General features: G+C 33.1%; 1 protein-coding gene across 1 annotated transcript; it reads left to right on the top strand.

The window, feature by feature from the left end:
- The first annotated feature begins 1,996 nt into the window (after positions 1-1,996).
- Positions 1,997-34,160, top strand: LOC118200219 (heme-binding protein 2-like). The gene is made up of 6 exons (XM_035372155.2): positions 1,997-2,084; positions 11,722-11,790; positions 13,904-13,978; positions 18,207-18,336; positions 21,098-21,278; positions 32,395-34,160. Exons 2-6 carry the CDS (start codon positions 11,734-11,736, stop codon positions 32,642-32,644), a joined length of 693 nt encoding a protein of 230 aa, XP_035228046.1. The 5' UTR covers positions 1,997-2,084; positions 11,722-11,733; the 3' UTR covers positions 32,645-34,160.
- The last annotated feature ends 37,929 nt before the right edge of the window (positions 34,161-72,089 follow it).

A 72,089-nucleotide genomic window follows, 5' to 3' on the forward strand; every position in this document is an offset into this window, starting at 1 on the left:
GAACACATAAATATGAAAAAAATTATAACCGTTCTTTCGGCATTTGAGGATAGGTGTGTAAAGGGATGCTTCTGATTCTAATTTCAAGTATTCTACGTGTAGTTTGATCAACTTTCGCGCGTGAAAGGGGAAACATGTGATTGAGAAGTTATTCAATAGATTATCAAAAATGGCATACGTTTGGGAGAATGGGAACAGGACCGATACCTGTATAAGTCATTAAAGACCTAAAGGTAATTAAGAGCATTTTGTCAAAATCTGGAAACAGTTTATAGACAATGCAGGCACTAAATTAAACACTGATTTTTTCGCGCCTATTTGCTTCCTTGTACGAAGTAAAAAGGAAGTATTGTAATCGCGAAAAGTTTCAGGCAGCATATTTCAACGAAAATATCCATTTTGACCGCTATCGAATGCAATTTAACGATGTTCTTGCGTGATATCTGTACGTAAGGAAAGAATAAAATACTCTTTTCCTCCAAAAAAAATTATAAAACTGCTTTAAAATGAATTCTGAAGAGAATTTTTCGTGGCTTCCGTACGAACGTATGTACGTACGTATCTCGCATAACTCAAAAACGAGTAGCCTCAGGACATTGAAATTTTGTATATAGGACTGCTATAACATGTAGATGTGCACCTCGTATTTTGGTTACAATCGGCCGCACCAAACGTATATAAATATATTTATATATATATCCACTCTCTTACCCGGCTCAGTGATCTCAGTTTCTTTTACTCTTATATGTTTGTAAATTGTACATTTTTTTCTTTAAAAATGATTGAATTATGTTGTTTCTATCTTCCGGTTAAGGGTTTTATGCCTTTAGTAAATCTGTATGCAATATTTTTAGAATTATCAACAATTTAAAAGTTGTTTATGTGCCGCTAAGCCTATTTTGATGGCGGCCATTGCTTGTTTACATTTGAAACAGCTGAGTAGTGAATTTGTTGCCAATCTAGAGAAACGTAGCTTCGCAACAACAAAGATAAACGCCTTCATTTATTATTGCGATTTAAATTATACTTAATCCTTTCTGGAATTTTTTCGAGGGCATAAGTGTTTAAAATTTGCTTCGTAATTTTTAATACAGATATTTTGAGTTTTTATGTATTTTTGCCTTGTCGCGAAGTGAGAACTGAATTGATTGAATGAGAAATACTGTGAACGAAATATAATGCAGTTAAGTGAACCTAGCGCCAGAGTGTCACTATGGTAAACAAATAGAGTGAATTTTAAAGAATGCATTTATTCTATTGTGGTTTATGCGCTGTCGGCGAAGTAGATTTAATTGAATCTAATAAGTTTAAATGAAATGCAAGAAAAAATGCGTATAATTTAATATTCCGTACAAGGAAGTCATTTGGTGTACACATCAGATTTTTTCGCCGTATTATTGAAAAAAATATACATTTTATTTTTTGAAATCTACGTTTTAAACATATATGCATATTCCTCATATTATATAACTGTTTGAATTTAATTTTATCACAGATTTATCTTTATCTTAAGATTATTTCTGATTTTAATGAGAGAACGTTGTACTTTTATCTACTATTCAGAGGTATTTTATCTTGTTTTTTTTTGTTGCTTTCTTTGTTTTATGTTTTATCTTCTTTTAAAACGTATATTCTAATCGACGTTGTTTTTCTTCGACGAATATGAACTTCAAAACTGCCTGCGGTGAGGAAAAATACTTAAAAAAATTCCCAATATTCTTACTTCATGACCAAGAAAAAGGTAAATGCAATAACTTCTCATTTCAGATGTCTGTTTTTGCTATAAAATACGTTATGAATGGGACGTTAGGGAAATTAAGATTTGACCCATACCAAAATAAATCTTAAGATGCCATATGCGAACTGGTTGCGGACTCGAAATGGTCAGGTCGAAAACTTGAACTCTGTTCGTATTTTAAGAAAAGATGTTTCTGACCTTCCCAACCATATCCTTCACCCTTTCCTCTACCCCTCTGGTAACTCATATAAAACAAGAGGTTTAGAAACTCGCTTGTTTATTAGAAAACTGGTCCTTGTAGAAACTGCGTGGACTCTTGTCATACCTCTGCTATTCTTCAAATATTGTAAGTAGTACTTAAGTAAAATAATTGTAGAAAAATATCTAATTAAATAATTGTTTAATTATTCAAAAATTAAGCAAAATTATAATATGTGCGAATAGCAAATATTTATAATTGTGTACATGTATATTCAGTAAATTTTCACTTTAAATTTAGGTCTATGCTAAGTTATATAAATGTAATAAACATAGTTTACATTCAAGTTAAATATAAATATTAATTAACTTCTACATATACTTTATTTACAGAAGTTAGTTATTATTCATAAACAATATTATTAAGTATTTGAAGCATGTCGAGACTGAATACGATATTAAAATAGTGCTTAAATTTATACCCAAAATACAGAAATTTTGCTAAATGTACTTCGATATTTTATGATTATTTAAATAGCATAAAATTTCAAACAGGAAATTTTAAGTTTTTATGGGCTTGAGTAAACTCGCAAACAGTTTTTATTTGAATAATCAAAATCGTAAAAAACAACCTTATATTTAGCGTAGGTTTGAGTGTTTCATTATACCTACGCTAAATATAAGGTTGTTTTTTACGATTTTGATTGTCACATTAGCGTGTTTCTCTTCTAGTCTAGTTTTTATTTGGTTAATTAAAGTGCAGTTTTTTAATAATAATTATTTTACAACATTAACATATTTATAACAGGATCTAATTTTTAAAACAAGGCTCCCACAAATTCGGAACATTTTGAGGGGAGGATAAGATATTTAAAAATAATAAAGAATGAATATATAAATGTTTGATATGAGACATATCAAATTAAAACGCGTGAGACGAAATCAATCAATAAATAAATTAAAAAAAAGAAAAGTTACCCTGAATCTAATAGCAATACACATATTTTTTTGGCATAATTTCTTTTAGAGTAAATAATACGTTTTATACGAACAAATTAGACTAAATATTTTGTTTTGTAATTATTAAAGTTTAGCTTTAAACTTTGTATAGTACCTAAAAATAAGTGATGAAACTCATACATTCCAGATAACAGTTTGTTTATTAAAAATCACACTCTACTCTTTCATTTGTATTTTCAACACTTCACCTGGCAAGGAATTTTGTCTGGGTTTTCCTAATAATTTTTTTCTGACTGTTTTTTTGCAGCTGGAGTGTAATTATTTGTTAAATATTGTCAAAAGTTCTATGTTAAAATATTTTTGTGGATCTTGTAATTGGCAAAACATAGAATTTTATGTAATTTACAGTTTTATCAGATATCAATTTATTAAAATATGAAGAAAAAAGAAATACGGAGACACGTTTGGTCAAAAGCCTTTATTTTACTGTATCTGGTTGAAATTTGGTTAAAACTTAATTTTGGTTGAAAATAAGCAACAAAATTAAACACGTTTATATAAACAATTAAATTTAACTAAATTTAAACTACTTGTATTAATGTTTTTTGCCCCACTGATTTTTCTTAACTACAGAAAAACCGTTTCCAGGTGCATATTGTTTTCAGTTTGCGATTAAATTTCTTCCATTGGAAATATAGGATTTACCAAAATAATGTTTCCATTCATTGAAAGTTAATAACAGGAATACTAATAGCAACAAGGATTAAAATTTTTAAGGTCACATACCTTAAAGTTTAAATGTTCAAAATGATCACCATTGGTAGCAGTATATCACTTTTATTGTTTCAGAACATAACGGCGAATAGTGGCTATGATTTGAATGGAATAGAAAGCAGAGGTAGTCTCATTCGCACATCTCATTTCATCTACTGTCAGTAACCCCTATAGGAGGGGGTACTGCTACGGTCCGTGTTTCTTTGGTGTTCACATTGAAAGTTTGTCACACAGTCTCCAAACTTTTGCCATCGTTTTCTCATCACACATATCTCCATTCGCGTTTAACTTACTATATAATCTAATAACTGCTACAGGTGTTGGTGACGAAATAGCAAATTCAGTGTTCTCCATCTTGTTTGCGTTTCACACAAGTTCTCAGTTTTTCTGAGAGATTTGTTTTGAAGTCTGCTTACGGTGTGATCCTACAATAATAGCTCACATCGATTATTTCTTATTTTAATTAAAAATAAATCTGTTATTAACATCAAAAGCGTGCAAACATTATTTTGGAGCACTCTGCAGACCCTTATGTTAGTCAACCATCACTGAGCTCTCTCATTGAGTTTTAGCATTATAAAACTGCGGTGCTCAATACAGTGTTCAGTTGTAAAATCCGTATGCTTATTTTGGAACTGGAAATCTGAAAAACCAACTATGCCGTCCGCGGGATCCGAACCCTGAACCTTCGGAGTGCTAAAGCCGGATGTGCTTTCCGATTACACAAAAGCTGTCGGAAAGGAAGGAGAAAATTCTTAGTTATTATATTATTATATTATAAAGTTAATTATTTAAAATGGCATAATACCGAAACTCTTAACAAGTTTTTTTCAACAGGTGTTATATAAAACCATAAATGTCGTAAGTAAAATAGGTTTCTAATCTTTAATAATTTACTGATTGAAAAATGTGCAAATCCTTTTTGTGTACGTCATCGTCTGCATACAGAATAAGATAAGTATGAGACAAAGCACATTTCCTCAGGCATGATATTCATTAGATTAAAATATGGGTGACTTATTTTCTAGAACTTATCCGAGATTCGAAAACCAGAATCCAACTGCGCTGAGCCATCTGCTACTCTTTCATATTTCTTCCTCAACATTAAATCATATTTTGCTAGAATATTCTGTCTATAAAATGAGCAGTGGGATACGTTATTGTCTTTTAAGGTGATTATGACATAAAAAAAAAAACTTCGTTTTGAATACTTTTGAAGGCATATTAACATAAAGCATATTCTTCCGTTGAATTTCCACGTTAAATTAATTAATTTATTTTAACGGCCGAAAAAAACAAACTCTGTTGAGGGTTACAGACTTTATGTTACGAGACTAATATTATACTAAAGTATTATTTAGCCCTTTTCTTAAAACCCAAGCTATGCTGCCAAACGAAATATAAAATTAAAAATAAAAATCAGTTATACATCATAGGAGAATCGAAATACAGAAAAGTGTCGACTCAGATATGTTATTTGAGATGTAAGAGAAAGGAAGTGTTTTTAATTAGCAATCATGTTTTGTCATGTAGTAGTTTTAACCTAAACTAATGGCTATTCATTCTAGCAAATGCACAGACAAATTTTGTCTTAAAATATTTAGTTAAAAAATATGATCTAACTTTAATGACAATATTTTTAGGAAGAGTATAGAAATGCTTTTAATTATGATTAAATACTTTATTTATGAATTAGGAGTTTCTGATAAAATTCGATTTTAGTTTAAATATCACGCTGAATAACAATCAAAAACAAAGTCCAACTTTACGACTCAGCGTAATCAGCGTTTCACGCTGTTTAATGTTTTACTTAGTTTTTGATTAATTTCTGAAATTTTCCTTCTGATATGTAGATTCGTGCCGCCATCTGGTGAATAGCACAAGAACTAATAATGACAGCATTTAAAATGGAAATGAAATAATTATAAAAATTGAATTGGAACCCATCAAACAATAATCGTAAGATTTCGCAAATTTTTAACAGTGACTTTAGGTGGCTTAAACTAAGGGTAAAGATTAGCAGGAAAAATAGATAAATAAATAAATAAAAAAAAAAAAACGAAGTCGCTTTCAGGGGGGGGGATGATGGACTCTCTATGCAATGAAGCATCCGGACATATCATTTCATAAAAAAAAGGAAGTTCCACTAGTGAAAAAAATGTCCTTTCCGGTCCATTGCATTTCTTAATATGACGATCGATCAATCTACAGAAATCGCGTTGTACAAATTTTCTTGAATTTACGGATAAGGTAAAATACGAGACTTCTTTTTTTTTTTTTTTCTTATAGTATCGTACTTTTACACAATCGGTATAATTCTTCATTAATGAGAAAGAGGCTAAATGCTTTTTCACCATAGGAGAAAAATTTAAACGTCTTGGAAATAAAACACAAGTTGGTTGATTGGCTGGATTAGTCCAGGGTTTCTTAAACTTTTTTCCGTCGCGACCGCTTTTTATCACTAAGATTTTTTCGCGACCCTCAGGACCTCATAATATTTACAAAAATTTTGTGGGACCCCATAAGTGTTGCGCAAATCCGACACAGGCGTGAGTGAAACTGTCAATTTTTTCACTTGTACGGCAGCACCAAACGTGTATACATGTACCGTATATGCTGGCGTATAACGCTCACTTTTAATACAAAAAATGAGATCGAAATTTACCGGGTGCACGTTATACGCCGGACATAAAACTGATGGATTTAAAAATAAGGGAAAGATGAGCATACAAAAATTTGATTTCTACACCAACCTAAACGCTGTTTACTGGCGATTCTGACGATTTTCTATGACTCAGTTTTCGACATTGATTTCCAGGATAGGTCATTTCCGCAACGAACATTCATTCTTTGGGTATTATGATTTCATTTTTTTCCCACACATATGGAACTTCCACCAAAACCAAATATCCTTGCTGCAGCACGGTTTTCATTTCCTTTCGAAAACTGAATGACATTGCATTTGAAACTAGCACTATGTTTGTTTCGTTTGGCAAGAAAAAGAACATTAGATCAACTGTATTTCAACTAGAGCAAATACGATTTACTAAAGGCCTTTGATATTCATTTTAAAATGACGGCTTCTGATGACTACAGAAAGAGCAAAACGTCTAACACCTAATTCCAAAAATTCATTCGGCTCGGAAGTTCTTTCGTATCCCAAATTATTTCCCCTTTTCTCAAAACTCTAGAATAACATTCTTGTTCACAGCTGCATTGAATAAAACCCACTCTCTTTGCAGAATTATTTACTTCCGGAAGCATTTCTCCGACACACATATTGTTCCCCCTTATGGCTTGTCATTCAGTATACCACTGTTCGTAACCTTTCAAAAAAAAAAAAAAAAAAAAAAAAAAAAAAAAAACCGCTTCGAATTTACGACTTCAAAAAATAACAACATCAGACACGTATCTGTCAGGTTTCTTCTTAACGAAAAAGATGCGCGTTATACAGCGAATATGCCTAAAAATTAAAAAAAAAAAATATGTAATTTGAATTACAGGTGCGCATATAAGAATACACGGTATGTGATTTTTTAGAGCCGTTGAATTAACTATGATCTGAATATTCTCGATATTACCTCTCTAATTCGAAGCTCACTGCACTTGGCCTTGAAGAGGTGATAAATGTGTTTGTGTCGACCTGTCTTGTCATTTCCTTGCAAATTTTTTGTAGATTCTTGAAAATGCCTTGAATACCAGCATGCAAACTGTATGCTTTGCTGTTAGAATCTAAGAGCAAAATACTTCTAAAATCTCAGCAAAAAATTTTCTTCATTCCCAATAATACTTTGCTTAAGATTGCAATAATAATGCCAGGAGAAATATGCAATGTCTGATATAAATGGGATGTAAAATCCGGATTCTTGAAGTTACACAAGGTATTTGGGAATTGAAAAATAACACGAATGCACAAAATTTAATTACTTCATAATGAATTACTTAGCAATTAATTTATCGAAACTATGTCTAATGCTAATTTATTTAAAGTATACATAAGGTTTAATTCCTTGATTATCTGAAAGTTTTAGAGGAATACGGTAATGACAAAAAATTTTTTGACTTTTCATTCAGTAACCAATTTTGTGTCACATTTTTATTATATTCTTAATCATGGATAATATAACACTACCTTTTATATGTACTGCAAAACTAAAAGAAACGAAAAAAGCAAATTATCAGACATATTTTATTGTGATACTTAATTTATTGCAGCACATTAGAATACGAAACAGAGTCCTTCAACGTATGCATAAATTGAATTATCAGGCCTTATGTCTTAGACAAATTCTCGTCTAAAATCGCATAAATGTAAAGCAACAGCAACTAAAACAGTGATTCGTTTAGCATTCTAAATCTCACCCTGAGATCCTTCATTACTATTAATAAAATCTTGGTAGTTCGATCCGGATTCGAATCACGGGAAAGGAGCCGACTTCATGAGTATTTTTTTTGCGGTTTCCCGAATGCATAAAAATTTAAGAAATATGTAATCTAAGGTTTAATTTTTCAGAAACATTCAAAAAATACATATTAAAAAACAATTGTAGGGTTCCTCTCTCCTTTTGTCTAAGATGAACGTCAAGGAACCTAGTGAACTATGTAGCGACTTATCGCTGAGTTCAAACAACTGAAGACGTAGACTGGAGATTAGTTAAAATACCCTTTTATTCACTCACATAAGAATAACTGTCGGCCCCTTCTCGGGCTTACAGGAAGCCTCTACTCGGACTTTAATTCAGAATAAGAAATAAGAAACCAAATTATAATTGACTAAATGAGACTGAGCCGAAGTTAAATGAAATTACCTAAAGTAGTTGGCACTTAAATTAAACTAGCCGGCGAATATCGATTGGCACGTAAAATACGGCCGAGCGTAACAGCTTCACTAGTGAATTAGCCAGAAGGCAAACACGCGCTACTAAGGATTCGTAGCACTCCCTATCGAAGTTAGTTGACCTTCCTTAAATACTTCTACTAACTCATTTGCATTCATTGCGATTCTAAAAACTCATTCTGGTAGGGAGATGTAAGTGGAAACAAGAATTGATAGGAAAGAGCTTCGAAATTAAAATAACTGTTATAAAATTAAAATATACCTTACAAAATAATTTTTTGATTGTGGCCACTTTTCTAAGAATACTACTTCTGAAAGCGGATAGTATTCTTGGCACCACAATTAAAAAATCTGATGTGAAACCACTAACTACTCTGTATGGCCTATTAAATTATACACATTTTTTGCTGCGTTCCGTTTAAACTTATTTCCTTGAATTTCATTAGAGATGAATTTAGCATTCAATTAATTCATTTCTCACTTTGTGACAAAGCAAAAATACATAAAAACTCAAAACTTCTAACACCAAATACAGTTAAAACAGTTTTAAAAAAATTACAATTAAAATTAGAGTTTCTACACAAAAACAAGCAATTCGGGCAGTGGGCAAGAAGGCAGATTTTTCGGTGTACAAAGCTGAAAGTTTACTTTTGGTCCCACTCGGAAAAAAGACATTCAGAGTGCAGAAACTGAATGCACTATACCACTGAGTTTCGAATGTAAACAAATGGCGGTTCGTTAAGCTTAACTCGCCACTTTTTGGCAAAAAAAGTCTTTTATTCTGTTCGTACGCAAAGATGTCATGCAAAAACTTCTTTCACGTCGTTTCAAGAGTGGTTGAAATGGATATTTTTTTTGAAATATGATACCTGAAATTTTTCGCGAATGCAATACTTCCTTTACTTCGTACAAGGAGGTAAAAACGGTACTAAATATTACCGATAGGCATGTTAATTAGGCTTCCGATAGGCTTCTCCGTAAACAAACCACAATCGTGTGGAAATCTAAACGGTAATCTGAGCGAGATTTAATAAAATTAATAAAAAACAAATGTAATCTGGACACCGAATAAATAATTATATTAAAAATGTGAATTTTATTTGCATATGTATATTTGCATAGAATGATATTATTTATGTTTCGCGTACTTAGTAGTGTCTTAATTTTTTTTTATTTGTTTATTTCACTTCGAGATTTTAAGTACACAATTTGTTGAATGAAATACACAAAATGTGTTTCTGAGGTTCGATGTTCAGTATATACATATACAATTTTTCATATATTGTGTAAATATTTTACTTCTTGAATTTTACAACATCGATTTTTTTTCACGTTCAACTTTTTTATTCTCTGGACATTTCTTCGAATCTATCATGAGCTTGATTCTACTTTCACCTTCATAATGTTAAGCTGCTTTTTGACTAACACAAAACTTAACGCATTAATACAGATAATGATAAAAATCTCATTTGAATTTCATTCATTTTGCTTGCGGAAAAAATCGCAATGTCACCGTATCAATATCATTTTTCACGAAAACATTTATGTCCCTCCTTCCCGTCCCAACTGCCGATTATCAGAGCAAGATGTTGTTTAAGAAATGTTCGACCGAAAAGAATGGCTCTAATTTAATTGATTTTCCTATAAAAAATTTCTATTTTACAGAGATTTATTTTGATAATTATTGAAGGTTTCCAAATATAAGATGATTTTTTTTTTCAACTCCTTCTCATTAATGAAAAATTTTCCTTTTGAGGTGCACTGATCCGAGATTGATGGAACAGCTGCTTCACTAATTGATGCAATCATTCTCACGTTATTCCTCTCATTGATTACCGACCCTGTAGGTTAACTCGGAAAAATATTTTATTTTAAACCTACTCCTTGATTTATTTAGAATTATCAAAATAGCCTGCATTTATCACGCTTTAGAAATTCCGAGGGAGAGATTTAAAGTTTTTTAACAGTCTAGAAAAATTAGCTAAAAAGCTTTCTTTCTCTTAGCAGCTGTGCTGTTTTTTTTTTTTTTTTTTTTTTTTTTTTTTAAACTTCTGTGATTTTCCATATTAAAGAAACGGTCAAGAGATTGGCTTTCATTCGCTGTAGCTATATTTGCAGTACAGCTAATTTGAACACACGGAGAGGTGTACATGCACCAAATCATGACTAGTGGAAGATATATGCATGGGCAACACATGCCTGTTTTTTTTTATACCGCTGGTATAGCCACAAATTTTAAATTTATCTGTATGGACATAAATATATCTATTAGTTATATAAAATAATTTCAAACTAATTTGCTTTAACATCTTGAACTTACAATTATTTTGTAATTTCAGTCCACCAGTTTAGTGTTACAGACAAAATAAAATTGTAGCCACTTCATTAGAAGCAAATACTTGTGTGCAACGATCTATTGATGAGGAATATAAGTATATTTACGTCTTGAAGAAATAAGTCTTTCTATACTAAATTAATGCAGAGTTCTATACAGTGAGTAATATTATAGCAAGTACGGGATTCGAATCATGGTGAATGAACTGGCTGCCTGCGCCTTTTATTGGATTTCTTGGATGCATTTTCTTGTGTTCTTGGGGTATTATTTGCATGAACATTTTCTTGAACTCCTTGGGTGTATTTTATTTTCTTGGGTGCGTTTGTTTGGGACTGGTTGCATGTTCATTTTCTTGGTTTAACTCTAACAAACCAATTTCCTTTAGAAAGTCATCAAGAAAGATATCCCTTTCCTTATGTAGATAACCTTCGTTTGCTTTCTCATGATCACTCACTCTGAACTTTTATCATGAAATTAATCATGTGAGATTCAATAGAACCTTTCACCGAGACTATTTTAATGTTACGCTTGCATGTAATATGTAGTATAATATATTTCGCCTTTTAATCTGCAAAAAATGTACATTTTGATTTATTCTGAACAGGAATTAATTCAATATAAGCTGTACATTTTTAATTGAAATGTGCTGGTACTTCATTGAAATTCTCTATTCAATAAAAGTCGTGTTTTAAGCGGAAGTTTTCATTTAAACAAACCCTATTTGTAAACATCATTAAAATATCCATAATTAATATTAATGAGTAATGTAATATACGAGAGTGCTGCAACCCTTCCGGCTGATAATAATCAGCCTCATGTTTAATAATCAGCATACCGAAATATTAGCGAGTATTCTCTAATTTAAAATCTTCATTTTAGGTGAAAAGAATCATGCGTGCGAAATTATCTTCGATTTTGCTCACATTAGTGACTGTCCTGGTTTATCAGGTAAGTATATTCCGTTGAATTTTTCTTCTTTTGGATTTTATTTAAACTTCTCAGTGTTATTTTTAAAAATTATATGCAAGAAACCATTTTGATCAAAGCTTTGAATTTGTTTAAATCAATTGTACGTAAATTTCTTTCGTCTTTTAAAATATTTCTGTATAACTATATATATCAGATTAAATTCATTTGTAAGTTGCTCTGCTTAAAAACCGTTTAAAAATATAATGTGGAATTTGAATTTTTTTAAAACCTACTATAAACAGAACATGATTTTAATATCTGAAGCAATTACTCATTCTTTAAAAACTAATTCTGGAAGGGGAATAGATAATTTTTTTACTATTTATTTCAATTATAAAACTGCTTGCATGTAAAAATATATAATCTCTATTTCTCTTTTGATATTTTGCACAAATTAATGAGCTCGAATATTATTTCGAACTTTTTCAATACAAGTTTATTTCAAACGAAGAGGGCGCACATTATTCTCATATTTTTAATGATGCAAAATAACTTATTTGAAGAAACTAAAAAAATGACTTATCTAAGAAATAGTATTAGCAATCGTCAACAGATGGCAGCACAAACCATACATCTGTACTATATGATTAAAAAATCTATTGCTTCATACTGCTCAATTTTTTAAGTCATAATGAAAGACAGAAGTTATACAAAAAATTCCAATTAAATTTCTTTTCTTAAACAGATGTTACTTCAAAGTATGTAAGTTGCGTCATGATAGCAAACACCATAACTTGTTAATATTTTAGTGAATGTGTGGATAATTAAGTAGACAAAACAAATTAATTCCTAAAGCTATTTATTTATAGCTGGACATTTGGATGTAGGGTGACCAACTTATCAATTCGTGTCTCGAATAGTAATTGAAATTATTCAGTTTTAATTTGAGTTTGAATTTAACCTAATTACGAGGAACGTTTAATAAATTCTAAGCCGAAGTACGGGGTAATGGTTATGGGATGATGATATTTAGTTAAATGCATCATCCTTTGGAAGTCATGGACCCACGTTGGAAGCCCACAGAAGAATGAGCGCAAAGCAGTGTAATTAACTGAGCTTTAAAACGCCGTTAAATGCTATTAGTCAATGTTGTCTATTAATACTGAAAATAATTACACATATATTGGTGATTGATCTTAATGAAGAAAACTGAACACCGACAAATATTCACGAAATGTAGTTTTCAAGTCTACGTTGATACATTCTTATGGCATTGTCAAAAATGGACTGCCATGAGATTACACAGGAAAGAGTGTCACTCGAAGATGATCTCAGGCTAGTTCTCAGTGTGGGTGTGGACATTAAAGAAAGTCGAAGAACATGAGACGGAAAACAGATGAGTAATAATTTCTCACTTTTCGATAAAAATGGGCGTCACTTCTGGGATGAACGAAAAAAAATTCTCTATGAAAAGCTAGCAGTGACATGAGATGTAAAATGACTTCACAACTGCAACTGAAAAAGAAAACAATAAAGTGTAACATGGGAACGTAGTATCTCCCCAAAGTGGGAAATCAACTACAGAAACCTACCGAAAGATTTTGGACAGCAATTTTTTTCCTGAAACAGGACCACTGTTTATTGTTTATATGTCAGGTAATGCATAACAGGAGTTTATTACGTTAACGTATTGACACAGTTCCAACAAGCCATGAAGATAAAGCGCCGTGGCAAATTCAGCAAAAAATGTTGGTTTTGAGCAACAGGCTGGCAGAGATTTCCCAGACTCCCATTCAAAAATGCGAATTCCAGCTTCTTCCCTCAGACATGGTCCAAGTAATTCCTTTTCGTTTCAGAAACTAAAACGGTATTTCAAGTTATACTGACCATGACGACTGTGTTCCTTGTTACAATGACAATGATGATTCAGGATGCCGTTTAGGAATGGTTTGAAGGCAGTTCTTTTTTGAGTTCGCTCAGCTGATCAGTGTGCTAAATAAATAAAATAAAGGGAAACTACACGGAGAACCGAGAACGTAATTTTACACATATTCTCGTGCTGCGGTAGGCTTAAAACTTACTGAACGACCACCATATATATACATAAACATATGTCTATGCACGCAACTAATTTTCTTTTTCACTTTTACAGATATGTGCTTGTTTTGGGGCATGCACAAGAAGAGGAGTGGAATGCATTGAATATCAAATAGTCAGTCGTCATCAGGTACAGTAACTATTTTATTTTTCTATGATATAGAGACTATTAGTTTTTGAATTCTTACAAGCAACTGTTTAGTTTCTTGCAAGAATTTTATATGAACTGTACATACCTCTTTATTAAAAAATAATTAAATTATCAAAAAATAAGTAATTTAGTGTAATTGAATATACTGTTTGTTCTAAATGTGACAAGTAAAAATTAAAATTTTAATTTGTATGCAAAAGGATACAACACTCAGCAAACTAATTAAAAAAAAGTAATTTCAGACTGAAAATGCAAAGAATTTATTGATGTTTGAAAAACAGAAATCGTGACCTTGAAACACATTTTCATTTCTATGCGAAATAAAGTATAGTTTATCATTTGTGATTATACTCATCAAAGTAATTTTTAGTACATTATGCTATTTGTATCTCTATCTTCTGTGTATTTCAACCTATTTTTACCGACGAAGATTACCATTAAGTAAAAATTATGTTTGTGGAATTACTGCGTGGGGGTACAGAATGTTTTACATTCCATTTCACGCTCAGGAACAATTTCATAGGAAACATTTATTTACCATAAAAACGCTTCATGTTATAATAACACCTATTTAAATCAATATAAATTTATCTGATTATCATACATAATCAGATAAAGTTATATTGAAATATGTTGGCTATTCATAGGGCTTAATTTCAGAATTTAAATGTGCCAGAGACCTGTAGGACGCCGTCCGAAACCGGTCAGCTTCGGCTGGAATTTTGCTGAAAAACCGACAAATAGTAAATTTAAGACTTAACAACAATCATAGATTTAATAGATACTGGCCACTTTCTGACTTATTTTATATTATACCATTTAAAACAAAAATTGGATTTTTTGGAAAACCTCGAAATTTCTATTAATATTACTTAAAAAAATTTTCTTAGTTATTACTTTTTCTGGATTTTTATGACATTCTAGAATACTTAAATAGATCGGTTTTTTGTGATAATTATTTATTGGATCTATTTTATATAACTTTGAGTATTTTGTTTGTATTTCTTTCTCTAAATTCCCAAAGAAATTTTAAGATGCAATTTTAGAATTACATTTGGCACAGATAATTAAAATATAACTGTCAAAATGTTTTAAGGCAATAATTTATTGTTATCTAGTTATAGACTATATTATATAACCAAATGTATAACCATTTATAACCATTTATTCGAACTATGCTAACTGGGATATGTTCTGATAATTGATTTTCAAGGTTTAAAAATATTGCTTTTTTAAGTGAAATATTTATTTTCAAATATGATGTTAGTGAAAATTGTCAAAACTGATTTTCAAGATTAAATATTTTATTTTATCCTTATATTATTTTTTTAACAAAACGAGTAGAGAAGGATAATGAATTAGCAATTTGAAAACTTTTCAGTACTGTTTAACATTTCAAATAAGCGTCTAGTATTGACTAAACAGATACTGAGGAAGTTTCAAGAAATACAAAATATCTATACAAGAATAGAAAAATATGAAGTATCATATAAATGCCGCTTTTTTTGGTAAATAAAACGCGCCTTTGGACGCGTTCTACCAGGGGTTAAAAATAGTGCTACGTCTAACACACGCTCATAATAATTGACATTAGCTGTTTCTAAAGAATTCGAACTTTTTAACTTTTTTAAGTGGAAGTACAAGTGTTTTACGTTTAGATGCCGTAATGAGGAACAACAAACTCACAGAACAGATTATTTTTACCCAGATCCAGAGACTCAGGCAGAATGGGAACGGATCTTTAATAAGCGGAGTTAGAGTAGCCGTTTGGCACAAGCATAATTAATATGAGAAATTTCACTTATTTCCTAGCACTAGGAGAAATATGATTAAAATATTTTTTAAGATTTTTATTTACTCTGCAGAGACATTAGGTAATTTTAGAAGCAGGCAAGATGAAAAATGAGCAACGCCTTCGCCAGGAATCGAACCACAGACCTCTGGAATACGTGCCTAGTGTGCAGACCACCACACCACGAAGTCATGGTAGGAAGTCGGGAGAAACTTAAATACTTCCCCCTTTTAAAGGGAGAATGGGGTTTCTAGGGGACACAATCGCCAAATCCTGGGTGTGGAGAGTCATCATCCACCACCCTTTTAGTTCGGGGGCCACTTGTAGAGACATTAGGTAGTTTTATAAGCAGGACAAGATGAAGAATGAGTAACGCCTTCGCCGGGAATCGAAACATCGACATCGACCTCTGGAATGCGCGCCCAGCGTGCAGACCACCACACCACGAAGGCATGCTAGGAAGGCGGGAAAAATACCTTATAACTTAACTTACTTTATTTTTACTTACCTGTACCTTATTTAAAGACTTTCTCCCGATATATTCGTCAATATCAAACTTTGCAAACTTGTTTTAACGAGTTAATAACTGGCTGTTCGGATAACTCAGATTGCGAAGGCTCTATTGTGCAGAAATATTTAATGCCATGATGCGTATGTAAACAAGACTATCCGATGGTTCTTGTTGATGGTTCTTAGAATTAGTTCGGATAATTCAGATTTCTATGAATGTAGTTTATTGATACAATTTGTGCCATGATGCTAACAATTATAATGGCACTGACGATTCTTGACTGATAGTATCGGTAGTCGATACTTGATTACATTTGGCAGTCTTCACCACTCTACCATGCTTCGGATACATTCATTTATCTAGAATTCTCGTTTTCCATTTTTCGCTTTTATGAACGTTCTTTTTTTCGAGCAACCTGGATCCGTTCATGAAATAATACATTTCTAGGATATATTATCTGGGTCAACAGTCATCACGAGCATTACTCAATCGAAAATCGATATAGAGTTCGAAAGTCTAGAACTTTTTTCCGGTCATCGATGACATTGTTTAGAAATACATACAATTCTATTTTTATGCAGAGTCTTTTGATTAACAGAAAGATTTCATTTAACACAGTTTAGAAAACAAAATCCATTTTTTCATTCTACGCCCCTCATTTTGATATAAAGCTTGTTAAACGACACCTTTTTAAAAATTTTTCAAACTCGATTTTTGCAACCCCTTTAAGTACTGAAAAATGTAAGTAATTACGCTATTTCTACTGTAGGCTCTCTTGTATTAGATAACACTGAGCCTTCCGGCTACAAAAACGCAATATCTTACAAGTTATTTATAATGCCCCAGTTAACCAACTTATTTTCAAAGTTTTCGCGATTAGCTATCTTGAATTTCACATATATGTTTTTATGTATGTATTTTTAGAAACAGGAAATCACATATGCTTCAGAAAAATATTTAGAAATTATAAGGTATTATCTCCCTCCTTCCAGTATGTTTCCGTGGTGTAAAGGTAGCACACTCGGCGCGTATTCGAGAGGTCCAGGTTCGAGTCCCGGCGAGGGCATTGCACATAGTTCACTTCTCCAGCATCAATAAACCTAATGACTCTACAGTTGTGCTCGCACTAAAAAAAGGTGGTGGACAATAATTCGTCACCACCAGGATTTGGTGACTGAGTCCCCTACTCCCCGGTAGCCCATTAAAAGCGGAGTATATAAGATATTTTCTCTCTCCTTCCAGCATGCCTTCGTGGTGATGTAACGGTAGCACACTCGGCGTGTATCCGAGAAGTTCAGGTTCGAGTCCTGGCGAAGGCATTGCTCATTTTCACGTCTCCAGCATCAGTAAACTTAATGATTCTATAGCCAAAAATTATGCAAAATGCGCAAGAAATGGACACATTTAGGACAGATGAGACACAAGACAGATGCATAATAATGCTTAAAACAAATTATGCGATAAAATAGAAACCAATGTTTGCATAATAAAGAAAAATATTCTTTTGTACGCAAATATGTATAAGCAAAGAATTATTAAAAATTGCAGGAGTAGTTTGAAAGATTTTAATGGAAACTGCGACTGATTAGTTGAAATAAAACTATATACATTTGTATTTAATTGTAGTCAATCCACCCAATTTAACAAACCACTCGCTTTAAGATCTGTTCATTTGCCTTTCTGATAACATATCTTTATATTCATATCGGTCAGGAATTCTATAAATCGATTACCATTCATCGAATAAATTTGAATCTTTCTGAGGGGAAAATCACACCAAGGGATTTTTCATGCCTTCATTGGTATTCCCTTATCTGTGGCTTTACATCCCACAGAGCAGAGAGAACGTGCGTTAACTATCATATTCTGACTAATACATTTTAATGAAATCTTCTCATTTACAGGGATACGAAGAGAGACAGTATCCGGCCACTACGTGGATCAGCACGACCGAGGAAGGTCCTTCCCTGACGGAAGCTAACAGGATCATGTACAGGAGACTCTTCTCTTACATCCAAGGAAATAATGCGAAAGGTAAGTATTTTGGATCGGATCATAGCTTATGAGCTAGATGTGAGGTGAAACTGTCTCGTGGTGGTCAGAGCTGAGAATATTAATAGGATAACTGGTGAACAGTAGGCCGATAATTACAAATTAGCAAATATAATGTTGTCATAAATCGCATCTAATAATGTATCTGGAATCAAATAAGAGCGTGTAAGTAAAATGTATATAATAATTTGTCTAAAAATTAGTGAAGCTGAAATTAAATCTTAAATACATTCATTTCCTTTCAGATACTGTTTGTAGCTGAATAAGAGTCCTTTTTCGTAACTGCTGACGAGTATACGAGTATTTCAAATGAAAGTACGAACAAGTTTTAACTGAAAAACATGATAATTTGATTTTCGTTGATATTGTTATGGACATCCTATTTTTTTGTCATATTTTATGAATCCCAAAGTAGCAGTGCATTTTTTTCACTTTACAGTATAAGGTAATTTCTCCATCCTTTCTCCATGTCTTCGTGGTAGCACACTTAGCGTGTACTCGAGAGGTCCAGGTTCAAGTCCCGACGATGGCATGGCACATATTTCACTTCTTCAGCATCAAAAATCTCTAATGTCGCTACAGTGGTGCCGAACTAAAAGGTGGTTGATGATGACTTTTCACCATCAGAATTTGGCGATTGCGTACCCTACTCCCCAGCTCCCCTTTAAAAGAGGGAGTATATAAGGTATTTTCTTCTTCCTTCCAGCATGCTTTATGGTGTAACAGTAGCACATTCGGCGCGTATTACAGAATTCCGGGCTCGAGTTCCGACGAGGGCACTGCTCATTTTTCATGTCTTCTACTTCAAAATAACCTAATGACTCCACAGTGGAGCCCGAACTAAAAGATGGGGGATGATGATTCTTCACCACCAGGATTTTGAGACTGAATTCTCTAATCCCGAGTCGCCCTTTAAAAGGGCGAGTGTGTAAGGTATTTTATCCCTCCGTTCTACATGCCTTCCTGGTGTAACGGTAGCACACTCGGCCCGTATTTGAGAGCTCCGGGTTCGAGTCCCGGCGAGGGCATGGCATTTTCAATGAACCTTTTCCACTAAACTCAGTTACAGTTGGAATTTTATTATGTTTTTGTATATTTTATTCCATAACTGTTCTGAGTAGAAAATTTCGACCCAGCCTTTTTTTGAAGCGCACTTTCATTTGGGAAATATCACCTTTCAAGTTACACATAATTTTTTGAGAGTAATATCCTTTGTATTTCATATTTATAAACCTAACCTGATGAATGTTACTACTAATTACTAAGAAATCAATTTAAATTTTCCATTTAAGTACTTTTAAGTTTTGTGATTTCCTTATCAAAATTTATACATGAAACAAATATTTCAAAATGCCTTTTATAACAAATAATAATTATTTACAGAGGTGAATTACAAGCTAATCCAGAAAGTAAGTACCGTTTGGGTAGTAAAGATTAACAATTTGTTTCCATTTGTTAATATAGAAAAATCTATGCTTTGTAGAGACATTAGTAGGTATTTTTGGAAGCAGGCAAGATGAAATATTAGCAACGCCTTCACCGGGAATCGAACCGCGGACCTCTCAATTACGCGCTGAGCGTGCGGACCACTACACCACGAAGGCTCGCTAAGAAGACGAGAGAAATACCTCATAACCCTTAAACTACTTTTCGACATGTTGACCACGAGAATTAAGGCTTCTGTCTTATTTTAGCACCAATTGAAACATACCCGCTTCTTATACGACCGCCTGCGAGCTGTTCCAGTTCTGGACTTGTACTTACCAATTCTGGACTTTGATCTGATCATCACTTGCAAAGTGCTGGCCAGTAAGAATTTTTTGAGATGAGAAAACAAATGAAAGTCGGACGGAGCGAGGTTTGGACCGTAAGGAGGGGTTCACAGATTTGTTTTCAGCGAAATGAATCAAGCAGCGTTATGCGTGCGGTACGCAGTGGCGCTTTGTCATGCACGAACACATTACCAGAAGTCGGTAGTCCCTGCCCTATCTTCTGTATCGCGCTCCGTAACATCTGTGCTTCACAGTAATCTGTAGCGTTGATTGCTTTGCCTTGTTCCATCCAGTCCACGAATTTTGTTTATTTTTAATGCTAACGATCTCATTAAAATGATCCCTTTGATAAAAAATAAGCAAATACATAATTTTAGCAGAGAACATTTATTTACAAAGCACATGGAATAATCTCTCATACACTTATTTCAAATGAGAAGAAGAAAACAAAAAGCATTTCTATAAAATATAAGTGTTACGGCACAGATAAATTAAACCCAAGAGAACGAAAATTTTCCCGTAAAATTGATTTTGATAGTTTTAATTCTGGTTATTTCCTACATTTTTCCTCTGGTGGTAACTATAAGGTCACGAAGTAAGGTGCGTAAAATATTATGCCTTTAATAGAAAAGATATTGTATCCTATTAGATGAAACTTTGCATCTTGTTCAACTGGACATTACCATTACTACAGATAATGCGTTGTTTGCAAGCCTTATACAAATTTAGAAAAGAAACATATGAAAGGAATTAATTAAGAATGGCAAACGAAGTAAATGTAGCTGCTGTTTCTAGAATTGAAAAAGGGGGGAATCTCCTAAAGATAGTTAAGGGTTTTTGGTATTAGTTAAAATTTTATGTTACGTAAATGCATATTATTGTGTGTATTTTTTATTTGTTTTCACTACGAGATCTTTCGAAACATTTTGCCTTAATAAAATTAAAGCTAAATGAAATTTCTATTTTTTTAGGTATGAGGGTGAATACCACGACTCCTATTCGTACAAGGATTGTGCCATGTCATGGAGCAACATGTGCTACTATGTTTATTATGTCATTCTTAATTCCTTCGGAAATGCAAGACAGTACACCATATCCTCTAGATACTGAGCTCTTCATTGAGAAAGATCCGCCTGTTCGTTACGTTGTCAGGTATTTACTCTTTAAGTAGAATTTTAATAATGAATACTAGTTGATATGTTTTGAAACCTACGCAGAAAATGCTTCAAGCGCATCTATCTTTTTATTTTTTAAACATAGTTAATTACAGTTTTTCAGTATTGTATCAAACTGTATGGTTTACGTTAAAACTACTGTAGCAAAATATTAGAAGCATCTCTGCATTGAACGCATTTATCTTCTTCACAACGGAGAAATATTTTACGCAAACGCGATAGTAGTTATGATTTTTTATTTGTTTTGCGGTCGCGTAGTTGGAAATAGATGCTGTTACATTCAATCTAACATTCTGTGTGACCCGGTTGCGTTTCTGGAATAGCGCAAAACATAAATGCTGTTGAAGAGTGAAGTGGAAGAAACGTACAATTTGTGATCAGATCGTGCGAGTGAACCGCTGGCGTGCGGTGTGGCTGGTATTACTAGTTGATGGTCAAGGTCAGTGAAGCCCGAGGTCTGTCAGTCGTCGTTGCGAAGTCGTGTTATCGTCCAGATGCGCAGTTTTTGTGCACGCGTTATGGAAGTAAGGCGTCGTGCTGCTACGCTGTTAGGAGTGAAATGGAGAAATGTACAAACTTGAAATTCTGTTTTAAACGTTGAAAATTCCAAGGGAAATGTCACAGCATTCTGAGCCAGGCTCACGAAAACAGTGCTTTTCGGAAAAGTGCATGTACGAGTGGAATCGGGATAGCTTGAAAGTCGTACAACGGGCTGGTAGCCCCGTGACATCGTGCACCGACGAAAACATCAGAAATGTCACCAGCTTTTGACCGAAGATCTTCGGCTGATGGTTCGAATGTTGACGGAGGATAGGAATTCGAATAGTTCGAATAGGATTGCCGCATATAACTGTTTAAAAGCAAATATATTCGAAAAGTTTAGTAAGCGTAAACCTTGTGCGTAGTTAGCGTCTCACGGCTTATCAGGAATGAGACAGAATGCAGGCGTGCGGAGACAAGTTGGTTAGTTACCATACTTTTCTTGAACGTATCGTTACAGACGATGATTCATGGTATCCGAAGTACGAACCAGAATCAAAGACATAAGAGGCAAAGGAGCGCCCCAGGATCATCGAAACCCAAAAATATTAGGTGCCAGAAATCGCCTATCAATTTAACGTTGATTATTTTTTTTTCATGCGGGAGGGATTTTCGCAAAAAAATACCTGCCCGAAGACACAATATTGAATGCTATAGATCTTACGTAGCCTCCTGAAAACTATCAGACGCGTGCGCCCCAATATGCAGAAAAAAGATTCTGGTCTCCAGATCAAGTCCTGCAGATTTCCCCCTGTTTAAAACAAGAAAGGCTTTCGAACTTTACCTACATCCAACGCAGAGTGAAAGCTGAAAACAACGGCAATCACGCAGGCGACCTTCACACAAAAGTATGCAAGACTTCTAAATGGGTTCTCAGATGTATACAACCAAGGGAGGCCATTGCTATGAAGGACGATAGGCTGCATATGTTACCGGTAAAGTATGAAACGCAATGCCTAAGCACTGTATATAATGCCGGGCGTTTTTAGGCAAGGTATGAAATATGAGAATTATTACATACTTTCTCTAGGCATTGTACATAATACCTAGGCAGAATGACAAATGCTCCTTAGGCAAAGTATGAAAAAAAGGTTACGGTAGGGCTATTATTAAAAAGACGTTCATTCCTTTAAAATGCAATTGTTAGTTTGAAAAATTAATAAAACAGTGTCGTTAAAATTTGTTATTCGAAATATCTAAAAAATTAGTGTGATGATCTTGATACAATATAATAAATTTGTATTTCTATCTGGCCGAGACTGAGAATCTGTAAGATCTACCTGCAACGGAAATTAAATTCAGAAACACTCATTAGTTTCACAACAATGACCTTTTTAATACTTTTTTTTTTCTGGCACGGCTCACAAAAAGGGTTGTACAGATACGTTTGTTTGTGGGATTCTGAATCAAAATTTTATAACGTGGCAAAAAATCGTATTGCCACATGTAGTGCTCAAAACTATAAAAAAAAAGGGAGGTAAAAATGCCTAAACTCATTATTTTTTGTTATAGTTAACGAAGGGACCCGTGATAAGTCAAAAGAGCTCTATAAATAGGCATTACCGCTTTTACCTGCATTTTAATCTTTATAGAAAGGTATTTTTTATTTATAATAGCTTGAATTCCTTACTTAATTTTTTTTGAAAATTATTTTCCGTCCTTTGTTTTGACTTGTTATAGGTAGCAATTTTAAAATGCTAAAGCGATTAAACAGGCGCATTGAACAGATCTTTTTAATTAATATTATGCAGCAATCGAAAAGAAATTAAATGTGGTAAATTTTCATTCTCCAATGCATTACGATTTTTCTGAATGCTTTTTTTCTATTATTTAATTTGTAATCAACGGCGTAGTTTTCGATGCACAGCGTTGATTAATGGTATATGAAATCTTAAGTTATATAAGATAATGTTGAGATAAATGTCGAAATTTGATCGTAAATGTTCGAAACGGAATTCCAAAAGTTTTAAAATTGCTTGCGTTTTGTATCTCCTGTTTTGTCAGAAGGTCTAGACATTCCATCACGTCCTATATTGCAAACAGTGTTAGACACTTTTAAACAGCGATGAAAACTTTTTTAACCAAGATTATATATGAAGTGGAACTTAGCTGATTTCATCGATTAAATAGTTGCCGATAGTCAATTTTGTTTAGTTGTTTTATTACGGCAAATCACACTAGGGCCATCTGCCTAAGGAAAGAGATGCTTTCGGGGAAGACTTTTTAAGGGAAACTGGCTCGTATGCACATTGCACATGTGGAAAACCAAGAAAACCCCCATGCAACCAGTACTTTCGCCTGCAGTCGAACCTAGGTCGTAACTACCAGTGTTCAACGACTTAACCGCTCGGTCGCTGGTGGGCCTCTTGGTAGCTAAATGATGGCGATGGGAGTTGGTTGTATTACTGCAGGCACAGAGTTTTACTTTGCTAAAAATTATCTCAAGTTCTGTAATAATTCCAAAATTAAGTGGAAAATCTCTTTTGTTTTTGGCTGAAAAGCTGAGGTTATAAGAGGGGGAGAGAAATTAATTAATTAAATATAAATCGATCTAGAATGTAATAAAACAAGGAAGAAAATATTGAAAATCACGTTATTATGTTTTCTTAATTAACGAAATATTTTTTTTTTACTTCGTTTTTTTTTTTTCCTGTAATTAATCTTATACATGATATTTAAGAGATTGCTGGTAAACAGGGTTTTCCTCCAAGGACTCTGAATTAAAAGCTGTTGTTCTTAAATCTACCACGGGGCAAAAGACTAAAAATCTATACTTATGCAGTTTGGCAACTTTGGAAATCGAACTAATCATGTCGTATAAATAATTTGAAGTACAGCAAGAAATACCATTTTCCTAGATAGAATCGAATGAGTTTTATTGATTTTCTCTTTTTGTCCAAAGCATTAAATATCCGAAACTTCCTCGTGCACCAACAACGAAAAGAAAGACACATGTCAAGCCACGTCCTTGATTTCTCGGAAGTAAAAAAAAAAAAAAAAAAAAAGATTCAAGCGCAATATATTAAGGCTATGTGGTACGATGAGAAAAGAAGAAAATGCTTGTGAGTTTTCTTTTATTTTCATCAATTGTTTGATGAAAATAAAAGTTACGTTTGAAGATTTCTTCCTTTTGCTTCCCACGTCAGGACGAGGAAAAAAGTGTTTAACTTAACGAAGCATGAAAAGCCATTGTATAAGTTTGAAGGCTCTTTAGTTTGATAGCTTAGTTAACTATAGATAAAGAGATAAAATATGCTATTCATGCACTCTATACACTCTTCACTTAGCGAGTCGCAAAACCGGTATAGTGGTTAGCGTCGTTGACTGCCGCACCGAAGGGCAAAGGTTCGAATTCCGGAGAAGGCATGGATGTTTGTAAATGTATAGTGTCCACGCGGCATGGGGGCACTCTAAAAGATGCGGCGAGCCGAAAGTCATTTTAAGAGGTTGGTGGTAGGGAAAGTGTTGTGGAAGAAACCAGTTTCGCCCCGAGGGTGCTCTCCATGAAAACTGGGGGTGGAGCACCTAACTCGTACTGTCACCTGTAAAGTGCTCAAAACGGTTGCCAATGGCAGGCGTATCTTGTGCTGCTTGCCACGAGGAATTTCTTGGGCTTGGCCTGACAAGTAGGCATTCATTATTGAACAAAACAACTTACCAGCGAGACCATTTCTCAAATGTTGTACTTTTCAAGATCTCTTCTTAATTATGATATCCCAGTGTTGCTATCTTGGATATACCCGTATGTCTTGAATGTTTGATTTGGTTAGATTTAAAAGTATACTGAGCATGTGAAACACCCATTGTACACCAATCGGGAGGTAAATATATTTCTCAATACTCTTTAGAAAAAACAGTATTAAAAATTGGCTAACATGCTGGTAATTTCTGTATAAAACTCTAAAATTCACATGTAATTTATTGTGGGGTATAATTACGTTCAGATGGATTGAACATAATGAACATTAAAAATGATGAATGTGATGAACTAAAAATTTCTCTTCATTCAAATATTTCTATTGACTCAGAACTATTAATGCCTAATCAGAATTGGTACATTCCTCAATACTCTCCTTAAATTTGTCAGTAAAAGTTTATTGACAAATTTAGACAAATATAAGACTGCGTAAAAGAAAAATCCCACTCTTAAAGGCAAATTCGCTTTGCAGTGCCTGTACGTTAATAGACTTTTTAACAACTATTGTGAAGTTTTCCAAATCAATGTCTGCTACCCGCATGCTTTACAAAAATGAAAAACTTCAAAATCCTTTAAACAACGGATAATTGAAACTCAGGTTCCGTTTAATAAAAATTTGAAAGAATAAATAAATTAATTACACGGCTGGTGTCAGTGTAGTAATGAAAGAGTATTAGTTGTTGAAGCAATTTTAATTCAAAGACTTTGGAGTAGCATTTTTTCAAGTTATTTCTATAACACGAGTATTTAAGCCGTTAATTAAAGTTAAATTTGCTTTCCTTTTAGTCAATTACGTGACATGAAAAGTTTGCGAGAAACGGAACCACTTCCTTTCCCAAATTGAATTTTTATCTGTCTGCAGTCGAGCTGTAGCAAGCAGTAAAGTTCTGGGAACATTTAACGTGCGTATTACATTCAGAAAATTGTTTCTGTTTCTTCCTTTATTTTTCTTACGTATAACGCAAGGGGCAAAGTGATTTATTTGTCAAATACAAACATGTAGGCAGCTTCTTATATTAACAAAAATAAGAATTTAATGCAGAAAGCGCTTATTATAGGCTAAATAAATTCTCTGCTATTATAAGCCATCTAAAGACACTTAATATGTTTTCCTCCTAAAGACATTTGAGTTTTTAAAAATATAATTAAGTTATATTCCTATTTTTCAAACACAAATTTTAACCCAAGAAACAGAAACCCTTTTCGAAAAATCATATAAAATTAACAATTTGGCCTTACGGGTCTGATATACGAGTACAAAACCTCCTCCTACTCTAATTCTTATATATATATATATATATATACATATTTCATTAACGAGATTAGGTTATTTGAGTATGTCAGAAGACAACGCCATCTGTCTGTAAGAGAAGGAATGCCTTCGTGGTGGAGTTGGTAAGGAAGCTTTACAGATATAACGCGTAAATATTTTTTACATAATAAATTTTATGTATTTGAAATTTTCTGGATGAATTTGGAAGTCCATTGAAAATGGGAATCGAGGCACATGCTGAATTTGACTTTGTGAAATTCAGATTTTGCTTCATGTGCCAGAATGTGGTTTGCATATACAGTTTATCATAAAAGCGTATTTTGGAAGGCATAAGAATAAATTTCAGTACACATTTTCGCCGATAGATGGTTCTGTTAATATATCACTAAAGAACAGAATGGAAAAATTTAAGATTATATTCGTTAGAATTTGCGAGCATATTACTGTGTTACTAATAAGGCCGTAGTCCATCATGACATTTTAGGTCATGATGCTTCAAAGAAGGATTTATATGAAGGGCCATGTATCGACGAAAATTAGAATTAAAATGCCTTAAGCCCCCCTCCTTCATATAGGTCGAAATCGCACAATGATGTGTCAGTTTATGAACTTTAGACCTTCTGCTTCTACACGAAACAAAACTGCTAACACATTTCGAACCCAGCATCGAAAATTATTGCTGTTATTATCGTATAGGTAAAGGTGGAAACGGTCGGACACCAGAATTTCATCACTAGCCGTACACATATAGTTCCGCCTCACTATCTGTACAGTTCCACACCAATTTTGTGAGAGAATACCCAGAGGGAGGTCTGAGGATCTTTCACCTTTCTTTCCTCTGCCATCAGCCTTTCGAAAGGACTTCCAGCTCGAGTTTAATTCTAAGTGCCCCCTTGTCGCACATACATCATACGCTTACAAACATTCAGATCTTCTTCGGGTTTCGAACTTGAGTCCTTCGTTACGGCAGTCAGCGTCGCTAACTACTGTAAGGGCTGAGTGATCATGTTCGCGAAACGGGTCCCTAACCCAACTGCTAGAAATTTCCTATTGAAACTAGTGCTGGGAGAAATGCGTTTCTCGTGAAAGGTTCTTATTCCCTGGCGCATTGCAAGATGTCGTAAGACCATTATTGGCCCTCGGTACTCGAGTAAGTATTGCTGACCACTGATAGTTTAACCCAGCAAACGGACTGCTTCATGGATATTCCACCTTCTGTAACGTAAACAGAAACCAGTTTCTTTTAGAGCATGGTGTATGAATGTAACCGTCTCCTAGGTAGACAGTCTTTATATACACCATAATACGCAGTATTATATACACTATAATTTATATACCCACATACAGATTTTTCATTATTTAATAATAAAGTCGACTGAAAATATAAAAACGCACAAATCATTTAACGATAATTTTAATTTTACTTGCTTTAAGAAAAGCGAACAATACGAATAATTAGTTTTCCGGATCCCCTTAGTCAAATACGTTTCACTAAACTGTCAGTTATTATGGAAAAAATGGTGTGTTTCCCTATGTTATTAAACCTTAATGTGTTTCACTGTATTATGTATTAAGTTTCATTACTTTACTAATTATTTCAAATATGTTTCTTTATATTATCAAAAGATTAATGTGCTCTCATATTTTTTTTATCAGTTCTTATCGAAAAAAGTGTTGTATTTCATTACATTACAAAAAACTCCCTTTCCCTCTACATTATGAATCACAATGTTTCCCTAACTAATTATTTTTAATATTTGTAAGTTTTATATCTTATTTTATCATATCTTGCGAAAAGATACTACTTTGAAAATTGAATTTAGGTATAAGAGAAAATTATGTAACATATAGATTATTTTCGACACATGGACTTTCAAAAATCCCAGAAGCACAAGTAATCCATCATATTTTTGCAATCGATATTGCAACTAAGTAAAAAATATCAGCACAAAGCAATGAAATGTATCTGAGTGGTAATTTATTTATTATTTATTACATGCAGCCATAATTTCAAGCTTAAAGGGAAAGATGAAAAATTGGCACAAAAATAGGCCTAATCTACCACCAGAAATAGAGTTCCTCCAAATACTCTTTCTTTTTTATGAAGAGCCAGCTGTTTTTTGCCTTGATGACACCAGAAAATCGAAACAAATTATGATTCATTATTCTATTGGTTTTTGGCTTAGTTACAATAAAAAAGAAAATCTGAACAAGCTGCGAAAAAATACCAAACAGATCAAGAGACACGGAGATTACCTGATTTGATTTATTATGCTAACAGAGGAAACGGTTAATCTATATGATTGATGAAAATCTAAAAGTCCATATATTTTAGCTTATACTCGGGAAGGCATCTGCCCGATGTTTAGGAGAGTTGTTGAACAAAGTCTAACCACATCATAAGAATAGGATTTTCATCAATTATACACATGATACATATTAAGTAAAAAAAGCGCTTCGGATTTATGAATAATGATGTTTGAAAGTTGCATGTAACTTTCTCAAAATAGTTGGGAATTCATTCATCTGACGTACTGAAGGGATAAAATTTAGTTTATTTTGTGTATTCCGAGGAATTAGGGGAAGAAGCGAAGAGTACAAATGACATTCTAATCGGGTTTTCGTAAGATTTTCCTTTGTGATTTATTATTTTCTTATATTAACTAAGAATATGAAAGGTATAGTTAAGAGCTACACATTAAATTTCGTGGCCACAGAAGTGTATTAAATTTTTTTTTGATTAAATGTTTCATTGAAGTTGGAGGGTTTACTTTATCTTTCTAACAGCTATTTTTATTTTTCTAATAATTATTTTTTATTTTGGAACAAGCCTTTCCTTTATCTTTTCATTTCCACTTACTTTCCCTATCAGAATGAGCTTTCAGGATTTCGATTTATGTAAATCGACTGTCAAGGATACTGCGTTGGTTATTTCCCTTCCGAGTTAATGTACCGAGTTCTCTTTGCAGCTCTTTATCATCTATGTTATGGATGTGGCTGATAGTTATATATCGGCACATCTATAGGACTGCAGCTAATATGCTAGCACTATTAGTTACTATTTTTAAGAGAGAAAGGGGAAATAGACATATTAAATTGAGAGTTAAGGGACTATTGAAAGTTGGAATTTTACTTTACGTATTTTTTATCTTGCGTAGCCCTCACCCTTCAAGAAACGACAGAAAACAAAGAGAAGCAGAAAAACTGAACAAGAAAAAGGCTTAACGGCAGAAAAATGTTTTTTAAGAGAAAGTATTAGAGTATTAGCAAATCAAAAATTCTTTAAAACTTTATAAAATAGGAAACAGACAATAAAGCAGATTCAAAATTAAAAATTCGGGCTTCCAGGTGGCTATTTTCGGTGGAGGATGACGTTATTCAAAATTGGATGTCTCTAGGTACCGTCGTTTTTTCACATTGCGAGAAACATACATACATTAATGCAGATTCTTCATTATTTAATTTCCTTAAATATAATACAAAGTCATAATATTTGGTGGCAACAATTTAAAAAGTGATGCGCCGTTTATAGTGAACCGATCCAAAATGCCGTTTCGAAACTAACAGCCGTTCTAGGCTAATGTTTGTTTGGGCTAATAAGAAAATTCAAATGGTGCATAAAATTAAGACATGGAAGTTGAATATTCAAGTTAGGCTTTACAAATTTAGCTAATTAATGTTTCACCTTACCCTAAATAATATTCTTTTTAAAATTTTGTGTAGTATGTGTGTTACGTGGGTGAAACACGCCATGCTAAAACTATGGCCAAAGGATTTGGTATTTCATAACCACAACTGAATCTAATTCTATTTTATTTTATGAGTGTATATGGGGCTGTGAAGGTATGAACTATCACAGCTTATATCTAGGAGAAGGTGCAAGGAGTAATAGAAATGCAGAGAGTGCTTGCACATTTTTAGAACGATTTCGGGACACTTTAATTAATTTAATTTAATTTAAAATGTAAAGACTATTTTTTTTAAATGTTCGGTTTGATAGTCTTTTTTTCTGGATTCGTGTTTTCTCTTCTCCATCTTGATTTCCATGATTCTATGATAAAAGGGGCTTTTAGTAAAATACCTAAGAATATTGATTTCCATTCCTCCTCCACTACTTTCTAGAATCCCAAAGGTACAATAGTTCATAAGTGAAATATCAGGGGACTTTGAAGAAATATGATGAAAAGGTTTACATGCAATACTTGTATCAGTTTTCATTTTTACAAGGAACGCAATGGTACTTTTCAAAGTATGACTTATTGCTTTGTCTTAATGAAGTTTCACTATTTGAAAGTCTTTGGGATGAAGAAATATAATTTCTTCTGTACATATCGTAAATAAAACTTCCTCCTGAGAGCATTTTGAGTCGATTTAAACATTTTCTCCAATTTTCTTATTTTTAATTTCCCATTATAAAAGAATCCTGCGACAATCATAAACCCCTAACTGAAGCGTTTGTAAGATTACTGTTTTAATCTATAGCTAAAGTTGACGAACCTTAAGAACTGATAAGCAAATAATCGCTTGTGTTCGTCAGACAGAGAAGAAAACATGAGAAGGGTTATATTACCCTTTATTACTCCAAATAAAGTTTAATAGATGACTCCTTTCTTGGAATTACAATAAAGCCTCTTTCTCAGGCTTGGGTTCAAGGAGGCCTAAAATAAAGCCTGGAACTCGAGCTTGAACTCAGGAAACTAAGAACTAAACTAATCTATCTAAAAAGATATAGCCGAAGCTATCACGATTCTAATAGGGTTGGCCCCTTAATACTAAATAACGGCGAAGCTATCAAGGGCCTAAAGTATGGCTGAGCGTAATAATAGCTCAAGTGAAAGAGTAGCCTAAAAAGGTGAACGCGCGCTAGTCAGAATCATTGGCTCTCTTACGAAGTGAGTAGAACTTCACAGTTAAATACTGCTCCTCATTTGAATTCAAACGCAATTCTGAAAATACATTCTGGCCGGAAGTTGTAAGTTCAAATTCAGGAATATAGGAAAGTAACTTTTAACTAAAGATTAACTGTTAAAAAATTAACATAAACCTTACACGTTCTTTGTACCTTTTTTTAGAAAAAAAAAGCTTTTTTTCAACATTAGGGCTAGGTGTGTTTTTGTAATACAAAATGTGATATTTCATGTAATCCCCATAAAAGAAAGTGCTCTGTCATATGATATAGTAAGTTAGACACAAAATCTTTCGTATCAATGTGTGAAAGATTTGCTGAGACGTTAACAGATAATAGCCTTTTGAAGCAAGTTATAAAATTAATAACAGTGCTGTTACGCTCAATTAAGAATCATTAACCACCAAAACTACTAAACCCATTTAAGGGGAATCTCAAGACGGAAGCATCTGCGACCAACATCATATTTAAGACGGAATTATAACAATTTATTTTATAGTTTCTATCCCATTGTGAATAAAATTAATCGCATTTTCTTAGTAATGGGTACTGAAGACTCATCCAAATCAGTAAATTCCTTTCTTTATAACTTCGCAAATTTTTGCTTGTTAAAGTAATAAAATTTATTTCAACAAAAATTTTAAACATGCAATAAATAATTTTGTTTCGAATCGTAGGATATTCGAGGGAAGACCGACAGAAGCTGATTGGTTAGAAGAATCTCACACTTTGGCTCAGCTGGTCAAGAAGGATCCCAGCGTGGACAAAAGTTATTACTACACCGCATGGTACGATCCTCCGTATCAACTCTTCCACAGAATCAATGAAATTTGGATGGTAAAGAAAACTGAAAAGCAACAACCCAGTCCAAATGCAGGTAACGAAGTCCTGAGCAATGAAAGTAAAGAGCACAAAGAATCGAATTGAATCGTTATATTGTTACCTACAGTTTGATGATTTTGTAAAATTAATCTATTCTGCAGAAATCAGCAGCAATTTTTTTTATTTATCTTCTAAAATCTTTTAGCAACTGCATGAAAAGTCACTTATATATAGTTTTAGGAAAAAAAAAAAAAAAAAAAAAAAAAAAAAAAAAAAAAAAGAGATTTTTACAATTGCTTTGGTGCAAAAGTTTTGCAGCACTAAAATTTGGATATTCTGCTTCCCTGTTAAAGCTTGACGGATATGAGGTTTAAACTCGCTTTTGAAAGGTCTTCCCATGCTTTACTAAAAATTAAAAGATATCAATGAAAAAATACGAATACAGTTTTATTTATTTTATTTTGCCTAATATCAAAACTAAGCAAAATTCATGAAATTGAAGTCTAGAAAAGCAGCTAAAATTCAAGTATTACGATCAATTATTAACATAAAATATTACTGATATGCCAGTAATGGTACGTAATACCTTTAAATACATATTTCATTTTCAAATGTTCAAGAAAAGCACACTTCCAAATTTTGCAATTTCCATGCATTCAAAATGCGTGTTAAAATAATTTTGCTCTTCAGAGTGTATTTATTCTTATATTATTTATATGTATTTTAGTTTATACTTTACATAATAGTCGCCCTCTTTGCTATGATAAGTGATGAACACAATACCAATCGTGTGTTATTTTTTGTATTTTTGATATGAATATAATAAATCTCTAGAATATTTTTAAAACTTTTATTGCACAGCTTTTACTTTTCCATTTATGGATTGTCATGTTCTGTTATTGTCTGTTATTGTCATGTTCTTATGTATTAAATATATTTTTATACTTAGTCATAATTACAATTGTAATCAGCGTTCATTATTTATGTCTTTAAGAGACATGGCGCATATACAGTTGAAGCAATAGCTTCTGTGTGAAAGATTTTACTATGTAGACAACACTAACATTTCTTTAAAACGTAGCGTACAATGAAAAAAGAATTTATGTATTTACGAAGATAATTACATGCATTAATTACGTATTGTAAAAATTCATGCACACTATTTATTATTTATCGAATTAATCCTTTTATGTTACGCTTTTATTTTGTGAGTATTAAATGTTTTTATAAGGCATCTATTTTTTGTAGTTATGTCGCAGAGCGGGTTTTATAAGCATGTATTTGAATTCATTTATATGTTTTTGTATACTTCATAGTTAAGCTTCATCGTTTACTTCTATGTGCAAAACACATCGTTGGCTTATTTATTGATATTTAAATTTAATATTTATGTTTATTCATATATGATACATATACTTTCATTGCCCCATTTTTATCATCAGACCCATATTTTTGTTTATTTTTATTATTTATACTGAATCATGCATTAATTAATTTTATTTATTTTCATTTGCTTCGTTTTAGTCACATGTGACATTTCTGTTTATTGTTTAATGTTATGCACGAAATGGAATGTCTTTTGATCTAAATATAATGTTTAATAAAACATTTAGGTAGAAAATTTGATTGTGATTTCATTTGTTTCCATTAACTTTATGCAATTTTGATTATTTATTTAAAAAAAATCGAAAATGTACACAAGAAGCTATAGAATTTAAGTATATTCTTAAATCTAATGCAGCAAAATTAGTAAATAAGTAATACATACCTAAAAAGGAAATGCGTATCTAATCTAACATATCGAGGGTTGAAAGTATAACCCGCAATTTATTATGAGTAGGGAAAGGGTTTTAAACTGAGTAGAGAACATTGAAACTAAAATATACACAAGAAGATATGGAATTTAAGTGTATTCTTAAATCTAATGCAGATCTAAAAATGAAATGCGTATCTGATCTAACATACCGAGGATTGAAAATCAAACCCACAATTTATTGTGACTAAAGAAAAGGTTTTAAACTGAGTAGAGAACATTGAAAATGTTATGTCACTGATTAAAAAAGTTATGTCACTAATAACATATACAGGAGGGTCATAAGAAACTTCTCCGATCTATGTATGAGCCCCTAGTAGCATATACATTACATCTACAAAGAAAACATCTACAAAGAAAAGCATTGTAAATTACCAAGATCATTGTAAATTTTTATGTCCACCCTGATTTGTTTTTATTCACCCTATTTGATTTCAGTGAGCAAATCTGTATACAGTCAACCAATCGAAATGGTATTTCAGATATTGCTATTTGAAGGTATGCGCTCGAGATTGTGACGATTTTAAACAACAGATCTCTCTCGGTTACGATTACAGTGAAAACATTTCGAAGATTTCGAACGTAAACACCCACTTATTTCCCTTTCAAATTAATCAGCGCATTGAAAACCACAAATGAGATCGGAACGATACACGTATAACGAAAATTGTCCGCGTAAAACATCTACAAAGAAAAGCATTATAAATTACCAAGATCATTGTAAATTTTTATGTCCACCCTGATTTTTTTTATTCACCCTATTTGATTTCAGTGAGCAAATCTGGTGACATTTCGTAAAGTTTCCTAACATAGTACCAGATTTATATCGAGGAAGATCCGATTTCCAGACGCCGTATTTCCTGTTCCAATGGAGATATTAACAGTCTTTAAATAATCACAGTAATGTGATTCAAAATTATAGGAAATGATTAATTTAAAACGCACCAGTGCAAGAAGTCGTTAGCAAACTTATAATGTATTTTATGTCAAATGAACAATTAAAATGTGTAAACGGAACGCATTGATTTTATTTTAAATATATTTTTCCCAAGTGGCAAAAGAGAGTATTTTGACGGAAGCCGATTTGAACGGTAATGTTGTTTTTTGAAGTGCGCATAGTAATTTTGTATGATCTCAGTGATATGTAAGTAATGCGAGAATAAAGATATATTAGCATAAGTGAAGAATATTTCTTAAAGAAAGTAAGTTAAGCTAACATTTCAAAAGTGGGATTAACTAGAATTATTACCTAGGATTTAGCAACATATTCCCTTAATGTGCACTAAGCCTAAACTGAATGTGGAAGCTCGCCAAAACTGAAGGCAAAAGGTACGTGCATTTAAAAACTGTTTATGTTACGTTTAAGTATAAACGGAAAGAACTTAAGTATAACTATTGTATTATTATTTGAAAATTTGAAAAGTCTAAGATGTCTTATTTGGCAAGGGGCAAGAAATGTGACTTAAAAGAACTTGCCTTGGAACTTGATGTAGATACCTCTTCATCTGATATTAAAATTATAGGCTTAAAAGATAGGATTTTGGATAGTAGGAATTATAATGAAGACTTTACTAAACAAATGCTAGATAGAATTATAAATGATCGTTTAGACAAAGTTAAAAATTTTAGAAAAAGATAAGCAAAGAGCATTTGAAATGGAAATTTTAGAAAAAGATCAGCAAAGAGCATTTGAAACGAAAATTTTAGAAAAAGGTAAGCAAAGAATATTTGAACTCGAAAAATTGAAAATAAAAGTGGAAATCAGAAGTAGTAATGTAAATGATTCTGTTCCTTCTAATGTTAGTAAAAGTAATTTTTGTGATATGAGTAAATTAATGCATAAGTATGATTTGAATGAAGGTGATATAAGTTTTTATTTAGTATTATTTGAGAGACAGGCACGACGTATTGAGTTAGAAGAACAAAATTGGGTTTCTCAGATGTTGGGTCTATTGCCTTATGAAAAAACTCAATTAATTGCCCGTAAATCAGAAGAAACAGCTAACGACTATAAGCACGTTAAACAACTGATATTGAGAAAATTCAAGTTAAGCTCTGAAAAGTTTCGACAAAAGTTCGTTGATCATATTAAAACGTTACGTAATACGTGGAGGGACTTCACGTTTGAATTAAAAATTATTTTGAAGAGTGGCTTGCTGGATTAAATGTAACAGATTTTGACTCTTTAAAACAGCTTATTATTACGGATCAATCAAAGAAAAGGGTCCCCGCTGCTATACGAGATCATTTCATTGATAACTTGTCTAATTTTATTAATACTGAAGAGTTGGCTGAAAAACTAGATGAATATGAAAATATTCGGGCAGGGATAAAAGTATTTCAAGTAGAAAATAAAACTTTTAGGCATATTTCTAAGCCTAAATTTGGTTCTAAATTTTATGAAGGATCCTATAATCAGTATTCAAGACCCAGAAATGTTAACGATTCTATGCAGACAGATGGTAATTTCAAAGTGGGTTTTAAAAACAGTTTTGATAATAAATACAATTAAGACACAATAACACGCCGAACAAATACCAATTCAGAAGCCAAACAACAAAGTTTTTTTTACTTAAATGTAAATGTAAAAAATTGATCCCCAATTTTATTCAAATCAAATCTAATCAAAAACCTTCGAGTCGCGTTTCAAGAATTCTGTTAAATTGCAAGCTTGCCTTACTTCGGTCCGTCATAAGGGATACACGTCAACAATTGTCCAAAATTGAACGTGAACTCTATAAACTTCATCTGGAACTCGCTAAATCATATCCAAAATTCACTGCCCTTGAACAAATGTCTTGGTCTAGAACGGAGAATGCAGTTAACCGTCATAAAAACATCCTTGCATTTAAATTCGAAAAACTTCTTTTACAATCTTCCAGTTCAAGTAGTTCAAAAAATCTTCCCATTGTAAACATCAAGCCAATAGTTAATATTTCTAATGTTAGTCTTTCAGAAGAACAAGAGAGAATTCTAAAATATAATTTTAACTTCTCACAAACCTGTAAACCCTCGATTCCAAAGATTTTGGCTCCTATCAAAAAAGCTTTCAAGTTCAGTAAAGTTTCAGATTCACAGAAAGAAATGATTAGGCATCTTATCGCTCATAATGTGAAATTCAATAATAAACCTTTGAAACCAAATCTAACTGCGAGAGAAAGAGCTACATTGCGTGAAATTCATTCTAACCCGGATATTACTATTTCAAAGGCCGACAAAGGTGGCCAGATAGTCGTCATGGATAGGAACGCTTACATCGATGGTGTCACTAAACTCTTAAACGAAGGACCATATAATCCGATCCCTAAAGATCCTTCACCTTCGAACTTGTCAAAAATAAAAACTGCGATCAAATCTTCGCAAATCATTTCAGGCAACTTAAAACATTCACTTATCCCATCTGTTGCGAATTGTGCCAGATTATATGCTCTTCCCAAAATTCATAAAAGTGGTATTCCTTTCCGCCCTATTATATCAAATTTAGGTACTGCCTCGTATCCATTAGCTAAATATTTAGTTTCTAGATTTTCAACTCTATTAGACAATAACATTTACAGCATAAAAAATTCAATAGAGTTTGTAAAAAAAGTTAAAAACATTTCTCCTAGTAATTTACTCATGGTTTCTTTTGATGTAAAATCATTATTCACCAATGTCCCAGTGGAGGGTGCATTAAGATGTCTAGAAACCAGACTTCGCGAATTTCATTTCTCTTGCATCGAAATTGATGAGCTAATTTCTCTCACTCAACTCTGTTTGAAACAAACACATTTTGTTTTCCAAAATAAATATTACAAGCAAACTGAGGGATTAGCCATGGGAAGCCCCCTCAGTCCCATCCTGGCTGATATCTACATGCATTATTATGAATCAAAATTGTTTGAAACTTTAAACTTCCCGGCATGGTTCCGCTACGTAGACGATACTTTTACTCTGTTTGAAGGTAATAAAGATAATTTAAATAAAGTTCTTTCAACAATGAATTCTATTGATCCTGCTATTCAGTTCACTTTTGAACTTGAGACTTGCAATTATCTTCCGTTTCTCGACATTCTGGTCACACGTAACACATCCAACTTCAGTACTACGGTTGACCGTAAACCTTCATCGGTTTGCCTTCCACCACATTTTGAATCATGTCATCCGACTAAACAAAAGTTAGCTTCATTTTATTCCTATGTTTACCGTGCTCTTCAAGTTTGCTCCTCCAAACTAGCCCTTGATGAAGAACTAAATTATTTAAAAGCAATAGCTATTGACAGGGGCTTTCCACCCAACATTATTAATCAAGCAGTTAAAAAATTCTCATCTCAACACACTAAAAGGCACACTCTTGTTTTAGGAGATTATAAAAGTTCTGTTGTCATTCCCTTCTTTCCATCAGTTAGCTATAAAGTTGCACATATTTTGCCGAAATTTAACTTTCGGGTTGTTTATTCTCTCATCAATAAAATTCCGAGTTCCATACTCAAGGACCCCATTCCGGATATGAATTCCCGGGGTATTTATAGGATTCCTTGCCAGTGTGGTTTAATTTACATTGGCCAAACTAAGAGAGCCTTAAAATTTCGCGTCAAGGAACATGAGGCATATGTTAGAAAAAAGGAAACACAGAAGTCTTCTGTTGCTCAACATTGTTGGTCCGAAAACCACACTTTCAATTTTTCTGCTGCCAAAATTATTCAAAAAACATCTTCCATTGGAGAACTGGATTTTCTAGAGGCATTTCACATTCATAAAAATCTTTCTGTTCTAGTTAACGATCCTAATTCCAACCCAAATTTGCCTTCGGCCTTTAAAGAAATTATGTTTTAGTTCTGGTTTCACCAACAGATGGCGCCACTTGCTTATTCTTGTCCAGGCTTTCTTACCTTATCTAATCATTATTTCCTATCTTGTTCATTTGCGGTTTTGCAGCTGAGGATGGTGGTTCGGTAAAACCACCGAAACTAGTCCTGTGAAAATTTTGTAAATATAATGCTGATTTTTGTTGTTTGGCTTCTGAATTAATAAATACAATTTTAGAGATAATTTTTATAAAATAGACGATAGGAAAATGGAATATAATTCTGGTGTCCGTAATGAAAAGTGTGAGCCGAAAGGCTTCAATTGTAATGATTATGGACATATAGCCACGGATTGTCCTCAACCTAAAAAAGGAATTATTTGCAGGAAATGTAAGGAAAAGGGTCATACTTTTAAAAAGTGTACGTCTAAGGGTTCAGACTTGACAAATGTTAAAAATACGAGTAATTTATCCGTGAACCAGAATTCAGGGTTTTCACCATCTGTATATTTAAAGTATGCTCGCATCAATAATGGAGAATAAATTGCTGCAATCATAGATACGGGTTCTAATAATGGAGAATAAATTGCTGCAATCATAGATACTGAATCTTATTATAAAACCTGATGTGGAGGAATTGTTTGGCTTTGAAAACCAGAGTAAACCAGCTGCTAGAACACTGGGAAAAGTAACTGTTGATTTAGAGATTGATTATGTGGAAGGAAAGGACAATACAGTTCTAAATGCAGAAGAGGAAACGTAATCATGCGACTTATTAGTTGGTCGAACATGGATTGATTTGCCACATATTGCGTACGCCAAGGTAGGTAAAACCTTGCATATATGCTATGTGCCATTGTATACGCTATGTGCCATATATTGTCCATTTTCACAGTTGCAAAATGACATCAACACACCGCGAATTAAACTGAAGGCTTCCCAAGAAACTGAAATCGAAAGTAATACGGTTAATTTAGTGAAAGTTAAAACTAATGAAATAAATAACGGTTATGTTTTAATAACTGGATCGGAAGATAAGTTGGGCTCATTATTGGAAGTAATACAGGGAGAAACTGTGATACCAGTCACTAACTGCAGCGATCGAAAATTAATTTTGAAAGAGAATCAGTGTATTGGTAGAGCGGAAGTAACAGAATTAGTTGAATCAAGTCCAGATCAGAAAACTGAAAATTCAGATCAAAAGGAAATAATAATAATAAATGAAATTAAGAAGTTTAAGAAACCGATTATTTTAGGAGAAATTAAAGTTAATAACAATATTATGCCAGAGAGAAAACATGAAGTTTTATATTTGATAAATGAGTATCGAGATTGCATACTTATCAAAAATGAATATTAAAGAAACTGAAGGGTGTAAGCCTGTTTGCATGAAATTGTATAAAACCAATGCCGAGGAGCGTGCCTCCATAAAGAAGAAATATGGCATTGTTACTGAAACAAGATCTCCGTATGCTAATCCAGTTTTACTCATAAGGAAAAGGACAGGTGAGCTATGATTAGTGGTAGATTATAGAAAGTTGAATTCGCAAACTGTAAAAGATAAATTTCCACTCCCTAGGATAGATGATCTTCTTGAATGTCTTAGTGAGTGTAAAGTTTTCACTACACTGGACTTAGCTCATGGATATTTAAAGATTCCTTTAACTAAAGAAGCGAAACTGAAAACAGCTTTCATCACTCCAGATGATACTGGCAATTTGAACGCATGATCTTTGGGTTAGCTAACGCTCCTGGAGAATTTCACAGACTTATGAATCAAATTTTAGGTCCATTGCTTAATAAAGAAGTGCTATTTGGAGGACATATTAATTCCGGCTAAATCTTGGGAAGAAATGATGGAAAAACTTAGAAAAGTGTTTGATAGATTGAGAGAAGCAAAGCTGACCCTGAAACTGACAAAATGCGAATTTGGAAAAGAGGAAGTTGAGTATTTCGGATTCCTAATAAAATCGAATAGTATGCAACATGGAAGTTAAACAATTTTTAGGTCTTACAAGTTTCTTTAGAAGGTTTTTACCGAAATATGCAGAGAAAGCTGAGCCTTTAACGAGACTGACGAGGAAGGATGAAACATTTCGTTGGAATGAAGATCGGCAAGATGCATTCAGTACTTTAAAAGATTATTTAACTAATGAACCAGTACTACCGTTATATAATCCGGAAGGAGAGACTGAAGTGCACACAGACGCGATCAGCAAAGGGCTGGCAGGAATGCTGTTGCAAAAAAGTGAAGATAAAAAGTGGCATTTAGTTTATTGTGTAAGTAAAGGAACAAGAAACAGAAAAGAATTATCATTCAAGCAAATTAGAATTAATAGCTATAGTTTGGACTTTGACACGACTTCGACAATTTTTAATTGCAATCCGATTTACGGTAATTACAGACTGCCAAGATTTAGTTTATTTAAACGCGAAGAAAACGTCAAATCCTCAGATACCAAGGTGAAGTAATCTGATCCAGGAATGTAATCTTGAAATAAAGCACAGACAAGGTAAAAAAATGAGTCACGTAGATTCATTAAGCCGATCGCCAGTTCATCAGCCAGAAGAAACTTTATAAATGAAAACAACTTGGACGTTTGTTTAACGCTGACGATAGATGAACAAATTCTTATGATTCAGCATTCAGATCCAGAATTACGCAAATTAATAGACATTTTAAGGAAAAAGATAAATGATAGAACAAATGCAGAGAAATATGTAACTGAAAATTACGTCTTGAAAAATAATCGATTGTTTCATAAAATAAAAGATCAGGAAAAGGAGAAATTGTTATATGTCATACCTAAGTCGATGAGAAAAGGCATTGTAGTAAAATTTCACGATCTTTTGGGATATTTTTCAGCAGATAGAACGGTTGCCAAAATAAAGAAGTCATACTAGTTTAAAGGAATGAAACGATAAGTTATGCGTCACATTTCGATGTGTTTCGAACGCCTAGTAAATAGAAGTGCCTAAGAAACAGAGTACTGCATCCAATTAGACCTGGTAGAAGACCTTTTGAAATCATACATATAGATCATTTAGGACCATTCGTGAAACGTTTAAGAGGAAATACAGAATTATTTGTAATAATTGATCATTTTATAGGATTTATACGCTTATATCCTATGAAAAGTACTGCAACCAAGTTTGTGTTAGTTGCATTGAAGAGTTTTGTAGATGATTTTGGGTTACCAGAAAAAATTATCAGTGACAGAGGAACATGTTTCACAGCGAAGGAATTTTGAGAGTACTGTCAAAATAATGGAATCAGTCATATGCTCAATTCAACTCAACATCCAAGTGGTAATGGAATGGTGGAAAGAGCAAATCGAACAATTTTGGCTACGATTAAAACGAGTTCGGAAAATCCGAATCAGAGGGACTGGGACAAAAAGATTGCGAAAGATTGCGAAAAGGAATGCGAAAGAAATCTAAACAATATGATGAGTAAGACTATAAATAAAACTCCTTTCGAAATACTTCACGGTTATTCACCAAAATTTAACGACGGATTGATGAGGATGATTACAGATGAAGACGCAAATGAATGGGAGAATCCAGTAATCTTACAAAATGAAGCTAGAAAGAGAACTGAAGATATGCAGATGAAAATGAAAGCAAATTATGACAAGAAGAAAAGCAATTCTTTAACATTCGAAAGAGGAGAAATAGTAGTTATGAGAAGAGTACCTAAATCAACTGGAGAATCAACCAAAACACAACAAAAGTATCGAGGACCTTTGGTAGTTACAGAAGTTTTACCAAGTGATACCTATAGAGTGACTCAATTAGAAGAGAAGGTGAAAGGACATTTCTTTAGCTCATGTGAGCCAATTAAAGTCATGGCAGTGTCAAGCTGAATCAGAAGAAGACGATGATGATGGTGATGACATTAGTGTTACTGGGGATAACGATAACAACACGCCGCATATTACTAAAACTAGGACACGGAAAAAGAATAGAAAACGACGCTGAATCTATATGACAGCTAGAGACTTTCGAACTATAAACATTAATATTACAGATTTAATTTTTTTAAGTATAAGTTCTTAATGTTCCGAGGTCGTAACAAAGTCAGGATGCCCGAATGTAAACGCAACGCATCGATTTTATTTTAAATATATTTTCTCCGAGTGGCAACAGAGAGTATTTTGATGGAAGCCGATTTGAACGGTAATGTTTTTTTTTCAAGTGCGCATAGTAAATTTGTATTTTCAATTGTATCGTGTCAGTGATATGTAAGTAATGCGAGAATAAAGATTTATTAGCATAAGTGAAGAATATTTCTTAAAGTAAGTTAAGCTAACAAATGATTCCGGCCTATACAATAACTTCTCCTTTCTGAAATCCTCACTAGAATGAAAATTAGTTATTCGTATGATCAAGCTGCCTGTTTAGAATGCTTATATTACAACTTCGGGCAGCCGTGTCCTACTGTTAAGTGCAGTTGCCATCTCTGCCTAGTTTGCATTTTGCTTTAGCATCCTGCTAGCCAATGTTGGTGCTACTTTGGTAGACGGTTGCACGGAGTTTTGGCTATTTACATTGGCGCAATTGTTGGCGCGGTTTTTACAATCTTCAGCCATCTTGAAAATTGCTATTTTTACGCATTTTACTCACAGTAAAGTATTCGAAGCTTTCAGAAAATAAATATCGTTAAAAATAATGGATTAACCTTTTGTTGAAAGCGTTGTTTTTTAAGATGGCTGGCAAATGTAAATAAATACATTTACTACGAGTATAAAATACTAAAGTGAGGTTAAATTATTACTTTGATATAGCAACGAAATAGAATAAAAACACCGCTATAAAAACATTGCGCCAACGTTTAATTGGATTAAAATATTACTTAAATTGAATATCAAATTAAAAACAGCCCACCAACGGCCGAGCGGTAAAGTCGCTGAACACTGGTAGTTCGGTCCGAGGTTCGAATCCCGCGAATGGGCTGGCCGCATGGGTGTTTTCGTCGTTTTCCCCATGTGTAACGTTTATACGAGCCAGTTTTCCTTAGAAAGTCCTCGACGAAGGCATTCCTTCGCTTAGGCAGATAGCCCTAGTGTGCTTTGCCATAACTAACTAAATACACCGAATTAAAAACATCATACGAACGTTTAAAAGAATTAAAATATTACATAAATTGAATATCGAATTAAAAGCATCATACCAACGTTTAAAAGAATTAAAATATTACTTAAATTCAAATCCTTTAAAATAAGTTTTATAGGATATAATTATTTAACATTAAAACATATGTGGCAATAAATATCTCGGCAATTTTTGAAAACAGTGTATTAATTATTTTAATAAAAATTAAAGTATACAATTATGAAGTAAAAGAAAAATTTGTACTTATTTTAAATATTTAACCTGTCTTATATTGATAAGTACCCCAAAAAAATCGGAATCATAATTTAGATACCAATGAAAAAAATTTGAAAAATGTAATATAATTTAAAAATTGTAATCTTAGGGAAAAATGAAAAAATTGAAAAATGTAATCTAAGGAGTTCGAAGAGATGAACAATAAAATTTTAAAATGGCGCGGTAATGCACAAATATTCAATAACAAATCAGGGAGCTGATTACAGCTCGTTAATGCACAAATATTCTGTAACCAATAAGGGAGCTGATTACATCGCGAATAGAATTAAAATTATTTAAATAATCATACATAATAAAATCACTTTAAAAATTCAAAATAAATTGTATTTTAATATTTAGCAGCCATAAATAATATTTAAAACATTAGATTAAATTTATAGATATTAAAACCAATTACTTTTCAAGTAATGTGACGTCATTCATTACATCATCCACAACATAAAATTCCATAAAATATCATAAGCAATAAATTTTTATTTCAAATAAAGATGCAAAATTAAATTGGTTTTTAATATTTAGAAGTCATAAATAATATTTAAAACACGGAATTTCTGCATAATAAAACGTGTTATTTACAAAATAAAATGGCAACAAAGTATCGGTTACCATAAATAACTTGTCTAGCAATGGGTTTACCATAAGTCGTATCACTCGCCCAAAGACAATCGCCAAAATCCGTGCAACCGTCTACCAAAGTAGCACCCCAACGTTTTATAATACGTGCCTGTAAATAACCGATCCAGCTTCAATAGTTTATTTTATGTGTCATTTATATGCCATTTATGTCGCTCAGACTACTTTTTGTACACTGAAATTTAAAGTTCTGTTTTGGTTATTTAAATATCCGCAAGTAGCAGACGTTCTGTTTGTAATATAAGCTGTGCCTTTCTGTTCAATTTAAGCTTAAAGAAAAACTGTTATTTTAACCGTCTTCCGACTTTGTTATTATTTCATACTGACCTTTGATTTGCTATCAATCTATTAGTGTCTGCTCTAGATACAGCAGAACCCTACAAAAAATTTCAGAAGCTAATATGACATTCTTCGGTATTTTCGGTAATCGGTACGAAGCTATGATGTAATTTTCTTTTATGACTAAATAAACAAATTTGTTTTTCAATAAATAAAGTTTTATTGTGATTCTGATGATTTTTCAAAATGGCAAGAGTAATTTAAACAAAGAAAAGTCAACAAAGTTTGCTTTCGCAACAGAATTTCTGGTAGTATATACTCTAAAAAGTCTCGAAATTATCGAAAATATTATATAAAAAACAAGAGTTTCTGAAAGGCGGTTGAACCATGCTTTGGTAGATCATCCACTTTAAGTAATGAGTATACGTCGATCAAATCAGAAATCCAGTGCTTTGTATTGTCAGTTAACAATCAGGGATATTATTGCATAAGTTCTTATACACTTTAGATCCTGTAAAGCTACTTTGAAACACTATTGAGCCATACATCTAGAGTTGTTTCAAAATCTTTGAATTTTTTCTAAAAGCAACAAGGGATTGATGTAGCCAAGGAAATGCTTTTGAAGGGGAATACATCTTAAGATGTATTATAACCGGTGATGAAACATGGATTTGCGCATCTATTACAGAAACATGTCAATAGTCTATTGAAAGGCTGTTGGCAGTTGCTGGGAGACGAAGACACCGTCATTCTAGCAAGAGTTGAGGTGGCATTGTCTCTCCCCACATACCCAGTATTAGGAGATATATAAAATAACATTGTAAGATATTGTAGCCATTGGTGGCTCGAACAGAAAATTGATCATAATCTGAGAAATGGTGCTTGAATGATCGAACAGTGTTTCGATAGTAGAATTCTTCCAGTGAATATTTTATAGTTTCCGAAAATTCCATTTTATCCACTAGGAAACAAGGCGTTTTAGGAATATAAAAGTGGAATTCACGGAAATTATGAGCTCCGCTTTTAGTAAGTTTGATGTCTGCGGGAAAGACTGTTTAGTTCGCAGCTTAATTTGCTGAGATTATTTGAATAAGATCTATTCCATGTAAACAGTTTTCTTTCCTAACAGCGAACAAACATACCCATATTGCACTTACATTTATAAAATTACTTCAGCTTGAATTAACTGCAATCGAAGTTGAAAGCATTTGAAAACTCACATTCATTAGAAAAGAAAACGCATTTAGGTATTATATGAATTTAATCGTCTTATCTCCATTTTACCTTTGAAAGGATTCTATTTTAGCCTATGATGTTTAGTGAAATAAAGTTTGGAGATTTTTCACTTATAAGAATGATAAAATTAAGAAAGAAGAAGAATATATTTCTTTGAAAAGGAAAGTAATTAATTATTATTATTATTCTATTTTTAATCACAAAACAAAAATCGATATTTTAGAAGCAACCAAAATTAGATTTTTTATTATTTAAGAATATACAACAGATTTCGACTATCAAAAGTCTCTAAAATTTGCTTATATAAATACCGGAGAAGAAAATTGTCAGGAAAAAAGATACAGTAGTGCTGAGTAAATTTTTTTATAATTTTATGATCATCTTTCTGTAACATTCTTGAAGTCTTGAATTTCTAAAAGTTGTCTTAAACACTGTTACTGCATGCACTTATATTAACATGCTTTTGTGTGTTTCTTTCATCCACTTTGCTTCAATTGCTTCGAAATAACCAAAACTATAGCTGTCAGAGGCGCGATAATTATGAATCTCCAGAGTGGAAACATCAGATGGATAGTTTGGTTTTGATTTAGAAGAGAACTTGCTAGTATGTAAAATGGCTGCTTTTTGAGCTATACTGATTGTTAACTCCTATTTCTGTACAAATTTAATAGCTATAACTTAGTTATAAACCTTGAATAATAAACTAAGGTTTTTTTATGTGCGCATTTGTATTATTCCATCATCTAGGATTTATACCTTTGACATATGTCTGAAAGAGAATGAATGACCACTGGAAATCACATTACCGGTTTTTGGGTCTACACGAAAAGGTTTATTTTGTAAGCGTATTGTGCTTTATTTAAAAATACTTTTCGTTAAATATAAAACGAATAATAGTTTTTAAAAGGTAAACATAAATACTTAGCTGCAACATTTTAATGTAAGAAAATCAACGAAAGTATGGATATTGCTTTTTCTTTCCTCTGTTCATTTTTATGAGAAGTATAATTTATTATCGAAAGATATGCTGTATACCTGAAAATTAATTTCTATTTGTATAACATAAATAATTAAATGTTCAAAAGAGATGGTTATGACAGTAATATCATGAAAATTGACTGTTCCATTATATCTTATATAGCTAAGAATAGGCGAGCACCTATTGTATGAGAAGAAATTAAATTTATACATAAAATATGGAAAACTGTATCTTATCTTTGCTAAATCTAGTGAATTTACTCTCATTGAATATAACTATTATTATTATTATTATAAATATTACTATATATAATTATACTAATACTTGTATTTATAATTGTGTAGTAATATTAGTATACAATAATATTAATATTGCTATATAATATAATTATATGAATACTATTATTATTACTAGCTATAATTAATAACTAATTTCCTTTCAATTTCCTTTTCACCCGTGCTTTCTTGTCAGAATGTAAATAAGATAGCGCGCGTTTATTCAGATTATGGAAGAAAGAAGTGCTTATTTAAGCTAAGTTTTCGCAAATGATTTTAGAGTGCGTTGTGCCTACTTGAGGCCATGCTGTTTTCGTGACTAAATAGAGATTTGATTCCGTGTCGTTGAGTGCTTCTAGCCAATAACCTTGTCCCGCCGGTTTCTAAGAACAAGAACCTTCCTGCGCTTTTACTTTATTCTGTGAGCCGTTAGGCTAGTCTAATTACATTTTTATTTTAAGTTTAACATTATTTTAACATTGTTCAAGTTAAGCCAGAAGGGTTGGCTTATGTAAATCCAAGTGGGGTCGACTGTCAATTCTGTGCAGCTGAATAAAAGGTTTGAATTTATACACTTCTTCTGAATATATCTGCCTACTGTTAAAGATGGGATAATTCCTCTACAGTTTTTCTAGAGCTCGTGAGTTTATGTTACCAAAGAATACGAGACCCTAAACTTTGATAAAAGAAGATGTATCTCAGGAATAAGACTGCGCTTTGTTCTATGTTTATGATTATTCGATTTTTAGACTTTACAGGAAAAAGCTAAATGTTCAGCATGTAGAGACATTAGGATTTTTTTGGAGGCCGAAGAGATGAAAAATTAGCAACGCCTTCGCTGGGAATCGAACTTCTGGAATACGCCCCCAGTGTACAGACCATCACACCATGAAGGCACGCTAAGAAGGCGGGAGAAATACCTTATAAACAGACACCTTAATTTGAGTATTTAATTGTGATTATTTAGATGATTAGGAATATGCACTGAGTATCTGCATGTTCCATATGAGTTGGATGACATTAGGTATGATACATTCTGATTTTAGGTATAATATACATAAAAAAGAAAGAAAGAAGTTACCGTGTTAATACTTGATGCCTTTCTGCCTTTCTATAGTTACTAAATCTTCAGCAGATAGCGAAGTCCTAGTGTTTCCTACCAGCTGTTCTAAAATCTTTTGAGTAAAAGAACAAATTCTTTGATTGAATACCGTAAAGTACACCAGAATTGTATACCTTCGAGCATCTTTATGAAAGTGTTTTTAAAGGGTGAGAAACTGACTTGCAATTACGTTTCGCATCATTAAAACTACGAAAGCACCCATGCACTAAGTATTCGAACCCAGGTCGAAATACAAGTATAAAGCGTAAAAGTGATGACTTTTCAGAGAGGAATTGATGAATTTTGTATATGCCTGCCATCGAGTAATTAATCTAGGCTTAATGCTACAAAAGGTTTTAGATTCTGTGGGCTTTCAGTTGTGCTTCTTGATGGTAAATAAAAAAGAACGTTTGGCTTTCAGAGAAATATTCAATAAATTATGCGATGTATGCAAAGGTTATTAAAAACACGCTTTGCGTTAAATGTTGCCTTATTGTTGGCTAATATTAAGGTATAAAATGAGGTTGAAACATAATGCATTTAGAATATAGTACTTTAGTAATACGGAACAGTCTCTTTTTGAAGTTCAATATTGAAGGCGTGTTTCTTAGAAGTGACCGATTCAAGAATCGCATAGCGATTAAATACAATTTTTACCATTCCACTTGTCAAACAGTGTATATTTAATTCATGGTGACGGAGGAGGAAAACCAACTCTGTCCTATAGCATAGCTAAAAGATATATACACAGCATACATAAAAATGTGCAAGCTCATTTTCATTTTCTTCAAGCTATACTGTCGTGAGTCTATAACATGAATTATGCATTATCATCCTGATATATGATTTTATTCGTGGATAAAAAGTTTTAATTACTGAGAGCACTTGAGCATCTAGAATATATCGATAGTTCTGGAAAGAGGTGTGGCAACGATGTCTACTTTCGCAAACTTCCACAATAATGTAATTTACGTTATCACATCGAAACTTCATACTTAATTCCGGACAAAAGACAGTTCGGATTATACGACTTTAAAGGAGTTTTTCACTCACGAACTCTCCCAGAAGTAGAAAAGATAGTGAAAATGGACACATCATTCACTAATATACAGTTTGCATTGTATACTGTCCACTTTTTACTCTCCTGCGCTACTAAAACAAGAAATCGTCATGAGTACATGTCATCAAAGATATTTATTCCAGTATAGGAAAAAAATCAAATTTTACACGTTGCTGCTGTTAATGAAATTTGAAATCATTCAATTATTCTGGAAAATCGAACGATTTATATTGCCTTAAATTCGGAAATATTATATTAGGTGAGTGTTTCAGTTTCATCATGCGAATCTTGGAAGTTTGCAGAGATCATCTGAGGAAGCTTTGGCCTAGATTATTACACTAAATGAACTAAGTGTATTTTTGGTGATGGTATTTTTAACTTAATGTTGAAACGCAGCCAGAGCCTGATGGCCCTTTCATGATTTCAGAAAGAGTGCTCTGATACTTCATATTCAGGTATAATTCAAGTTAGTCTTAATTGCAAAGATTCAGCCGTCGATTCAACACTAATATTTTTATGACTAATATTCTTAGGTAAACAGAATCATCCGTAATTAATTTGTTTTTAAATTTCAAATTAAAATTATTCATTTCAAATTAAAATATTTACCATGTTAACAGATTCCATCGACTGATTTTCGATCAGATGAAAATACTTAGGTGTTATCTCCAGATCTGTCTAAGCGTAGATATTTCAGAAAAATAAAAGTGCCCACATGAATAAACTTGCAAACGCATAGTAAAAGCAGATGGTTCGGCATGTACGTAAGATTTCTGGTTCTTGAAGTGAAACGAAAACGTCTTGGAAGGGCCACTGTCTGACAGTTCTGCAGCGGTTCCGTAAAAGATGTCATTTCATTTCAATCGCAGCTTTCAAAGATGAAGCTGTCATGGGTTCAAAGAAAAAGATAGCTCTATTCTCCCAGCAATATTCTTGTTCCTTCTACAGCTACCCAGTCGTTTGCTTGAAGAGTGGTCAAAGTCAAGCAAATCTTTAAAAAGCATATGGGTAAACAAATAACTCTTGTTTATTCGCATAAAAGTATTTGATATCTTTAAACAAATAATATATATATATATATGTATATATATGAATATATAATGTAAATATATAAGTATAATATATAAATAGAAAGGTAATAAGATATTATTAAGGAAGTGTACTTTATTATACACCTTCATTATAACTCAGATCCATTACAAAGCATTACAAAGGAAGAATTAAACCATTAGTTATACCAAAAGTGATGAAGGGTTTCAGAGTGAAAAGAAAATCAATTCAAAGTAAAAAGAAAATCAAAATATAAAGGAAAAGAAATTACAAACAAGTATTTATTAGTGAAATTTAATAAGATTTAATAAGATTTTTACTTTTCATTTAAGAAACTAGGCAAGTAAATGCAACAAAAATGTAAAAGAAATTACATGTAATATTATGCGTACACTTGGTAATGCAAGTGAAAGTTCCACCGCGTATGCATGTTTAATAAGAATTATTTTTTAAAAAGCATTTCTAAAATTTTCGTGTGTAGTTCACCTTTTATATTTTTTATAATACTATCAGGGTCAATGTTCCTTCTTACCTTCTTCGGGAACATACAAGGACCTGACTCGGAACAGAGAGCTTACTAAAGCTATGTTCACTAATTGTGGTAAGTAGACAGGATACAGACGAAGGGTATACAAAACCCTTTATTTTTCTCTATATACAATAACTTCCGTACTTCGGAATACACTGACCCGCTACTTGGGGTCTAACGTAAAAGTATAAAAATAAAACTAAACTCTAATTTAACTTTAGAATAATAAACGTGGAAGATTGGCCTTATATTAACAGGAAGGCGTATGTAGTACAGATAACTGAGAACACTACAATACGTTGAAAAGTTATCAAGAGGATTAAAACCTCTGGCCTGGAAGGCAAACAGCAACTGCGTAACTTCTAAGGTAAGCGGCCTGCTTCGACTCTCTGCTTCCTCTCTCTCGCTTGGCAAAAAGCCACAACTTAAATACTTGGCGTTCGCCAGACAACTTTGCATAAAAACCTTAACGCTTATAATTCTGGCCGGAAGTAGAAAATAAGAAGTGATAGTAAAGATTCAAAATAAAAATAAACGTTAGTAAAACTTAAGATCCTTACAATATTAAGCTTTTAAACATTTAATTTTAAACATTTACAATTTTAATTATGAATAGGTGAACGATTTATTTGGAATATAATATCCAGTTATTAGTTACTACATATTCACGGTTTCCAGCGTCTGTCGATTTGTTTGAAGGTATCTTCATCTTATGTGTTGTTTTCGTATTCCACTTTATCTATTTCTTTAGGTTTTAGCATTTCTTTGATATCATTTAACTTGTGTCGCGTAACTTGCAAGTCGTGCCATTTATGTTGATTTCATGCAACCCTTTTGTTATATCGAATACTGCGATATATAGACCAGAGTTTTAACAGTTAAGTACGTTAAGTTATGAATGTTATCTTTAAACTGAAAATTGTTTAGCTATCAGGTAACAAATATTAGGTGACTTGTTGTCTAAAACCAGTAGCATTTTTAATATATACACCTGTTTACAGAAAAATAACTCTTTGAACACAATGACATATGTCACAATCTCTAAGTGAAAAATTTTACTCTTTCTTACTAAATTAATACCGAGTTTTTGAAAGAAAATTCTTAAAGATATTAGAACAGAATGTCAGAAAACATTTCTGTCAACGAAAAAACAAAAGAAAAAAAATTTCTGGTGAAAGTCCTCAGGCGCAGTTGATTATTTGTCATTAATAGGACGAATGATTGACTTAAAAGGAGTTGTTTCCTCGAATGATAATTTTCCATTCTCGCAGAGAATAGAATAGCCAAAAGAAATTTCTGCGGCCCAATTTTTTCGGTATCTGATAGTAATCGGTATTTAATTTCTTTTTGTCACTTAATATATAAATTTGTTTTTCAATAAATAAATGAATTCTTAAAATTTTTTTCTTAAAATGGCGAATGTAATTTAAACCAACAAAATACAATAAATTTTGTTTTCGCAACAGAATTCTGGTAGTTAAATATTAAGCGTACTCTGAAAGGTCTTGAAATTATCAAAAACATTTTATTAAAAGCAAGAGTTTCTGTGTGGTGATAGATGCTTAAGGAGAACGGAGCGAGCGTGTCGAAGATGAAACATGCTCTGGTAGATCATCCATTTTATGTAATGAGTATACATCGATCAAATCAGAGATTCAGTGCTTTAAATTGCCATTTATCAATCAAGGATATTAGTGTGCCAAGTTCTTATACCTTTTACATCTTATAAAGCCATTTTAAAATACTATTGAGTAATATTTCTCAAGTTGTTTCAAAACATTTGAAATTTTTATAAAAGCGACAACGGATTGAAGTAGCCCAGGAAATTTTTTGAAGGTGAATACATCTTAAAATGTATTATTACTAGTGATGAATCACGGATCAACGCTTCTAATACATAAACAGGTCAGTATTTAAGTGAGACAGTTGACAGTAGATGGGAGACGGAGACACCATAATAATCAGACACCATCAGACGTTAGGTGGTATTGTATCTCCCCGTATACCTAGCATTAAGAGATACATAAAATAACACTGTTTGAGATTGTAGCCCTTGTGGCTCAGGACATAATTACGCAATTTACAGAATTTTGACATTATTTCAAGTATTTAATTTACTTTACAGCAAGAAATACAATAGTGTGCATCATAAATACACTTTATAGATTTTATAGAAATTTACAAAGGTACAACGCGCAATATCCAAATACAGTAGTAATACAGACAGTTAAACTCTCAGAAACAAACTCTGTGAATATTATATTCTTACAGTAGGCACTGTTGCTACTAACCAAAAAATGTATGAAATATATGCATGATATACATAAAAATGAAATGGCAGAACAAGTGAAAGGCACTCGAAAAATCAAGGAAGACCAAAACGAATACGTCAAAGACTGTTAAAAATCAAGGTAATATGAATTATTTTCTTTGATTGCCATGATGTTGTGTGTGCCATGAATTTCTATCCGCTGGTAAAATTCACAGAGATCAGATTGGTAATTATTAACTAAAATGCGATCATGTAAACATAGATACCGGTAAAGTTCATTTACGATCCTATTTTCTATAAATTTCAACAAGATATGCTACAGAAGCATGTCGAAATATAAAGAAAGGTTTTGTTGGAAATTCAGTTTCGGGCAGAAACTGCATGCCCGAAACTGGTATGATCCTTGAATACCAGGATAGGGTTCGAAAAATTTGAAGTAGGTGATTTCGACTTTAATGATAAGCCAATCTCCAGGCAGTCCCTTTTAATCGATGATATTGTCAAGATCATGACAGAGGAAGATCCTTTTTGACAACATGGGAGATTGCGAAAAACTTAACTTAGTTTGCCAAACCATTTCGGAGCACTTTCTAATCTAGAATTGCTTTATAAATATTCCAAATGGCTACCTCATGAGTTAAGTGAGAAAAATTAGCAAGATCGGATACACATATCTGCTTCCTCGGAAAATCAATGAGCCTTTGTCGAACCAGATGATAACTAGTGATGAAAAGCCAATTGCTTCCGAAAATTTCATTAGGAAAAGATCATACTATGAGCCCATCTGTAGACAGACCTTCAGCCTGAATAAGAGAATACTGTGTATACGATGGGACGTCGAAAGACCAATGCGTTAAGAGCTTTTGAAACCTAACGAAAAGCTCCCTCTGTCGCATCCATCATACTCCCCAAAACTAACATCCTACGATTATCTCTTGGTTCTTTGTTTGCAAAATATTTTGGAGAGCAAAAACTCAAAACTGAAGCAGATGGCAGCCAAGTACCATTTGAGTTCTTCTCCTTTAAGGGCAAGACATTTTTCAAAACTCGAATTTACAAATTACGGTCAGGCTGTAGAGACATACGGTATCTTTTTGGAAGCAGGCAAGATGAAAAATTAGCAACGTCTTCCCCGGGAATCATACCACGGACCTCTGAAATACACTTCTAGCGTGCAGACCACCACACCACGCAGGCGGGAGAAATACCTTATAAGACTAGCAAGAGGTCATAAGTAACGATAGAAATTGTCCAATAAATATTATTACAGGTATGAAAAATGTATTATTTTCCTTCGCTTCCCAAATGGACAGAATTTTCCGGTCGACCTGTATATTAAAAGAGGCAGTTGCAGATTTTATAATAAAAATTGCATAAAATTTCGTTAAATTAGCTTGGAATTTTTTAAAATTTTAATCTAGAAATTTAAAATTATACAGTGCATTGTTTAAACTTTTGAAATACTGCGCACTTTAGAGTTCGATGCTTATAGTAATTAATCTTTATTCGAAATTTCTGCTTAGTTTAATTATTTACGATCCAAAATGCTCAGAAAATTAATTAAAGTTCAAGATTTATTCTTGTCAATCTATTACTTTCTTTTAAAAAGAATACAAGTAATATCTTTAATCTTAAAGCATAACGCGTGAATATCATAAGCCACTAGCAACAGGGCGTTTCATTAAAAAGGAGCAATGTCTTTTAAGTCATATTTGAATATTATCGGTATATAAAAATATAAGCAATTAATTTATAGAGTTGAAATTTATGCATAGCATAAATAAAAATTTTAACCTTTTGTTGAATTTGGAATTTTAAGTCTAGTTTAATTAGTGTAGGATTCCTTCCTAATTTAAATATATTTCTATTTGATTTTTTTTTTTTTTTTTTTTTTATTGAAAATTTTAAATCCTTGTGCACCACATAGTATTACACAAGGCTTACAGAGGTAAGTAAAAAAAAATACAACAACACAACACAAAATAAAATAAACTTACAAATTCACAGATGATACGTAAGAGATAAATTTACAGAAAAAAGAGAAAGCCATTTTATGTTGAACAAAAACATGAAGAGGGGGAGGAAATGAAATATTCACAGAGTTTAACTTAGAAATGAGTTCCTTTCGTCCTTCCTTGAGCTTTGAACAATAGAACAACAAATGTTCGACATTTTGCACTCCCCCGAAACTGCATGAACACAAGTCTGTACTAGATAATCTAAATCTCTTCAGATATGAATTGAATTTACCATGTCCAGTTAGAAATTGAGTAACTTCAAAATTGCAGAAAAAGTGTTTATTATTCAGTCTGTGAGGAATGGAAGGAAAATATAGTTTAGTCAAAGAGGCAGTAGTAGAATTCCTGTATAGTTCATTCCACTCGAGTATTGTATCATCTCTACTTTTGTTCTTGTAAAATGACTTAGGAAGTATCATTGGAGTAATTACTTGAAGATGTGTAGCTTGTTTTGCCAACCAATCAGCCCGTTCATTTCCTAGATTGCCAGTGTGGCCACGTACATGAGAAAAGATAACATCAACACCTTTATTATTAAGGTCTTTAAGAAGAGCATGGGAAGTCACAATTAATTTATTATATGAGAAGATATTCCTAAGAGAAAATAAGGATGAAAGAGAATCAGTGCGAATAAGAAATTTAGCACTTAGCGAACAGTTGTTAGATATCCACTTAATTGACTCACTAATGCACAGTAATTCGGCTTGGAAAACACTGCATTCATTGGGAATTCTAAAGAGTTTGTATTCCAGTTCAGAACCATTATGGAAAACGACATAAGCTAATCCAACTCGATTATTAATTTTACTGCCATCTGTATAACACACAACAGGATTGTCATCAACAGAATTGTCATAAATGATAGTTTGAATTGGCAAACGATTGGCAGGATGAGGAAGATCTTCAAACAACACCTTGGCATCGAACATAAATTTGCTGATGGTATCTTTAAACTTTTTGTCATTCAAAACATGAAGGTCAATCGGAGGAAATCCTGAAATTGCGAAACAGGCTTCATAGCTAATTGTTCTGTAGCCACGCACAACTCTTAGTAAAATTCTTCTTTGAATTCTGCGAAGTATACGGGAATTAATCTTCTTTTCTAAAGCTGTTCCCCACACTCTAGAAGCATAGCAAATAAAGGGGACAATACCCTGCTTATAAATCATATCAATAACATTAACTTTTAAACCAAAAGTATTGAAAGAGACACGATTAAGTCCTCTAAGTATATTTTCACACTTATTGGATAAATACATAATATGATTTTTCCAACAAAACTTATGATCAAGAATAACGCCTAAATATTTAATTTCATTCACCGTTTCGAGTAAGGTATTATCCAAGTACAGTTGTTGGTTCGTATAGCTGACATGCTTTCTTTTAATTATCATAATTTTAGATTTATTAGGATTGAATTCCAATTTCTGTTCTCTGGACCAATTGGAAATAATAGTAAGGGTGTTTTGAGCCGTATTAAAGAGAGTAATGGGACACTTCTCTTGAAAGCAAATTAGTAGATCATCAGCAAAAGCAATTGTTTTACAACTCGGACAATGTGAGAGTCTATTGAGTAGATCATTCATAATTAAATTCCACAATAAAGGTCCGGAAACCGAGCCTTGAGGGCAACCTCTTTCCAAAATGCGGGAGGAAGAAACGTGGCCAAGGGAGAGCAATGCAGATCTGTCATGCAGAAAATCTTTAATAAGGTGGTAAATATTACACGGAATACCAGCTTTCCTTAAAAAGCAAGTATCCCAGGACACCAGGCGTGGTCGAAAGCACCTTTGATATCAAGAAACTCTAAAACTGTGTGTAAATTTCTCTTCTTACCTTCGTCCACTATGTCTTTTAAGTACAAAAGAGCCTCTTCACAACTCTTATGAGGGGTAAAACCAAACTGTGCTTTATTTAGCAGTTTTTTATTATGCAAGAACCAGGTAATTCTATTAACAAACAGCTTTTCTAGGCATTTTCCTAAACTGGGAAGAAGACTAATGCATCTCAAGTTATCTAAATGCGGGATACGAGGACCACTATTCTTAGGGATTAAAACGACATTCGCTGTTTTCCAGCAACGAGGAAATGAACCAAGCCTCAGACAAGTATTGAAGATTTTGGAGAATAAATTTGGAAACATTCTATGAACTTGCTTCAAAATTTCGTTTGAAATAGAATCAAGACCAGGAGCTTTATTGCATTTAAGTTTTTCTATAACACTATTAATTTCTGACATAGTAAATGGAGGATCTGGATTAGCAACATAATTTAACGAAGCTTCAGCCCTAATCATTCTATGAAACGAATTATCCGTGCTAAAATGGTCCGTGGGAAAGCTTCTGTTAAGAACCTCATTAACAGTTTCTTCAAGCGACTTTGTACAATTACCAGATGGGAGATAAATTCCACTGACTTCAATTCCTTTCATAAAATTTTTCTTTATACCATTCGTATATATTTTTTTCCAAACATTCCTTTCATTTATACTCATTAGGAATTCTCTCCAAGACTTAAGCTTTGCATCCTGGAGCTTTAAACTGTAACTATGCCTTAAGTGAAGATATTTTTGTTTATATAACTCTCTAAGAGTAGGGTTACGATTTCGTTGAAACCTACGTCTAGCAGCGTTAACCTGTTTTCTCATACAATCGATTTCAGTAGTCCACCAAGGTACCTTATGAACCCGTGATTTTTTTAGAGGCATGGAAGCCTTAGATGCGTTATAGAGAATCGAGACAAAATTTTCTAGTCGAGAGTTTAATGCATGCTTATCCGTACAGCACTCAATAAACTGCGAAAACTCATCAATCGACTGCTTACATGTATTGTAAAAAATATTCCAGTTAGCTTTCTTTACACTGAAGACAGTTTTGCTGTTTTTTCTGTCATAGAAAGTGTTATTAGAAGCTACAGAAAGTTCAAACTCAATCGCACAGTGATCAGAAAGGGATTCATAGTCTGGTTGACACCAACACAAAATATCTGCAAGAAGATCAGATCCCACAACCGTAATGTCAATATAGCTTGAACCTTGAGTACTACAGAAAGTAGGACCACAGTCTTCGTTTAGAACGAACAAATTATTCATACTTAAAAATTCACAAAGTTTAACCCCTCGAGAATCTGAAACTGGACTATGCCAAATTTCAGATTTGCCGTTGGCATCCATAGCCCAAATCAATCTATTACAATTTTTTGAAGCTAATGCTACATTAATTTTATGCAGATCCAAGTCGATATTTCTATTAGGTTCAAAATAATAGGAAAAAAAGATAAAATCTTGAGTATTGAGAGTAACATGAATAAACACCATATTATAATCAAGATTATTAATATCAAGCAGAGTAGACAGCTTTTGATTTCGTACAATAATAGCAGCTTTAATGGTATCACTATTAGCATAATTCTATAAAGTCACCTTTATAGTCACATTTTAACTTTTTGGAGCAAGGCAACTTATAGACCCTTCCACTTCTAAAGGAGTAACGTCTCGCTTTAACATAATTTATGCTTTGCTGACGTCTGCTCTACGCGGATGGCGATGTATCATGAGATTAGCTACTGTAGATACTATGGGAAGGGAGATGAAAATTAACTAACTACAAATTTTGCAAAATAAATTACTTAATATTATCACTGGAGCCTTTTGGTTTCCCATAAACAAGAATCTGCATATTAGACTGAAAAATTGATTACGTTAAGGACTTCCTGAATAAGCTAAATGAAAATTTCTACAGTAATGCCGAAACAATTCATGCTGCAAATTTTGCTGAAATCTATGAAATTATTCCAGAAAATAACTTTTTCAAACCATGCTCAGAACATCTTATACATTTATATGTAATAATAAAAGCAAGGAAAAGCCGGAACACTGTTATGACATCGAAAGCTTAAATTTTATTTTAATTTAAATCATTATTGGATATGTAATTTTGGAAATCTAAAAGAATAGTGATCTGCCATTTTAAGTGAATAAAGATATGGAGATTTTAAAAGTGAAATTCTTCTGTGTCTTCAATTCGGCTGCCTTCCATTTCACAACGACCACACCCGGACTCGGGTGCGACCAGATTGCCAAGCTTTATTCATGTGCCCGAATGGCCAAAATATTACAGATATATATACATTATTGTTTCTTCACATTATCATCTCTCGTGCGCAGTTTTTTAAATGTAGGAACATTTCCTTCTTCATTTCAGATATCTTTAGTTTTAGCTTAATTTCTTCCAGGTAAAGGTTACTGCAGTGGTTACTCCGTGTTGTACAGGTTAAGATCCACGGTTCGAACCCATATGACGACATTTTATGTGTTTCATCTCCTGCTCATGGAAAGTCAGTTTTGCATCATCCAGAATTTGTTCTTCATCATTCATTAATAATTATATTTTTTTCTGCATTCGTCTTTTTACAATTAATTTTTAGTCATATATGTAGTTGCATTCAGAATTACCTTATTTTATTTTCTCATATTTAATTTGTATTTATTTCTTTATCTTTTATTATTCTGCAACAGTGTTTAGATTGTTCCACACCGTGAAGTGGCTAGTGTAAATTACAGAATTGCCAAATCTAACTGAAACAGAGTATTCCCCCCGAAAAAAATTAAAAATAGGAACTTTTATGAAAATATTTTATGAAAACTTATTAGGAAATAAATCTCATATATCTGGGCATATCTGAGAACCTCAGTAATTCTTAAGCAGTATTAAAATTTTTTCTTTTGGCCTACGAATACAGCTTAAAAGTTAATTTTTGTCACATGGAAAGAATTATTTTTAAAGGTATCATCGTCAACAAAGAGTACTTATTCCTTAATAGTTGTCTACACGTGGTGAAGTCTGTATTCGTAGCCAAACAACGAAGGTTATGATGCAGAAAAAATGACTACTGCTCATGCGGGAAGCATAAGCTGTGCTAAAGGGGGAATGCTACTTTCTAAAGGGGAATTTTTAGCGGGAGAAAAGGATTGTCCGGTTAGCATCAAAACAGAAAGAGTTGATATTTTAGGAGAAAAATTTAATTTTTTCGAACAGTTTTGTTACTGGTGTTGGTATAGGGAAATATCTCTTTTTTGAAGGGTATGAAGTAATGTGCAATCATCATTCCTTAAAACTGAAGAACACCGATGTCTTGTTCTCTTTTGAATATTTTCTGAGTTGCTATACGAGACTGTGACTCGCGGCTCTACTTTTTTTTCACTTCCTTTGAATAGTTTATAAGGTATTTCTCCCGCCTTCTTGGTGTGGTGGTCTGCACGCTGGGGGCGTATTCCAGAGATCCGTGGTCCGATTCCCGGCGAAGGCGTTGTTAATTTTTCATCTTGCCTGCCTTAAAAAAATCCTAATGTCTCTACACTGACGCCCGAACTAAAAGGGTGTTGGATGACGATTCTCCAGACCCAGGATTTGGTGATTGGCTTCCCTAAAAACCCAAGTCGCCCTTTAAAAGGAGGAGTATATAAGGTCTTTCTCCCGCCGTCTTGGCATGCCATCGTTTTGTGGTCGTCTGCACACTGGCCGCGTATTCCAGAGGTCCGTGGTTTGATTCCCGGCGAAGCGTTTCTAATTTTTCACCTTGCCTGCCTTAAAAAATCGTAATGTTGTAAGGATCTTAAGTTTTACTAACGTTTATTTTATTTTAAATCTTTACTATCACTTCTTATTTTCTACTTCCGGCCAGAATTATAAGCGTGAAGGAGTTTATGCAAAGTTGTCTGGCGAACGCCAAGTATTTAAGTGTGGCCTTTTTGCCAAGCAGAAGAGAGGAAGCCGTGAGTTCGAAGCAGGCCGCTTACCTTAGAAGTTACGCAGTTGCTACTTTGCCTTCCAGGCCAGAGGTTTTAATCCTCTTGATAAATTAAACGTATTGTAGTGTTCACAGTCTCTGTGCTACATACGCTTTCTGTTATTATAAGGCCAATCTTATTCTAAAGTTAAATTAGAGTTTAGTTTTATTTTGATATCTTTTAAGTTAGACCCCGAGTGGAGGGTCATTGTATTCCGAAGTACGGAAGTCATTGTATATAAAGAAAAAATAAAGGGTTTTGTATACCCTTCGTCTGTATCCTGTCTACTTACTACAATTAGTGAACATAGCTTTAGTAAGCTCTCTGTTCTAGTCAGGTCATTGTATGTTTCCGAAGAAGGTTAGAAGAAACATTGAACCTGATAATGTCTCTACAAGATTCAGAGGTTATTTAGCCGTTTCTATTATTTCTTAATGGCCGTTGCCTTTTAAAATCTACCTAAAGCTAGCTATAATGCATACCTCTAGATAATGCCGTCTCTATTTTATGGCTAAATTTTATGACAAAACCCATACTGACACCTGATGGCTCTGATATTATTACGTATTCCGCCAGTCATCAGCGCCAGCGTAAACGTTTCGTCATCTGGCAGTCTTAGCCCAGGAGTGATCGCAGTTTTTACTTCAGAGAATTAATTATTAAATAATAATTAAGTATAATATATATATATATATATATATATACAATAAATTATTTTTTAAAGGACTATAAAAAGTCTACGTTTGCGACCTAAAAATAGGTTACTCATTGAAGCACTCTTCTGCTTATCTAATTAATTATGATTTAGTATAGCTCTCGGGATGTTTTTAAATCTGTTTCCTTTCATACAAAATAAAAATAAATACTTAAATTAGGATTAATGAATCTGTGTTTATTTTATACTTGTTTACGTGTTGATTTATTTTGCAACCATTTTACACTCCTCCCCCCTTGCAGACCAAAGTTGTTTCCAGTCTTAAGTTTTGTTTGTCTGTCAGGGAACAAAGCAAAAATCTTAGAATTTTACTAGCATTAGCGATCAAATCATAAGACTTCTAAATCAATTAAAATGGGTATATACGACGGCATTAGCTACTCTGTTCGCGGAATCATAGGCGGCACAAAATAGATAGATCATACTACCTCAGCAAGGTTCATAACGCTAGTATTCTCATGGTACCATAATAAATCAGGATGTGGATATATCATACTATAACCTAACAACGCTCAGAGAACAAGAACTTCGAGTTTCATACAACTATCATCAGAGTTTCTGATGTCAGCATTTAAGAAAAAGCTGTTATGAAGAAGGCTTCTAATAACGAATTTGTTGAATTTGTTTGAAGAAGTTTGTTCCATTTTAGTGAAAAACAAGACAAATGGCCCAAAAAATTTATAGGACGGAAATTTAGAATTTTCTAACTCGCATTTCAGTAAATATACAAGATGACTCTAAGACAGTGATTCTGAAAAAGCTGGAAGTAATGAACAGACAAGGTAAAGACCGAGATAAACAGGACAGGACTGGAAACCACAAAATAAGCAGCTGCACCGACATGACGACTTATCAGCTTAATTGCTTAATAAGTGGAGCCATCCACTATCTGCTATTTACTATAAATGTTTCAATATTTACCTAATAAGGACAATTTTACACGAATTGGTTACATAATAATATCAAGAACATAACGATAACATCAATAATATATCAATAACATAGCAAATGCATATACAGCGGAACCTCGAGATACGAGCAATTACGAGATATGAAAAAATCGAGATATGAGGAAAGTATGTGCGAAACATTTGTCTCTAAATACGAGCATTGACTCGAGTAATGAGCAGCGAACCAGGCTGTTGGTATGCGTGGCGCGTTTCCCGATCGATCACGTAATGGCAAACCGCACATTGAGTTGATGAATGTTAAACGAATTTCGCTTACTGCGCACGCCCAAAAGAGAATTAGGCGCAATTTTAAAAGAAGATAAATACGGTATATGGTTGATATTGTGTTATCTTGGGCATAAACTGTTCGAGGTTTTAAAATGCGTCAGGTTGTAAACTGCTTCATTACTTGGAGGGTAAATGTCGATTGTAAACTACCCAAATTTTCTTTTAAAAAGGATTACAAAACAGGAAACATTACAAGATATATTAGCTGATTATACTTCTGAGGAATAAAAACAATTTAGTATTTACCATACGTTCCATTCATATATACTTTAACAAATTAAGGATTAAATCTAGTTTAAATTACTGAATTGAAGGTCAAATAAATTATTGTAAATAAATGAAATAGACTGTTGCAATTGTAAATGACGAACAGGCTTGTATAGGGTTACTTACTCTTAGTCGCCAGTATTTTCTCCCACGCCAGCTTTACACCATTGAGTATGCGCAGTAAGCGAAATTCGTCAAAACTGATCAACTCAATGTGCGGTTTGTCATTAAGCTTCCCGATCCGGTTCGACTCGGGGAATACTCTCGTGAGATCATTCAGTGTTTTTTCATCTACGTATTTGTGCGCTTGTGAGTTAATTTTTTTTTTTTTTTTTTACGTTTAACAAGAAAATGCGTAGTTTGTTTCTTATTTTATTCCATATTTATAAAGTAATGGTATTTATGCTGCCTTTAAATTGTCGCAATTTATTGATAAATAGTTTATTAGATTTTGGAGATTTTGTTCTAAGGCTGCTACGTTTTAGTAGTTGGTTGAACCATAGTTTGGCATTTTCTGATATATACGATTGAAAATGTAATTCTTTGATTATATCACATTCGAACATATAATGATCGATATTTCCTGTAGTTCCACATATGCATTTATCTGTGTGATGTAAATTAAAACGATGTAGATATGATGCAAAAGGACCATGGGCTGTTAAAAAGAATGTTAGGTGCGGCTAGTTGAGATAAGGTGTCTTGTTGGAGTAGATATGAATTTGAAGGTTCTTCTACTTGTTCCTACTGAAATAAACATATTTTGTGTATAGAACCCGCATGCGAAAATGGTGCGTTGAGTTTGCAGAGGGCGCTGTTGAGATCAGTAGATGTATGTAGTCCTGTGACGTAAATTGTCATTCTAAGAGCAAATTTTGATTGTTATGTATCTTTTTATGAAAACAGAGTTCGCCAACATGCATTTTTCTAGTTAGGTTTCAGAAAGATATGAAGTTGCTGCCCAAAAAGATTCACACAGAATGATTCTCGAATAGACAGCTGCAGTATAGCCAAATGTTCGAGCGTATTAATCTAGAGCTGTGGAGTCGGAATCATGTATTACTGTTGGTAATTATATACTCAAGCACGTACTGTTTTAAGTTATATGACTGAATTTTTTGTTTCTTTTGACTTTACCTGTGTTTCTTATTTACCTATTGTTCATACCTTTCTTATGTTATAGTACCCCCACACGCCAATTTCGAATACACATTCTATTACAAAATCTGTTTATTTCATTCCGCGTAAGCTGCTTTTACGTTTTTGTCCAGATATTTTAGAATTACCATGTATATTTATCTTCAAAAGATAATCCAATTACTCGATTTTACGAATAACCTGATGAGTTATTGTCTCTAAACTATTTAAAACTCTACTGTAATTTAATAGAGTATTTCTGATGATTTCATTAAGTCACTTTCATGATATTGCTTACACCCTTATGGAGTTCTAACAGTGTTCGTCATTTCAGAAACCTTCAAACGAACTCCCCGAAGAGGATTAGCACTTTTATGAATGTTCCTTTTCTAAACTTAAAAATTAATATTTTTAAAACTTTTACATTAGACACTTTTGCGAAGTACTATATTTTGGCGAAAACGGGATAACTTCCTAAGTGGGTCAGCACCCTAAAGACGAGGCACTCACATGCAGCGGTTTTAATTCAAACAGAGTCTAATGATACTTTCTTGTATCTGGTTTTGAACAAAGTTTGCAGAATAACTTGTTTCTGAAGAAATACGAACATCCAATCAAGGGTTTAATTTTACTAATTATTACAAATTTTGCTTTGCCATCATCTAACAACTTTAAGTGCAATTTCTTTAATAGTTATTTTTACAAGGAAGCATTAAATATTTTTCAACGTTCTGTTCAGTTTGTTTCTTAATCTCACTATAGATTCAAGATCATTTCTTATAGCTGACATAATTTTTTAGTTTTACAGATCTTCACAAGAGAATGCGACAGGATCAGTATATATGAAAGTATTGTTTACGATGCGAGCGGTGTCTCGAATGGCCTATTTATCATAAACATATGATAAAAGAACACTCTCGCGATAAATGTCATCTTAGGAGAACGTATCTTTCATGATGTACGACCAAACAATTTTACTTCGTTGTCTCTCTCTTTTACAATGATGATAATTTAAAACAGAGAGATAGGAAGGAAACAGCACTAACTTTTTTCCCATTACTTTCTGGCTTCGTGTCTGCGTTGATAAGAAAGGAGGAATAAAGAGAAATTTGGCCGAATAATGGTCTAAGCTAATATTTCGTTCGTGTCATCACTTCTAGCGAAAGAAGATTTTAACAGTTTAATATTATTTTCTAAAAGAATTCATCACAGAAAAAGTAATTAAAAAGTCCATGACTATAAACAATGTTGAATTTAGTAATTTTATAACATATAAACAAATTATAGCGATAACCACAGAAATGCATTAAATTGCGCTTTTTAAATAACAATTTATTTCATAAATTTAGTTTTATTTATTCCCACTCTATAACATTCTAATTTGATTAACTTATTATTTTCTATCATAAATCAAAGCCCAAGAAGAGGTTTACTGTAAGCCCGAAAAGGAGCCATCTGTGAGTCTTCTTGATTTAGAATAAAGAATAATTGAACGTAAACTCTGTTATACTTCGCTACACACTTCATAAGTATTCTAGCTTTGAAGGACTACTAAATTAGGTAGGATATTACAACTATCACAATATTATTTTAAATATATTAATAGTATGAGTGACTATCTAGCTCCCTACAAGCGAAAATCTATATTTTTTACTTTACAGAATTTCTTGAAGACACGGGTTTACAGAGATCACTAACTAGTTTGAGAAACTCTATCCGGTGACTAATATTAACGATACATAACAAAATGCTGTTTTTCTGTCTTTGTTTGTTTATAGGCAAAATTATGTAAAGATATTTATCGCATTATTCTTTTGCGAAATAAGAGCTATCTGGGATCTTAATTGTAATTAAAACGCTGTCAGCTCTAGAATAACTGGATTACGGATTAGGCGGATCTTACCTAAAAATTAAGATTGCTAATTTTGAAACAATGTAAAAATTACAATCACAAATCAACAGCGTAAGAAAACTGTTTGCCAAAAGTACAAAAGAGGAAAAAACTTGTTGTTTCTTATTCTCCTTACCTGCTACGAATTCAGCATGGCCAACTCAGCTCTCGTTGTTGGTCTTCGACTTAAGCACTAACGTAACATTTCGACTTTTGCCCAGCTAATTCTAATGTTGTTGGGTAATTCTCTGGAACAGATCTGACAGTCTCTCAGCGCCCCTTCCCCTACCAATAATCCATCAATTCTTTTCTGAGGGATTCTTTTCTGATGGTTATACCAGCCGGCATCGCCATACCAATTAGACGGTGGAAAAGATAAGTAAGTGAAAAAACAGAAATTATAGCAAATGATATCTGTGAGATGAATTTCGCCCCCTAAACCAAATTTTCAGACATACTTTTTTATTTGAGTTCGAACTCCATGATATTATTTAAATTTTCTTGTAAATTTTTTTTCTTTAATGCCAAAATTCATTTTTTATTCCTAATGATACTTATTCTTCTGTTATTTACAGTGTGTTCGCTTTCATTTGACTACTGATTTAATTTACGTAACCAAATTAACTTATTCTGCCGATAAATTGCTTGAAAATACAGGGGTATGTTTTAGTAATAAGTATGTCTTGATTGTGATTTGTCTTGATTGAAAGTTGGGTTTTCTTCTTTCTTGTATTTTTTTATTTCGTTCGGATTGACAGGGGTTTTGAGAAAATCGTTAGTATTACTTGGGTTAATCAGGAGTCGACACGTTTACATAATAAAATTCCTTAAAAATCGCAAATTTGTGCATTTTGGTGCTAATTGGCTTGTTTTATAACGGAAATATATACATTGGAAATTTGCTGAAACATTAACATCTCTATTTTCAACCTTTTACAGTTAATTTTATATTGAAACCTTCCTGTGTGCTAAATGGATATTTTTGACATAACGTCTACTGGATGAACAACAGTGATATGTACACCTTTTTAAACTTTAAATTTCTCTAATGAAAATATCAGTAAATTACTCAACTATAAAGAAATTTTAGTCAATATGCTATTCTATAATATATTTTAACTATTTAATTTATTTGTGAAAATTTTAAATGTTCTGGAAAACTTTGTATTTTTGACTGCAAAATGCTAAACTTGGAACTTCGTTAAAGTCAAGAAAAGCAGATCTTGTGTAAGGTGACGTGAACTTGAGTAGTTTTTTAAGCGCTTTTACTTAATTTTTACTGCAGAAATATCTGATACCTTAGCATTTTAGAGCATATCATCTCACAATATCTTAAGACTTAAAGTCATTTTAGGTTAGCAAAGCAAGAACTTAACTTATGAAACATTTTACAATGTAGTTCCTTTTGTTCAAACTTACTTTGATCTAATTGCCGTTACGGGTGGCATTTTAAATTAATAGCCCCCGACTTTTTTTTCCTTTTACTTTACGTAGACCTTTTCCGATTTCTGGCGAGGATTTGCTCTCAGTCCAATTGGAATTGGACTGAAGTTAATCTTAACTAAGCCTTATAAAAACTTCTTACGTACAATGCGAAAAAAAAAAAAATGGGACAGTTCTATATCTCCCGTTCTACTGAATTAAATTACATTTTTCTTGTCTCGAAAGCGCGACTCAGTATATATATTAGATTTATATATAGCATTGTCCTAATATAGGTATTTTGAGGCAAAATCGGATTTTTTTCTGAAATGACATGCCAGTTATTTACACATTTCGATTCTACGACTCAAATTATGCTTAAATATTAAATTTTGTAATTTTTGGCTAGAAATTTACGAAAAAATTAAAAAAATTATCTTGGCACATGCTTTTTCAGTTTGCGTCAAGAATAATTCACCTGGCAAACTTTTTAATTTACAGCAACCTATTTTCCTTTCTCTTTTTTTCATTGTACTCGAGCGGAAAAAAGTCCTCCTCCATATTTTCAAATAATTTTAGCAAAGTGCGTGCACCACATTTAGCGCTTTTATCGTTTATAACATGCATGCCAAATTTCAAAACGCGCCAATATGTAAATTTATGCCTATCTTAGAAAATTTTGAATATAAAACTCTAATTTTTTCACAAGTGTGCTTAGAAATACATCTACTTTAAGATGATAGGGAAGGGAAGTTTTTTACAAGTTTTAATAAAAAATGTTTCCGAAATATTTATAAAAATATTTAAAAATACAAACTTTAAAAATAAATAATAAAAATGGGCGAATTATATTTGAATTAAGCCTAAATTTCGTATTTTGGAAGAAGGAATCTAGTATGTTTAATTAAAAAAAGCTGATGTGAACACCACATGACTTTCTTGTACAGAATAATAAATTATACGCATTTTTTCCTGCATTTCATTTAAACTTATTTCCTCGAATTTCGTTAGAGATAGACTTCTAATTCAATTAATTCAGTTCTGACTTCGCGGCAAGGCAAAAATACATAAAACCTCAAAATATATTTATTGAAAATTGAAAAATATAAAAGAACAAATACAGTTAGAACAATTAAAAACAATTTTTACAATTCGAATTAGAGTTTCTACTCAAAAACAAGCAATTGAAAGCAAGAAGGCATAGTTTCTGGTTCACAAAACTGAAAGTTTCTTTTTGGTCCCGCTCGGCAAAAAGACACTGAAGGTGCAGAAAGAGTTAATTCACTATTCTGCTAAGTTTCAAATGTAAACAATTATGGCTGCTATGGTAAAAACATCTAATGTGCGCACAACATGACTTCCTCGTACGGAATATTAAATTATAAGCATTTTTTCCTGCATTTCACTTAAACTTAATCGAATTAAATCTACTTTGTCGATACGCATAAACTGCAATAGAATATATGCGCTTTTTAAAATTCACTATATTTATTTACCATAGCGATACTCTGGCGCTAGGTTCGCTTATAACATCTCATTCATTTTATAACTCACAATGCAGAAAAATTATATCATCTGAAGAATTAATTATCTACTCGTTCTCACATGTTATATTCAAATACTATAATAAATCTAAAACGATGTATAAAAGAAATTAAACAAATAAAAAATGAACAGTTTTTCGCAGACGATTCAGCGCTGCTTGCCTAATGCGAATGAGCTGCTCGTAATCATTCTGCTCTGTCCGAAACAGATTGGCAGCAGTATTTTCTGCTAATATGAAACACTTCTTTCTCCGAATTTCTTTAGAGATGTATTTATCAATCAATTAATTCGCGGCAAGGCAAAAATAATAACAACACAAAATACCTTCATTAAAAATGTAAAGATATAGAAAAACATAAGACACCAAATACAGTTAAAAAATTACAACTTGTAAGGATTATGTTAATTTTACTAGCAGTTAAATTTTAAGTTAAAGTTCCTTTCCTGTCAAATTCTTAACTTCAACTTACTACTTCCGGCCAGAACGTACTTTTGGAATCTTGCTGAATATTTAATGAGGTAGGTAGGTGATGGAAGACGGGAACGCCTGGTGGCTACCATAGATAAACAGGCATGTGTCCCTCGCCTTCCACTATCTAATGGCAACAGCTCCCTGTGGCCTCAAGAGACCACACCGGGAGCTTATTAAGAGCGCAAGAGTTGACATGGCCAAACAGGGACGACTTATTGACATTGCTTGACTAATTATATAATTACAAGTATGAGACTTGTGGGACGGATTTACAGATGAGGGGCTCAGAGCTAAGTACTAAATATATGAAAACACAATAACATAAAAATGTACAGAAAATACACACACAGAGAGGGAAAAAAGGAGAGGCACTTGATTAACACTGAAGACTTATGACCAATAAAACACAATTAAAAAAATAATAATAATACACATATACCACATGTCAGATACATATTTGCCCTCATTGACCACATATATTGTACATTGTGGGGTGTGTTTACAGACGAGGGGCCAAATAATATGGGATTAACATGTGATTGCTGGACATTGATATGGGGGACACGGAGAGGTCCTGGCGAATATATATTTCTGGAGCGCATAGGTTGCTGAGTGTACGAGCACGGCGAGCGCGGTAACATGTTAGCAGCACAGGGGATGTGCATGTTGACTTCTGTTAGTGGCGGACGTTGTGGGATTATGCAGCGTCGCATATATCTTGGCCCATAGCTATGAGCTGATCAATAACTTTACAGATTTGATTGATTGCAGGTTTGTTTTTAATAATAAACCGTTGAAAGGCGTCTGTAGGAGGAGTAGGATGCTTAATGTGGTTGTCTGCTGTGATTGGGAAAGAGTAGATATAGTGTTCTGGGGATCCAAGTTGGCCGCACATGCAAACATCTGTAGTTGAGATGTTGTGTCTATAATAATACACTGGATAGGGGCCATGTCCCGTTATGAACCGGGTGAGTTGTGGTATAGCTATGAGGCGTGATAGAGAGACTTTTGGTAGGAGATTGTAGGTCCGCCGTCCGGTGTCACACGCTTTCCATTCCTCTTGCCATTTTTTGAGTAGGTCTTCTTTGAGAAGCCTCTTTAGATGCGATGGTGACGCACGGATACGGATTTGTTGAACTTCAGAACTGGTGGCGGCTTCTTTGGCTAGGTTGTCTGTTGCCTCGTTTCCATCTAGACCAGCATGCGCCTTGACCCAGGTGAAATGAATACGTTGCTGATGGTTGACAGAGAGTAGCTTTTGGATTTCGGAGATAATTGGGGAGGTGTGGCTTAAGTTTGAATTGCCAGAAGTGAAGATTGGCTATCTGTACAGATGCATGCTTGGTGGTGGTAGCCGTTATTTTTGTCGTTGGTGGCGTTGAGGATGGCTAAGGCTTCTCCTGGAATACACTATTGAAGTACCGCAGTGCTGCCTTCCAGCTGGTATGTTCATCATTTTGGTGGTAGCAAATGTAGGCGCTTCCAACTCCAATCTTGGATCCACCGGTGTAGTAGACGTGTGTAGCGTTGGGAATACTAGAAGGGCTAGTGTTGTCTGTGGTGATGCGGAAGTTTCTACCGTGAATGCCTGGGTGTGTGCGCTGGGTGGGTTGAAGGTTTTCATATAAGATCGGACTGTGGATTGTGTCGTG

This window comes from Stegodyphus dumicola, chromosome 2 (genome assembly GCF_044657685.1).
Source record: "Stegodyphus dumicola isolate Sdum_Otavi_A_Nest chromosome 2, ASM4465768v1".
In the NCBI taxonomy this organism is placed as follows: Eukaryota; Metazoa; Arthropoda; class Arachnida; order Araneae; family Eresidae; genus Stegodyphus; species Stegodyphus dumicola.

What these genes read in the sequence shown, in the direction of transcription:
- LOC118200219 (XM_035372155.2), top strand. Translation starts at nt 11,734, where the DNA reads ATGCGTGCGAAATTATCTTCGATTTTGCTCACATTAGTGACTGTCCTG. An exon ending in TGACTGTCCTGGTTTATCAG is followed by an intron (nt 11,791 to 13,903) that starts GTAAGTATATTC and finishes TCACTTTTACAG; the next exon opens with ATATGTGCTTGTTTTGGGGC. An exon ending in CCTGTTCGTTACGTTGTCAG is followed by an intron (nt 21,279 to 32,394) that starts GTATTTACTCTT and finishes TTCGAATCGTAG; the next exon opens with GATATTCGAGGGAAGACCGA.